We start from the raw sequence: 72,089 nt of genomic DNA, 5'->3' as shown, positions 1-72,089 counted from the left end.
CATAGAGACACTCATGTTGATTTTGTAGAACTTGATATGTTAGATTTAGATGTTAATACTTGTATAGATTAACTCCATTCTTTTTATGTTTCTATTAATTGTAGAACTCGAGTTGTCAAGCTTCAATTTCTAATGAGCCCATCTTAGATCAGAAAAGCGAAAATTATATGCTTAAGGGTTAGTTTATTTCTTGTCTTAAAGCTATAAAGATGATTTCTAAGGGATGCGTATGCCATCTTGTTCGGGTTGAGGATATGAATTTTGGAACCCCTATATATCAGTCAGTGTCCATTGTAATCGAGCTTTTGGAAGTATTTTCCATAATTTATTTGGTGTTCCTCCCAAAAAGGAAATAAACTTCACTATTGACATTCTCTTTGATATGCAACTTATCTCTATTCCTCCTTATCGTGTGGCTCCCTCACAACATAAGGAATTGAAAGAGATGTTAAAGGATTTTTGGAATAGGTTATTATTAAGAATAAGCATCATCTTTCAAGCATAGACGATTCATTTGAACAACTCCAAGGTGTGTGTTACTTGTCTAAGATCAATATTTGGTCTGGTTATCACCAATTGAGGGTGAAGGAAGATGACATTCTAAAGATGACTTTTCAAACTCGGTATGCTCATTATGAGTTTTTGGTAATGAAATTTTGTTTGACTAATGCCCTCACCTCATTTATGGATTTGATGTATATGGTGTTTAGACAATACCATGACATACTTGTTGTAACGACCCACAAGTAAACCCTAAAAGTTAGAGAATTCTTGTGTCTTCACATGCCAAATGAGACTTCAAAGAAGTCTCATCAAATCCACTCGTATAATTCATTGCATAAAAAACATGCTAAAATGAGTAAGAATTTAAAACTTTCTTCACACATGAAGAACTCTTTCCATAGTCAATATGCAAATGAAGACTTTCATTTAAAACATTAAGCCTTTACCACATCTCATTCAACCATCTAAACTTTGGAGTATACAACACTTAGGACTAAGCCCATACAAGACATAAGATAAAGATTAAGATAAAAAGGAACATGTACATATTATCTTGAATCGATGAGGACTTGCCAATACTTCATCTTCAACCCTTAGAAACCTATCCATCCTCCATGGAATATTTAGAATTCCAATTCTCTGCACTTGAGTCAAAAAGGAAAAAAAAGGGTTAGCACATTAGATGCACTAAGTATGGAAGCCATGCCAAAACCATGAAAAGGGGACATTTAGTAAATAATGTGCTTCTCATGAAATTTGATTAAAACATCATACTATACACATAAGAACAACTTTAAATATCTTAGGAACACATAAGAAAACATTTTAGCAATTAATTACATTTTTAGAGTAACTTCACACTAAGTATGTTAACTGTTACAAGTTCCTTCACTGTATAGTAAAGTCCATTCACTTCATATAGAGTACTTCCTAGCATCCAATCCTCTCACTAAAATCTATCCTAAGACTCAGTTAAGTAAGACAAAGAGATACCATACATATACCCTCTCTAGGCACACCTAAATGATCCTTAAGACCACCCATAATGAGATATACACCAAGCACATAAACATGTGATCCTCCTACGAAAGGTGAGGAGTGAATTGTGAAGTGACCGCCCATACAATCCCTCTCACACACACTTAAGAGATCATATATACTACCTAAGAGAGAATCATTCTCACTTAATATATCAACACATAGATAATACGACATTCTCCTTCCAAAGGATATAAAAACACTTACTTAAATAAATCAAGAAGATAACATCCATGGTTGACCTCTTCAATTTACCTAAATAATCCTTAATACTACTTAAGGCTTAGATCATGTTTACATAGTCAACCAACTTTCCTAACTAGAGTCATTCTTAAGAGTTATCTAGATAAGATACGAAGTGAGCTATGCCCCCTTCACACCTTAACTAGACAGACCTTAAATACTCTAGATAAATACATATTCATTTAACATGGTTTCTTAACTTAAGTTCCTTAGTCCATTTAAGACTCATTCATCACATAAGGACACTCAAGTAATGGTTTGGAGAAGACCTAGAGACTTTCACTAACATCTTCAAAGCCTATTGTGCAATGTCTAGATAGCGTCTTATACCACCAACTAAACTTCATAAAAATTCTCTAATGCTAGTAGGTATCCCATATGATGAGAATTGGAAATAACCGACATAGACTATGATAGTTATACATGGAATCCGGAGTTCTAACCTATTCTGATTAGGGTAATCTACTTTCCAAGGAAAGAACTAGGACACGTCCCATGTCGGCACATGGTTAATAAATATGAAGGGATTTTATGCACTAGTATCATTCTTAAGTAGAGCTACATTGTACTCTAGTATCCTTTTCAAGTAGAGATACTTCCCATAACACACTCACTCGGTGCTAGCCTTTTTTCTCATAGAGAAATTGACATTAAAGGATCACATGAAGAGGTTCCATATCTAGTTCATAATCCAATCACATTAACCCTACCAAGAGGTCCACTAGGGCTACCATTTAATGGCTACTAATATAGCTCATCATGACTTTCCTAAGGATGATATGATGTCGTTCCAGACAATCAACCCAAAGTATATCATCCTTTACATGAAGTATACCTTTACGACTGTCGACTTCAACATTTAAAACCTTACCACTAAGTCTAAGGTTCCACGTACATGATATCATTACTTAATGTCTCAAATATCACTCATTTTGACATGATAAGGGTGAACTTAGCCTACATAATCAAGACATCTCATATTCACATATCATTCATACATGTATCAAGTAAGGGACACAAGTCTACCAAAACAAGACACGACATTCTTTACTTTCTTTCATATAGCATATCATTATTTGAATCACTTAGGAATGAAACTTATAATCTTTATGTCATCCTATACATAACTATAACATCATCAATGTAACCATCATAGACTCATATAGTCATTGAGGAGCAATCATGATTCAACCCTTAGACTACAGACATGATCACAAAGTCATAGTCTAACATGATTTCCTAATATACACAGAAGGAACACATACATTCACTTAGTCACATGTAGATAGATATGCTCATACTTCACAGAACTCAACTACACAAATCATCAGAATACTTCAAATAGTGCCGACAAGGCCATGATCATCATATTACATAAAGCAACACCGAAAAGGCCACATCAATTAACATAGTACCACCACCATAAGTGGATCATACCAATCATCATTGTAATACAAAATCTATGCATAATATTAAGAGAGTTGGGGAATCATACCACCCATTCAATCTCACCACTTTAATCCAAAGCTAAATCATCCAATTCAATACCAATAGGCCCTTTCCCATGGCCATGAACATCAATTCGATACATAAACTATAATATCCATTGAATATAGGTCAATTTAATATTTTAACAATCTAAGACTAATTAGACATTAATTAAATACAATTCTTACATCATTCAATAGCCCACAGAAAATAACACCGGAAATTATATGCATTAAGTCACTATCAAGTATATAAGATTAATATTTAATGGATCTAAGAATATACAATACTCAATTGATCAAATTGAAACAGCCTATAAACTATACAATCATAATTTACACATAAATCAAAAGCTCATAACAATCTACACATTAATTCATTCATATCAAAGCATGATCACATAACCCATATTTTAGTCAAATTGAGAGATTTGAGAAGGTCAAGGGTTCATGGAGAAGAACTTCATACAAAAACATCAATTATACATCAATAATATCATATATTAATGTTTGAAATGTTTCATGCAAGAACCCAAGACTTAGAGTAGAAATTGGACTTATTCATCTTTTTGAAATCTTTGAAAATCATCTTTGAAATTGAATCTAACGTGATTGTAAGACTTAGATGAAGATATATCATACAATATTAGAAGAATTCAATAATAATTGATGAATAAACTCTATTGAAGATCCATCTTCAAGCTCTATCTTCACCTTTAGCTCTCATGGAAGGTTTTGAAGAAACATTGGGAGGGAATGGGTTTTGATTTAGGTGCTAGGGTTTAAATGAGAGTTTTATGACTTATATACTCATAAAATACCCATAAAAACCGAAAATAACCATCTACCTATTTTATAAGACTTGGGTGAATTTTCCACAAAAACCCCCAAGTCTTAACAGAAAGCTGGCAGAAAATAACAGCACCATAAACGCCCAGCATCGACGGTTCGTGGACGATACCACGCCCCGTCGATGGGGTCCGTTTGTTGATTCTTTAAATTATAAACCTGAAGACTACATGGATACATCGACACCACCCATCGGATGGTCGTCGTCTGGTCGACTGGCCATCGTTTGGGGCAGTCGATCGCCACTGCCTGGCATTGTTAAGCTCCATGATGGCCTCCTCTTTCTAGGGCCCCTTGTGGGTCGTACGTGGAGTCGTAACTGGATGTTAAACCTCTAAACACGTACTTATAGGTATGAGAAACATCTCCAAACAAGATCAACATCAAACAAGCCACGCAACATGTGAAAACATATCTAAACTCACAAGGGTGTCTAAAAGTTATCTATCGAATGTCATCGGACGTTCTTGGACGTTTGAACTCCAAACCTTACCAAACTCAATGTTCTTATTGTAAACACTATTATCAACCATATAAGGACTTCATAAACTCATTACACACACATAAGCACATGAAAACACATAAGGCACATAGGTGACTAGTCGTCGAACGTCTTGGTTGTCCCTTAATGTTTGACTTCAAACTTAACACAAATCTTGAGACACTGTATGAAACATCTTTTTAAAACATATAAGGAATTCAAGAGTTCATGTCATGAACATTATGCCCTAGTTCCACCTAAGTCATTTTTGGAGGTGTTATACTCTCCCCTACTTGGACAACATTTGTCCTCGAATGGCAGTTGACACTCTCCGAACACTTCCAAGAGTAGGGACTCAACTTAAAAGCTCATGAAAATACCATACAACACATTATACATCACACAATCAAGGAGAAACATCGATTTCACATAATGAAGAGAATCACAACACAACAAGAAACTAGAATAAATTCTACAACTCATTATGCCATAACACTCACATCCTTCATTTCAATTAGCAAAAAATCATTTAATATTCATTATTATTCTCATATACATAATTTATAACCACACTTTCAAAAAAAATCATGAAAGAATAAATTAGTCAATTTTTGTAAACCTTACAGTGAACAGAAATCCCTCGCAATTTTACAATGAACATGCTTTACAATCTAACAATGCAAAACTTAAGAAATTACTTATAATTGCTCAACAAACCAATCTCATATAACAATTTAGACATTCTCACTATTTATCTTCATGAAACAATGAGCAACCTACACTAGATGCACATGAACCATGAGGAAGTTACCATGCATGAAAACTCATTTTCTCATTCAACAAAACTTCAATCAAAACATGTATATCATAAGGAGAATGTTTGGAATTCATTTTTCACAAAAGACTCATATTCCAATCAATTTACTAAGAAATCTTTGTTTTAGGCTTGAATAAACACATAAATAAAGGTTAAGGGTACCTCACACCCAACAACCATTCTCTTCACCATACTCTCCCACTTAGGAGATTCGCATTTTAAGGTCAACATAACATCTACTACAAGGAACTCCCTTCAGGCACCTTAAACATTACTAATACTTTTGCACCTAATTCTACCTCATGAAAACTAAAGATTCTCAAAGGTCTAACCATCTAACCACTACATCCCCCTTACTAGGAGAAACTCACCTTTACTCATTCAAATCTCATTACCTTTCTTTCTATGGTTGGGTCCTAAACAACTTCAAACCATCTCAACAACCACTCCTTCACATTTCTAACAATATACCTTACCAAGTTTTTTCAAACTATACTACCCTTCAAAATGTAACTTAAACCAACATAAGGTCATCAAAACCATTTTTCATATCCACATCTCATATTTTCTCTCCCTTAACTCAATCTTAATAAATTCACCCTCAAGGGACCAACACATAAAGGAAACAAGGGAAAGACACCACGTACAAAGCTCTTAAGCATGATTAGATGAATGAAGAAGTAAAACTTTTTCCTAGCACCCAATAGCCTCTTATTCATAATGTGGAGTGCTTCACACTATGAACAAGACTCTACTAGATGTGGTTCATGAGACAACTAAGATACTCTGAAACCTTATGCTCTGATACCAGCTTTATAATGACGAGCAAGTACACTCTAGAAGTTAGAACATTCTTGTGTCGTCACAAGGCAAATAAGACTTCAAGAAGTGTCATCAAATCCACTCGTCTCATTCATTGCATCATAAACATTCTAAAATGAGTAAGAATTTTAAAAAATTTCTTCACACACGAAGAACTCTTTCCATAATCTATAAGCAAACTGAAGACTTTCATTTAAAAAATTAAGCCTTTACAACATCTCATTGAACCATCTAAACTATGGAGTATACAACACTTGGGACTAAGCCCATGCAAGACATTAAATAAAGACTTAGACAAAATGGAACATGTGCATATTATCCTCGAATCGATGAGGACTCACCAATACTTTATCTTCAACACTTAGAAACCATCCATCTTCCATGGAATATGAAGACTTCCAATTCCCTACACCTATATCAAAAAGGGAAAATAAGGGGTTAGCAAATTAGATGCACTATGTATGGAAGCCACGAAAAAGGAACATTAGTAAATAACATGTTTTTCATGAATTTTGATTAAAATATCATATTATAAGAATAAAACAACCTTAAACATCTTAGAAACACTTAAGAAATCATTTAAGCAATAAATCACATTTTTAGAACAACTTCACACTAAGTAAGTTCACTATTACAGTTTCTTCACTGTACAGTGAAGTCCATTAACTTCACATAGAGCACCTCCTAGCATGCAATCCTCTCACTAAAAGCTATCCTAAGTAAGACAAATAGAAACCGCACATACACCCTCTCTAAGCATTTCTAAATTATCCTTAAAACCACCTAAATGACATACACACCAAGCATATAAACATGAGATCCTCTTAACAAAGGTGATTCTATGTCTCAATTGAGTGAGTTATGAAGCGATCGCCCATACAATCCCTTACACGCACAATTAAGAGATTCTATAGACAACCTAAGATAAATCATTCACACTTAATACATCAACACATAGATAATATTACATTGTCATTTCAAAGGCTATCAAAAGATTTACTTAATTAAATCAAGAAGTTAACTTCCATGTTTGACCTCTTCAGGATTACCTAAATAATTCTTAAGACAGCATAAGGCTTATATCATGTCTACATAGTCAACCAACTTCCCTAACTAGAGTCATTCTTAAAACTTATCTAGGTAAGATACAAAGTGACTATTTTTATGCCCCCTTCACACCTTAACTAGACAACCCTTAACTACTCTAGATAAATACATATTCATTTAACATGCTTTCGTAACTTAAGTTGTTACATTCCTTATTTAATTTAAGACTCTTTCATCACATAAGGACATTCAATTTATGGTCTTGGGGAACACCTAAGGACTCCCACAAAAATCTTCAATGCCTATTCTGAAATGTCGAGATAGTGTTCCATACCACCACCAAAACTTCATAAAGCTTCTGTAATGCTAGTAGGTTTCCCATATGATGAGAATAGGAAATAACCAATATAAACCATGATAGCTAGACATGGAATCCATAATTCTAACCTACTCCGATGAGGTTGTTCTACTTTCCAAGGGTAGAAATAGGACACATCCCATATAGGTACATGGTTAAGCAATATGAAGGGCTTTTATGCACTCTTGTCTAATTCTCAAGTAGAGATACATTGTAATCTAGTCTCCTTCTCAAGTAGAGATACTTCCCATAACACACTCACTCAGTGCTAGTCTTTGTTCTCATAGTGTAATTGACATTAAAGGATCATATGAAGATGTTCCATATCAAGTTCATAACCCAATCACATTTACCCTACCAAAGAGGTCCACTAGGGCTACCTTTCAATGGAGACTAAGATAGATCATCATGACTTTCCTAAGGATAATATAATGTTATTATACCCAATCAACCCCTAGTCCATCCTCATTTACATGAAGGATACCATTACGGCTCTCGACTTCAACATTCATAACCTTACCACTAGGTCTAAGGTTTCACATATATGAGCTTGGTATCATTATTTAAGGTCTCATACATCATTCATTCATACATGAGAGGGTGTACTAAGCCTACCTAATCAAGACATCTGATATTCACATATTATTCATACATGTATCATGTAAGGGACACAAGTCTACCAAAACAAGACACGACATTCTTTCCTTTTTTTCATATAAAATATCATTCTTTGAATCACTTAGGAATGAACCTGATCATCTTTATGTCATCCTATACATTACTATAACATCAACAATATAACCATCATAGACTCATATAGTCAATTAGGAACAATCATGCGTCAACCCTAAGAGTACAGATATGAACATATAGTCATAGTCTAACATGATCACCTAATATACGTAGAAGGAACACATACTTTGACTTAGTCACATGTAGATAGATATTCTCATACTTCATAGAATTCAACTACACAAATCATCATAACACTTCAAGTAGTGCCGACAAGGTCATGATCATCATATTACATATAATAGCACCGACAAGGCCACATCAATTCACATAGCACCGTCACAATAAGTGGACCATACCAATCATCATTATAATACAAAATATATACATAATATTAAGAGAGTTAGGGCATCATACCACCCATTCAATCTCACCACTTCAATCCAAAGCTAAATCATCCAATTCAATACCAATAGGCCCTTACCCATGGCCATGAACTTCAATTCAATACATAAACTATAATACTCAATTTATCTAGGTCAATTCAATATAGATTTATCAATCTAATACCAATTAAACATCAATTGAATACAACGCTTGCATCATTTAATAGCCCATAGAAAACTACACCAGAATTCATAAGCATTAAGTCAATATCAATACAATAATTTTATTATTCAATGGATCTAAAAATATACAATAATCAATTGATAAAATTGAAACATCCTATAAACCATACAATAATAATTTATAAATAAATCAAAAACCCATAACAATTACACATGAATTCATTAATATTAAAGCATGATCACATAACCCATATATTAGTCAAATTGAGAGATTTTAGAAGGTCAGGGGTTATTGGATAATTTCATAGGAAAACATCAATTATCCATCAATAATATCATATCTTAATGTTTGAAAAAGTTTCATTCAAAAACCCAAGACTTAGAGTAGAAATTTTACTTTTTCATCTTTTTGAAATCTTTGAAAATCATCTTTGAAATTGACTCTAAGGTGATAGCTAGCCTTAGATGAAGATTCACATACCTTATTAGAATAATCCAATGATAATTGAATAAGAAACTCAATTTAAGATCCATCTTCAAGCTCTATCATCACCTTGAGCTCTCATGGGGGTTCTTGAAGAAACTTTTGGAGGGAATGAATTTTGATTTAGGTGCTAAGGTTTAAATGAGATCTTTATGAATTATATATTCTTAAATACCCATAAACACTCAAAATAACTATCCTCCTATTTTATAATACTTGGGGTGAATTTCTCAAAACCCTAAGTCTTAATAGAAAGTTGGCAGAAAAAAACAACACCATCGACGCCCAGCATCGACGGTGCGTGGGTGAGACCACGCCACGTCGATGGGGTCCGTTGATTGATTCTGCATATTCTCAACCTGCAGAATACATGGCTCCATCGACACCCTTCGTTTGATCGGCTGGCCATCGTTTGGGGAGTAGATTGCCACCTTCTAGCAGTGTTGAGCTCCAAGCTGGAGTCCTCTGTCTAGGGCCCCTTGGGAATCCTACGTGGAGTCTTACCCAGATGTTAAACCTCTAAACATGTACATATAGGTATTAGGAACATATCCAAACATTTTCAACATCAAACAAGCCACGCAACATGCTAAAGCACATCCAAAATCACAAGGACGTCTAAAGGCTATCTTTCGAACATCACCAGACGTTCTTGGACGTTTGACCTCCAAACCTTACTAAACTCACATGCTTAATCTAAATACTATTATCAACTATATAAGGACTTCTTAAACTCATTACACACACATAAGAACATGAAAACACATAAGGCACATAGGTGACTATTCGTCAAACATCTTGGTCGTACCATGACGTTTGACTTCAAACTTAACCCAAATCTTGAGAAACTACCTCAAACATCATTTTAAACTATCTTAAGACTTTAATAATTCATGTCACACACATTTGTCCCTAGTTCCACCTAAGTCATTTTTTGAAGTGTTATACTTGTGATTGTATTCGTCAATGAAATTTTGATTTACTCAAGGAGTGAGGATGAGAACACCTATCAATCGAGGATTCTGTTGCAAGTCGTCAAGTAACAAAAAATCTTTGCAATTTTATAAAATGTGAGTTTAGGTTGATATGTATGGATTTTCTTGGCCCTATCGATTTTGGTAAAGGTATTGAGGTATATCCTAAGAAGATGGATTTAGTTATGAGTTGGCCTAGATCTTTATACCCTTCAGATATTCGATGTTTCTGGGGTTTGGTTGGTTGTTATAAAAGGTTTGTGGAAGAATTTTCTTCAATTGCCTGTCCAGTAACGGCATTGACCAAATAGAAAGTTAAGTTGTTATAGCTAGAAGCGTATGAGTAGATTTTGTAAAAATTTAAAGCTACAGTTACCTCCACTCCAATGTTAACTTTACTGGAAGGATCTGATGGGTTTTTTAATTATCTTGAAGTCTCATGGATTGGACTTGGTTTTGTCCTTACAAAAAATGGAAAGGTTATTTCTCATGTTGCAAGTCAACTTAAAATTCAAGAAAAGAGATATCCTACCCATGATTTGGAACAAGTAGTGGTTTTGTTTGCCATAAAGATATGGAAGCATTACTTATATGGTGACCATGTTGATTTTTTCACTGACAAGAAGAGTTCGTAATATGTGTTCAAATAAAATGATATAAATCTTTACCAAAGGAGGTGACTTGAGTTACTAAAGGATTATGACATGAGTATCCTCTATCACCCCACCACACATAATATGATGGTGGATGTTCTTAGTCGGATATGAATGGATAGTATTTCTCATATGAAGATGATAAAAAAGAGTTGGTTCAAGATGTAAATAAATTGGTCCGATTGGGTGTTAGGCTGGTTGACTCCATCAAAGGCGGCTTTATGGTTCGTAATAGTTCAAATCATCTTTTTTGATGGATGTTAATGAAAATAAAGGTCTTGATCCAATCATTATTAATTTAGAGAAGCAGTGCTTAAGAAATATGTAGAGGCTTTCTCCCAAGGATGAGATGGTGTGCTTCGATATCAAGGTCGCTTTTGTGTTCCTAATGTAGATCACTTGAAAGTGTAACTATTATCAAAAGCTTATAATTCTCGATGTTCCATTCACTCGAGATTCACCAAGATGTATTGCGACTTTCGGGAGGTCAATTGATGGAATGGGATAAAAAAGGACATACGGAATTTGTGGCTAAGTGTCCAAATTGTCAAAAAGTGAAAGTTCATCATCAAAGATCAGAGGTTTTTCCTAATATAATAGTATTACTACTTGGAAGTGAAAAGAATTAATATGGACTTTATTGTTCATTTACCCCCATCCGGCATCAACATGACTCGATTTAGGTTATTGTGTATCGTATGAAAAATTTGCTCATTTTTCCCCATCAAGGTTTCTTATTTGGTGGTATACTATGGTAAGTTGTACTTGAGAGAAATGGTTGTGTTGCATGGAGTGTCCCTATCTATTATATCCAATTGTGGTACCCAATTCACTTATTTATTTCTGGGTTTTGTACTCGTGTTAAGCTTTGTGCAGCCTTTCATCCTCAAATCAATGGGCAAGCGTGGCATATTATCCAAACTTTGGAAGATATGTTGAGATCTTTTGTGTTTGACTTCAAGGGTAATTGGGATGAACATTTGCTTTCGATTCAGTTTGCTTATAATAATAGCTATCATGCAAGTATCGGTATATCTCCATGTGAATCTCTTTATGGTTAGACATATATATCTCCTCTATATAGGTTTCAAGTTTGTGAGATTGGTTTGACAGGTCTCAAGTTGGTGCATGAGGCTATGGAAAAGTTTGTATCATTAGAGAAAAGTTGAAAACTTCTCAAAGTCAACAAAAATCTTATGTTGGTGTTACAAGGAAAGATCTAGAATTCAATGTTGATGATTGAGTCTACTTAAAGATTTAACCCATGATAGGTGTGATGCGGTTTGGTAAGAAAGAGAAGCTTAGTCCCCATTATGTGGAACCATATAATATTTTAAGGTGTATTGGTAAAAATGCTTATGATCTTGATTTGCGTAATGACTTAGCATCGCGGCATCTGGTTTCTCGTGTTTCTTTGTGGAAGAAAAAAATGTGTTGGTGATTTGACATCTACAGTACCATTAGAGAGTCTTGGTATAAAAGAGAGCCTTTCTTACAAAGAAGTTCTGGTCGAGATTTTGGACTTGAAAGTTAAGAAGTAGAGAAATCAAACAGTTGCATCCATGAATGTTTTATAGAATAATAATGTTCCATTACCCCGATATGATGTCCCATTACCCCTATCTCTTTTCCACGATCCTACTGTAGCTTGAGTTATTTAGAACTGCATGGTCCATCATCATGCCTTAGTACTTCTCATGTTCCTCATGTGTTTTTTGGGACATTTATGTAGCTTTGATTGATTTCTTCATGATTTTGTGTGTTTTAGTATGATTTGCACAATACCTTATGAAATGATTTTTTGAGTATGTTTGAGCTTGGAGTTGATGTTCCTCCTTGATATTGTGTTTGAGTTGGTTGCATTCATGTTGGGCTATTAAATCTTTTTCCCTACCCTACTTATGATGTCTTGCATTCCATTTGAGGATGAATGTTCCCAAGAAGGATATATTACAATACCTCTGATATGGAAAATAAGGAAAATAAAATATTTAGCATGCGGGTGTGTCTACGGTTCCCATCTACGAATAGTAAAAGCTTCTACATGATATAGATGGCAACAATAGGAAGTGGGAAAATATTTTTTTCTAACATAATGTCTAGTACCATTTTTACAATTGACTAGTACGATGTGTCATCCTATGTATGAGTCGTAGATAGATCTCCTCGGTGAGTCCTAAACTAAGTGAAATTTAACGAGTAATAATTGGTTTCTATGGCTGACATATATGGACCAGAGGAATACCTACAAACCGTACATGGGATCCGCCAAAGATGGAAGAATTTTAAGGTCTCGCTACTTGGTCTGTGGTTGACTAGTACGGACCACAGAAACTTCTACGATTCGTATGTCTGAACAATAGGTCAAGTCATCAATAATTTTTAAGGGGATTTTGGGTATTTTTCTTAATAATTTTTTCTTAATACTATGTTGTTTTGCCTTCTACCCTAATCCTTATATAAACATATATGTCCCCAAATTACCCACTCAAACTTATTCTCCTATATTCCCAAAACTTGACCACATTCATTCCTCCTAATTCTCTCAAGTATAAGGAAGAATAAGAAGAACTAGAGTTCCATTCAAGTCTCAAAATTATCCATTTTCTTGGGATTAAAGGATCAAGGTATGTATATATTCACCATGGAGTCAAAATTTTAAGTCCCCAATAAAAATTTTAATTAATCAATAAGGGTTTCAATTCAATGAATGTGGATTTCTTCCAATTATAATGGATTATACGTAAATAAGTCTTATAATACATTATTTGATGTTATTATATGAAATTTAGTTGAAACTCCACTTGTCCATGCCTAAATTATGCTTTTCAATCATGATCATATGATAAGCCCATGAACTATGAAATACGAATTTACAAAGATATGCATGTTTTCATAAAGTTATTGTAAATTAATTGATGTTGCTTTTAAATGAAACTATTGATGCTATTGTGAAAGGATTTCTCACTTACTATAATAATCATCATTGTGAAAGGTATTTCTCACAAATAAATTTATATTGGTGAAAGATTTCTAATCTATGTTGAACTTTGATTAAGGAGTTGTTCTATGTTTAGATATTGAATTTGTGGATTTGTATTGATTATTATCTATCCTTATGTTAAATTGATAATTGAATTGTATCTATTCCATTAGGATTTTGACTTATCACCACGTGAGCTTTGAGGTGGAGCTTAAATAGGATAGTCTCTAGTAGCAATCTCTAGTTCTAAACTATGTGCCTCGTAGGATATGTCTTAAATGACCTAGCTAGTGGATCCATTTCAGCAAATGATAATATGTACAAATTCTGCATTAGCAAGTACTTTCCCCTTATTTAGGTAAGAGGGATATATTTATAACATCTTGTAACTCGTAATATCCAAGGAATTATCTAAGAAACTAAATTTGATCATTTTATGAAAGAATAGGAAAAATTAAGAAAATTGCGTAAGTGTAAGAAGTGAGTTTTGATCATTTTCAAACGGCCAAAAATTCTAGCTCGCGATGAGTTAGAGTAAGTTCTTATTATGGATGGAAAGCCCTTGGGAACAAATTTCCATAGCCGAAAAGTTTGTATGATTTTGTTATCGTATGAGTGAGATATAGGAAGTTGGGTTGTTGAAGTGAGGGAAGTCAATTTCGGATTTTAGTAAGGGCAAACTTGTCTTTTCACCCATCTAATTCCTAATTCATTTTAAGGGCTTAATTGGGGTTTAAATAAGTTGGAATTCAGAATCAGGAAGGTTATTTACACTTAGGGCTTGGAGAAGAGAAAGGAAAAGAAGGAAAAAGAGAGAAAAGATCAAAAATTCATCAACAAACGCCAAAATCTTCTAGTGGAATTCATCAGGAGTAATCCCTATTAAGGTATGTGATATATTTTTGTGTTGGGTTAATTCACCCACACACCAATTTGTTTAAATTGGTGAATTTTAAGTAGATTGAATTATGAAAAGTGAAGTTCTTGAAGATCATGTTGAAATCTTTTTGGTTGAGTTGTTACATGCCTTTAGTTGATTTGCTTCGTGTTTCTGGGTTATTTCTCGAGTCTAACATATTGGGTATTGAAATTATTAGTGATCCTAAGTGTTTAGGGAAAGATCCATGGAAGTTTAGAAGGTTTAGAGATGAAAAACAGAGAACAGAAGTCGAAACTCTCGTCTGATAGACCTTGAGATGTCGCGCCTGCCAAAGTCCCTCAGGGAAGCCTGTGTCTGACAAGATTGGCATGCCATGTCAGACAGAGCCTCTCAGTATAGACTCTATCCATCAGGTTGTGGCGCTCTATGCCTCTCAGAGCGCCAAGGACGCCTGAAGACCCCATTCTTTCCCCATAATTTTGTACTAGTTCCTAAGTGATGTACCCACATTTCTTAGTTGATTCTAATACTCTAAGGTACATCTAAGAATCATTAAATCATTCATAACCATGATATCATAAACCTTGAATCCATAATCCAATTCAAGGAAAGTTAAGATCAAAGTCAAAGAAGTTAAGAGTCAAGTCCAAAAGTTAAGAAGTAAGTCAAAATAGGTTCTTAAAAGTTTTTAAGAGTCTTAAACAAACATTTTAATGTTGTTTTAAGTCTCAAGCTACAATTTGAACAAAGAGTAATGAGTTGAGTAAAATTCTCAAAAGTTGTAAGGGAACTAAGTATTCCCTAAGAGTTAAGTTACAAGTTGAGGAAAGAGTAAAGAGTTCAGTTCATTTGTCAAAAGTTATAAGAAAACTAAGTATTCCCTAAGAGTTACGAATGTTTTCACATTTTTTAGAAATAAAGGAAGCTAGACTTCCAACAGATCCTTTGGCTAGTTTTTAGAAACGGTAAACTATGATTTCCAAGAGAGCTTTTCAAAAGCCAAGTTTGAGCAAATTATCTCAAAATAGGGAAGAAGTTGTTTTTAAAACATATGAGATAAATATTTTGGGAGTAGTATTGAGCACCGATATGGGGACGTGAGTTCATATTAAATCAATCCCCCATAAACCATGTAGCCAACATGGAAATATGAAGGGTCATACTTTTTAAATGATTCCTTAATGCTTTCTAGTAAGACTAGTGGGTCCACTTAGTAGTTCAGGTACTATACTGACGGCAAGGTGTATGAAGGTCCTCTTGCAACGTGAGGTAATACGTTGTACCATCACTTAGTCTCATAGTGATGGTTGTCGGTAAGACATTCTCCCACAGAATTATATTACTTTCATATTTAAGTAAAGTTGAGTTTGTTATTGCATTTTCTTTAATGGACTAAGTTGTTTTACTGTTTACAAAGCTTTATATATACTGTATGTGTTTTCATTGACATATATATATATATATTGAGATGAGTATTCAAGAGTTGAGCAGAGTCAAGGTAAGTTTAATATCAGTCCTCTATATCAACATATTCGACATATTTTATGTGGGGCGCACTCCACTACGAAATGGATTCGGCATGGGCACTGTGGTTATCACCAACCATATCCTTATGCTCACTGTGAATCAGGGAGCCCGAGTGTGGTTAAAAGTTGTCTTGAACTATTTGATTTAAGGTTGAATTTTACTGTGGTGAAGAGAGATCGAGTTTTCTTGGTATATGTGCTAATAAAGAACCTACCTATCAATGTAAGAGCGGTGCTAAAATTAGTCATGTGCAAGGCTAGAGTACATCGAGATAGAAGGAATATTTTTGGGGATTAATCACCACATTGTGCAGGCAAGATGGAGTTCTAAAGGAGAGCGTGGAATACATGGCACCCTTGTTCACCACACCCTAAGAAGTTAGAAAGAAAAGGGGGCCGGAGAACATACATTGACCCATCCTTACTACAGCAGAGCACAATATGAGAGATGAAATAATCGCAGTGTGCATATTTGTCTTGGAAATGTTGTGTCATAGAAATAGATGTTGAGCTTTGACTCATGAGTAGTTGGACGAAATTGCAATGAAGTACCCCCTAAATGAACATGTTGAGGCATGGTATGGGATGATGTTCTAACTGATGAGGACAAGAGGTGGACCATGTCAGATAGTGAATCTGATTCTGAAGTAGAGAAAGGTGACCTTTTGTCCCTGAGGTGGTGACGCCGACATGGATAATTGATCAGGGAAGTCTACCCGCCTACTTTTATTTCATTTTGAATTATGTCATACTGTAAATAGTGTTGCGTATTAAGTGGGGGTGGGAGGCTATATTTGTGTAAATAGTTTTTGTGTTGTTTTTGTTATTTTATTTTGGGTTCTTTGGTAGTTTTTTTTTGGGTTCTTTAACCAAGGACAATCTTGTTGAACCCTATAAAAAAGATTTTATTCCTTAGGATTGATTCAGTGTCATAGTTCAGTCAGGATTCCCAATAATAGATGGATGACGACCGTCTTAAGGGCAGGTTTCGTCATTTGGGTCGGAAGGGTTGGCTTTTAACTAAGGTGAACAATTGCTTTGAGTTAGACTGAAAGTTGAACCCATTAAATGACTTTGTGTTGAGGCATCTAGTCTCTTTTATGTGACTCTTAATGATGTGTGCTTAAAATGAATATGTGCCAGTGATTGAGAAGCAGTATATAGTGATCAGTGCTGAGCTGAATGTGTGTGAGGTGAGTAAGGATTGTATATTCCTTGATACTAATTGAGGTGAAGAAATCGCCTGGCGTATCTACATAGCGAAAAAAGGAAGAGTCCAAGAAGTTATTTAGGAATTTATTTGATAGCCCTGATTGTGCTTTCTTGTACCCACCTTGATGTATATCCTTAGTGAACCCTTCAAGCCTTGAACTTGTTCTTTAGTAGCCTAATTTGAATCTAATATCCATTCTTTCTCTGGCCTATAAATTTGATCCAAAAGATCCTTAGCGCTTTGTGTGAACAATAATGAAGGAAAAGGAAGTTTAATCGCAAGCCCCAACATAAGTTTGGCTTGTATATATGTATATAAAAAAATCAAGAAAAAAATAAAAATAAATATTTTTTTATGAATGAATTTAGAATAAAAATGGTGGGAAAGAGTAAATGTAAATGCCTTATAACAAAGGTCCAAATAGTTCTAAGACAAGGGACAAAAGAAGAAGGTTATTAAGAGAATGTCTAAAAATAAAGATTGTTTTGTACTAAAGTGATTGGGAATGCAGTCACAATTTATATCCATAAAATAGTTCCTAACCGTCCCCTAGCCTACCTTACACCCTTAAAAGACCTAATTGATATTGATCTCCCGTATTTTCAAAAGTAGTGATGTAGTACACTAAGGGCAAGCATATGGTTTGTTGGTTGTGACATGTGAATTGATTATGTGTGAGAAAATGGGGGAGTTCAGTTGTGCTAACGGCATATGTTTAATGAAGTCTGATTACTAATATATCTGTGGATCCAAAAGTTGTGCATAAGTTTATTGCTCTATAAGAGTATTCTTAAGGTTGAGTTGTCCTAACAAATGTAGAATAATTGTCATGTTATTGTATTGTATTTGTTGTGGCCAAAACTAAAGTGCCTTTAGAGGCAAGTGTAGTAGAGCTGTCGGTTGTTTGAAAGTGTGGAAGGGTTTGAGGATGAACAAATCTTTAAGTGTGGGGTGGTGATCTTAGACATACTTATGCTCCTAATACCAATTTATCCCATATAAATGGCTAAGTTTGAGAGCACTTTCTTAGTCGAAAGTGAGATTTTAGAGTCTTTTGATGTTGTCTCCATTAACCAAGATGATTAGTGGTTTTAGGGTGAAAAGCAAACAAGAATAAGCCAAAATAGGGCACCTGGACAGAGGTCGGAAAAAAGAAGACGATGTTATAGAGGAAAATGGCCAACAAGATGGACAATACAGTACAAGGGAGAAGTTTCACATCGTGGAGCTGGAACTTGCATGAACAAAACGAAGTCCACTTAACAGTGGACTGCACATCATGAACGCATCGCAGAGTAGATCCTCTTGTGCACAAATTAAGGCGAAGGAACAAGTCGAGACGCGGACGTGGACGCCAAAAATTGGTAACATGTTTCATTTTAAACTATGACTAGTCTAAGTGTGTCATGTTATCTTCAACATGTTTTATTTGTGACTATGAATAGTCTAAGTGTGTTATATTATCTTCATTCAGTCTTTTGAAAAATTAGAGCACTTCGAGTGGGCAATTTTGCTACACTTTCAGGGCTTTTTTCTACTCTTTCATTTTGGTAATACTGCGTATGATCCTTAAACATTATTTGATGATAATTTGTTCTATGAGTAGAAAAAGTCCATTCTTATATGGTTGTAGCTACGGTTAATGGCTTAATAGTATTTATTCCTATCATAAATGGGTTGTCTTATGATTTGTGCTTGCATTCTTTCTTAACTATTTTAATGAATGATCAAATTAAAATAAACTCATTGTCCACTCTTGAACTTGTAAGATGAAAAGAAAGATAGACCAAATAACGTGAAAATCGTGTTCATCCTAGGATAGAGTCTAGAATATTTTGTATATAGAATAGGCTTATACTTGTATACCGCGCTTGGTTAATATTCAAGATGAATGCTTAATGCCCGGCTATTTGTTCATGTCTAACCCCATTCAATGATGTAGTTAGATTGTCGATGGTGGTATTCAATTAGAGGTTGGAAGATCATGATTGTAAAATGAACCTTGCAAATCCATAGCGAGGTTAACCTATCGAATGCTAGGATATATTAATACAATGCCAAAAATCGATCTATGCTACAACCCTAGAATCCTTTCCCAAAATTTTGAAGTTCTCTTGTTTAAAATGGGTTGAGTATAGAATTGTTTTTTGAGATTGTATATTTAGTAGTTATAAAAAATTTCTAAAATGGTTTTTCGCAAGATTAAATTTAGTTTAGACACAAAGCAAATTGCTATTTGTTAATTTCAAGTCATTTAGGATCGATAATCTAGCTGGAAAGAGTCGATATACTACTTAAGTGACCTTATGCACTTGCATGTGACCCTACACATTTTAACTTTGAAGATTACGCCAAGGTATGACTTCGGTCAAAATTCATGGTAAAAATGCCCCTATGAGAATTCCGTCAATGTAGTTAGTTTCAAAATGTCAATTTGTGTAAGAACGACCTTCCATATGGTTCTCGATGCTTCCAATTTTATTTTGATTTTTCTTGTAGATTTTACCTTAAAGAGAAACTTGGGTGTGGGAACTTTTGACCAAGATTACCTCGGATGGAAGTTTCAAAAGTTTTGTTGAGTTTAAAATGCAGAATTCGATGGTTGGCATATTGGTTGGATGGATGGGGTTCTGAATAAATCGTGGACACCCCGCTGAAGTCTGAAACTTGAAAAAAATCTGTTAAAGTGCATAGCTAGTGCAGGCCTATTCTTGTCTTAAGAATTACAAGACACCTTCATCGCATTCGTGGAGAAAAGAAAAGTTGTCCCTCATATTCGCATGGTTGGTCTGCATTTTAGTTGGTATGGCTGGCCAAGCTCCACATTTGCAAGCCATAGATCGCATTCATGGTGCCCAAGTTTGTTGTCCTTCATGTTCATAATCCACTACACGTGTTGACGAATGGAATCTTTCTTGTGCTTTGTGTTTGTGGACCCTTTGAGCCACATTCACAAACAAAACTTTTGTCCAGCCTTATAAATAAGGACAAAAGAGACTCAACTTGGTACCATATTTTGCAAAGGCAATTTCTCTCTCAATTTCACTCCGTTTCCAATTATTGAAAGTGTTTTACATCCAAAATTATAGAGGATACATTTGAGACTGGTCAGAAACTATTGAAGGGTCTCCATATAAGGTGAAATCGTGTTTGTATGGGTTTTTAAGGTTCTTCTTGGCTCTTTAAATTATTACAAGTTGCATACTAGTTATTATAGTTGTTCTAATCCTAAATTGTGCTCCATTTTGGAACACAAATTGGGGCACTGTATTACACCTCTTGATAGAGCCAATTTCATGATTCTTGACATTGGATCCCATATTTATATTTGGACTCAATGTTGGGTCTATTTCACATGATTGTGATTTCAATATCTAAACGTCTGTATTGATTTAGAAATGCCTAACATAGATTTCATGTGATTGCGGATTATATTTAGCTTTCCTATTGTTTTTCTTGATTTTGTAAAAGCCTTGGGCTTACCGTGGGTGTTTTAATCCTTATTTTAGGCATGTATCTTTACATGTGGTGTAGATGATTGTTTTTATCCTTGTTAAGATTGATACAGTGTGGTCTTAGACTAGTGGGACCTCATATGCCTTAGGTCGCGTTTTTCCACCCTTGTAATGTTGATTTAGCTCAGTAGGGCTTGTATTGGATCATCCACCTTGTTTTGGTGCTTGTGACCATGGTGGATCATCGTAGTCATTAGTTGGTCCTAACCTTGCTCAGCCATTGGCTGGAGATATATGGTTGGGGTGGGGTGTAATTTCTTGAGTGCTCTTTATTTAGTGATTTTAGAGCTTTTTTTGATCTCTTTGCTTGTTATTTAGTGTATACCTATTGTACCGTTATTTAGATTTGGATTATATTTTTGGGCCCTAGACTATAGCGAGGACAAGTTGTATTCTAGGTTTGTCCTCTTCTCTTTATTAGTGTGATTTGGTTTATTGTATGGTTATTTTGTGTGAGTGCCTTGCTTAAATGTTGGTGATGGCATGCATTGCATTATTTGTTCATTGTCACAAACTTTTGTGATATGATCCTAGATTATATATTAGCATAGTTACCGTTCATGATGAGATATTATTTTATACTAAACTTGCTTTCATAGGAGTTTACCACCTAGACCACTTGATTTGTTGGCTTTTTATATAACGAGGCATTAGGGATGTGCTCCTTTTCACTAGAAATATTATAGGCATATGGTATATTCTCAACTTTTCTACTTGAAGCTGACTTGTCAATGTATTTTCTTGCAACTTATGATACTCTACATAGTTGACTTGCTATAAGAGTTGGATTCAATTTCCATGCAGTGTAAAGAACAACCCTTGTCCCCTATGGGCCCCTTTGTCCATGAGTAACATAGACCACATGAGGGAGATGCATGGTCCTACCTCAATGATGTAGGCCTTTACACTTGGTTATAAATATTTATTGATGGTCCTATTGCATCCTCAACATTCATATGCGTTGTTTATCACCAATATACTTGTTTGTGAATTGTATCGTTTGATTTAGGGGGCGATTAGGTTATATTTGTTGTTTATACCTTCTGGGCTTATGGGATCTGGTTAGTTTATTGTTTCATCGTGTCCAGTTCTCAGTTATTGTTTTCTCATTAGCTGATTGGTTTTGACTTTATTTTGTGTTTGTATGTCTTTCTGACCGTGGGTGGTTGGCTCAGTATCTTAATTGCTTGCGAATATGTTGTTTTCTTGTGTTCCAGGTATATTCTTTACTCAGCTTCTTACACTTTTGTTGTCATGCCTTGAAAGAATCCCCTAGATGTGACACGCCATACTCGACTCCGAAGGGGTCTAATACAAGCCCTTAGTATATCATCTTTTGCATAAGACATTGAATAATGCAGAATTTAAAAACTTTTCAAAAATAAATGTCAAACTCTTTCATAAAAGGAAAGTAGAGTGTTTAGACGACGTCTCATCAACAATATCAATTATACATAGAAGTCTCAAATAGGGACCATATCTCTTTACAATAGAATGTATCATAATAGGAAGTACATAAGAATTCAATACTTGAGGACATACCAAAGTTTCGGAACTTGAGGACATACCTAAAGTCTTGGAGAATGCAATCCAAGTATTTCTTCCTCACAATAAGAACCTACTAGCCCGAACCTACACTTAGTAGAAAAAATAAGAGAAATATGGGTTAGTACATTCAACTTGTACTAAGTATGGAAACCATGCAATTAAAACCACTTAAAATATGCAAAAAGGGACTTTTAGTTAAAAACATGTTATTTCAAGTTAAAAGTCATAACGCACATTCAAGAATGCATAATCAATCCATACCGTAAAATAAGAGACATTCATGATCATAAGTAACAGTGTACATAGAAAAAATCCAGATCTTACATAATTGAGTTCAATTAAAATCATAGCATGAAGACACCACCCATGACCCCTTTTCAAATTCACTCGTGCAATGTACATATAAAATCTCATAACCCCATATATACTAAGTGAATCCATCAAGAAGACATAAGTATAGTCACACATATAATCAACATCATAATAGGTGAACCCATATTAACATCATACATAAAATACTCACACAACAACCCCTCAAAGATCTCATTTGTGCAATGCATAGGTAAAGTCTCAAGTTCTTACCTACACTAAGTAGTATCCCTCAAGAAAGCCCTAGTTAGAGTTAATATTCATATTCATAAGTCATATTCGTATCTTAGTTCATATTTTTAAGATATTGGGAGATTAGAAATAACCGACATAGACCGTGTGAGCTACTGGAATCTGGTGTTCTACCCTCACACAGAAAAATGAAAGAGAAGAGAGAAGAATTTAATCTCTGTTACATTCTCAATTGTTGGTTGTAGAAGGTGAACATACCTATCTATAATGTGGATCCACTAGCTAATACCTATGTGAATAATAGTTAAGGGATATGGAGATTGCTTCTAAAAACCTTACACTTCTATTATGCGGACCTTAGTGTGAACCCAACTACTAATGTGACGGAACCCTTATCATAATCATATCCACTCGGTGCTAAGCACAATTCCCTTTAACATATCATTAAGCCATTAGTTATGCAAAAGTTCATAAATAATGCCTTAAAGACTCAACTATCATATAGTGTATATCTCAAAGGTTCAAAGATGAGGATAACCTCTCAATCAAAGAACCAAGAACATATGAGGATGTTCTTTCATATCATATTCATATAGTGTTTAGGAGAATAGCCTTTTTTCAACATACCAACACTACCATAATCATATCTTAACATTCATATTCATATTATAACATAACATTCATACTCATATCGCAGCATATCATACATGTTCATGTCATCGCATAACATACATGTTCATATCATAGCATACTTGACCATAGTTAGCGTTGTAGGAAAGAGGAACAAGACTCAACACCACAATTCATAAATCAAGTAAGCAACTCCACCATGAGTGGGTCAAAGATTCAATATAAGACTATAGATCAAGTAAACACCTCCACCATAAGTGGATCAACAATTAAACATAATACTATAATCAAATTGAAAACCTTCATTCATAGCATTCAAGGCTTTTGTTAAAGGTTCAAATCCATTTTCATTATATTCATACATAGTATGTTATCCTAAGTGAATTACATAGAAACATACTAGATTCCAAGTGATCATTCATCAATCAAAGTATACTAAGCTTTATATTTGAGAAAAAAGGGAGATTCATGAGTCTTTGGGGATTTTTTCAAAAACCATAAATATTATTTGAATTAATCCATATAACTTCAAATATTAATCATAAATAATCAATTTATATCAATGAAAATAAGTTTAGAAAGAGACCCACAAAATTGAGTGAACCTAGAATTTGGGAAATTTTGAAATCCAATTTTGAGAGCGCGTTTTTGGGAAAAGATCCCAAGAGTGAAGAGCTTCCATAACTTTATAATTGATGTATAAATTTGAGTGAGGGAAGTTGAGTTTTTTACTTTGAGTTGTGAGTTTAGTTGAATGACTTAAGGTCTTAGGGTTAGGGTCTTATAGTTAGTTTTACAAAGATAATTAGTTAACTAACCGACTCTCTTATACCCTAATTAAATAACTAACTAAAACTAATACTCCTAAACTAAAAACTAAAACTGAAAACTGGACAGCATCTACGCCCCTCTACCTACGGACCGTAAGTGGAGTTACTAGTCGTACTGCATGGACATTGTTTTGGAAGAGGCTCCATTTTGGGGATCCAAGCTTTCCCAAGATAATTATACACCTATGGACAAGACTTACAGTCTCTAGACCAGTCTACTGGTCGTAGATTGGACTCGTAGATAAAGCTGGGTTTTTTTTATAGCTTTTGGGTCCTCCTCAAGGACCCCTAGGGTTGTCCTTTGGGGGTCGTACCCGTATGTTTGGACCCTAATCATGTATTTATACATATATAATCCCTTTTTACAAGATTTATCCCTCATACGACGCTTCAAGACCTCACTACAGGCCTAAGACCACACTAGTCCAATTCACTAGTTTTCGGACGTCATAGTCGTTTCTTGACCTTTATGCACTAAAACTTTCTTACTAAGTTAGTTACATTATATTAGTTATAAAACATCATTTTCATCCTTTTTAATTTAATAGACATTATATGAGGTTCTACCTTCGCTCATTAGATTTCCATGGTGTTACATTTGTATCTGATTTGTATTTTTTATTGCTTGTCTACTTTAGTTTCTCTAGTTTGGTCACATGTGCTATGCTCTCCTTATTACTTGTTTCTTATGCTTGTGTTATATTTTGACATTATATGGTTGATTTCCTATTAAGTACCGTCTTTGATATTCATACTACATTATGTCCCTACATATCACATTTAAGTTATCATCGTTGATTTGGAGTCATGCGGAGCATCTCAGAGTTTGGAGACTTGGATGAGCTCCTGGAATTTGGATTGGCCAGTTTCCATCTAATTATGGCAAAGCTTAGTCATTATGTTGTATTCAAATACATGTTGTACTTATTTTGTACATGTAAAGGTCTTGTACCCTTGTTTTCTATTAGATTCTTAAATTACTAACTAATGTCAGTTCTTGGAATGGTTTCTTAAATTGTAATTCAGTTAACTCCCCCATTTTTGTTTTTTTATGCTTTTTTAATTTTGTTTTTTACTCTAATTTGTATCTCATTTTTGTGGCTCTAGGATAGGGGTTAGGCTTACCTACTAGTAGATAGTGGTGTCATCATGACATGAGAAATCGGGTCATGATTGTGTGGTATTAGATCTAGGTTGATCGACATCAGTTGTATGAGGGAAATTGTCTAGTAGAGTCATGTAGAATGGTCTAGATACTTCTTTATCCAATCGTTTGGAGGCTATAGGGAATTTTAAGAAAATTATTGTTGACTCTTGTCCTGTGTTTCCTTTTTGATAAACCTCTAAAACTGCTTCTTTGAAATCACAACTTCCTAGATGTATATCATAAAGAATTTGATGGACGTGGGTAGAGCATCCGCACATTCTGCAAGACTTTCAACATGTAATCAAGCAAGAGATTTTCAATCGAGCTTGGACCTTATGTTTGGAGTCATTGTTCATCATTTTGGGTGTTCAATAGTAGCCTAACTTTGTTGGTTTTTCCACATAAGTTCTTTGGTATTTTAGTGTTAAAAGTTATGAGATCCTCTAAGGACACACCTCAGGTAGGTGTGGTTCCTGGTGAAGTGGGTGATCCTAAAAATAGAGTTGGATTGATTGGTCTCAATAGTGTTCGTCATTTGTTTCGCGATATTTGTTGGGATTTCTAGAGTGGGCTAGGCATAGCCCCACATTATTCCCTACAGACCAGGAGTTAAGTTAGGGGTTTATCAGAGATCTAGCTTTGCCACCACGATTAGCGTTCGAGCATTTGATATAAGAGCAGGTATACCTCTCCTAACTTGTAAGTCATCTAGAGGTTGTGAAATAGGTATGCCTTAATACTTTCAAAGATAATGGTAAGATATCTCACCATTAGTACAATGATGATAGTGTTTCACTTTGAGGTGAGTATTTATTCATTAAGGAACATCTTTCTTCTAGACTACTATGCATATGGAGGTAGCATCTCAGGTCCGAATAGATTCTAAGGTAGGTCGTGATGCCTACTGCAGATAGAGTTTAGGTCAGACATGTTACGATAGCCATTTTAGACCTTCAAGTATTTAGCCTCGCGTTACTCCAATTGGGTCTTTGTAGCCAATCGCTCGTAGTGATGATGGCTATTGGCGTGGCGATATAGGACATTATGTTAGAGATTACTACTTTGCGAGGGTTAGTTTTGAGTTAGGAAGGGGTAGACAAGGAAGATCACCACATTCTGCATACTGAGATTCATTCTATAATTTTTGCAATGATTCTAGAGGACGCGAACATCGGTCTACGGAGTGCCCTAGGCTAGAGTTACCTTTCATGCATTACAGACATTTGATGCTTTCTAGGCTAAGGTGGTAGCACTTTGTTGTACTTGTAGGGATCTTGAACATTAGCATAGGAATTTTCCTTTGTATAAGACCATGACAAGAGGTATTTATTTACATCACTCTCATGGGTTGCGGCACCTTGGATCAGAAGTGGTATCTTTAGTGTTGTGGGTGTTATATTTTGTGTTTAGGTTGGGGTCTGGCATGATCTTTTCAATGTTCCAGCCCCTTCTATGTTTCTGTAGACCAACCAAAGGTTAATGCTCCCTTCTTTATTTGAGATGTTGTAGTTTTATCCCTTTAGTTCTTATTTGTATAATTTGGGATTTTATCTCCATTCATGTTTATTTGGCTTATTACCAATCGCATGCTTGTTATGACAACTTAATTTGAAGTTTGTGTTTTACCCCTTGTGATTAATTTCTTTTGGTAGTACATCGTCTAGGTTGTGTTGCTACATTTTATGCAATGGTTGAGTAACTCATTGTGCCTTTGTCTTAAGATTCTTGTTTTGGTTATGGCCTTGAGATTGTTAGTTTCATTTTTTGCCACCCGTGTTAGGTGTTTTTGTTATGATGTCCATCTTTGTTTGGTTGGTGGACAGACCAGTTTTTCATGGTGTGAGATTTATGTGTTGTTGAGACTAGTTGTCTTAGGAGGTTAGCTTGGTTGTGTGTCGTCCTTTTAGAGAAGTAGTTGGGAGATTGTTAGTTTTTATAGTTGTGTTGTGTAGTTTCCCTAGTAATCCTTTTTGGATATTTTCTTCATTTTCCTTAGTCTTTTTTTGAATGTAGAGTTGTTTTCTTGCTCATTCAGCCTTTTGAATTCTGCATGTTTTCGTGGTCTTAGAGTTTGGTTTTGGCTAGCTAAAAATTTGGAGTTGTGACTCCTTGGGATTCGTTATTGTGCCTTGTTGTTGTTGGAGGTGTGACTCCTTGGGATTCTATGTTGTGTCTTATTTATGTATTGATTACATTAATTGGCCCGAGGCCATGTGAGAGGACCAATTAGATTCCAGGTTAGTACTTTCCCCTATAGTAGTGTGCTTTGGTTTGTTAAATGGTTATTTCACTTGGATGTCTTGTTTAAATGTTGGTGATGGCATCATTGCATTATTTGTTCATTCTCACAAATTTTTACTGTATGATCCTAGCTCATGCATTGGCATAAGTATCGTTCATGATGAGATACTATTTTACTTAACATTTATTCTAAATTGGATTTAACAAGAGTCATATTACTTAGACCACTTGATTTACTGGATTTTGATATTACAAGGCATGAGGTAGGGGTGTACATAGGTCTGTTCGGTTTGATTATTAAAAAAATCTAAACAAATTATATCGGTTTATCAAATCTAAAATCCAAATCAAACCATATAAAATCAGTTTTTTCGATTTCGATTTTAGTCGGTTCTTTCGTTGTTTTTTTTTTGGTTTTTTGATTATTTGTTTTTTTACAACTATACTGCATTTGAAAAAGTAATAAACATTTTTCACTTATGTGTGTGATGAACTAAACTTATGTTAAATGAATAGAAATTTTCGGAAAGACTGTCAAATTCACATGAGTACAAAATATATTTTTTTGAAATATCAACATTCATTATGCTAAACTAATAAGATTAAAGGTTAGATGCAAACTGAATACAAAAAATATTTACAAAGTAAATTGTTAACTTCGAATTTGAATAACTATAACAAATAATTATAACTTCGGATCTTAACACAAAATAAAATATTTAAAATTTTTACAAGTCCAAATTTCAAATCAAATAGATAAACATTGAAAACTATAAATTAACATAAAATATGCTAACAAAATAGATAATACACACACACACACACACACACACACACACATATATAACAAATAATTATAACTTCGGATCTTAACACAAAATAAAATATTTAAAATTTTTACAAGTCCAAATTTCAAATAAAATAGATAAACATTGAAAACTATAAATTAACTTAAAATATACTAACAAAATAGATTTTTTTTTTATATATATATATATATATATATATATATATATATATATATATATAATATTTACAAAATTTTACAAGCCCAAATTTGAAATAAGATATATAAAATTGAAAACTATAAACTAACTAAAATATATCAATAAAGTGGATTATATATATTTTATTTATAGATAAATTTATTTACAGTGAAATCTTTATAAATTAATATAGGTGGGAATCATAAAATTTTATTATTTTATAGAGATATTATTTAATTGATAAATTAATATTCGTTAATTTAAAGAATGATTTGAGATTTAATGAAGGTTAATTTTGATTATATCAAAATCATTATATCTTCCTAATTTATGTATCATATTTATTGATTTCACATAAAAAAAATATTATACATAAAGTACAATGAATACTTCAAATTTTTTGTATGTTACTAATTAGTGTATCATACTCATTGATTTCAGATAAATATTAAACTTATTATACATAAAGTACAATGTATATATATATGATTCAATGAAATATATTTTTTGTCAAATGATTCATTGTAAAAAAAAATCAAGAATGCATTCATTGTAAAATTATACATAATGTTTATTATTTCTTAATAATCAATTATTATTCATTGTATTTTATTTAAAAAATTCAACGTATGATGGTGAGAAAATTTTTTTATATAAAAAGCATAGGAAACTTCTTTAAACCGCATCCAGGAATAACTTCTCATTTAAAAGGTGTTACAAAATTAACAATGACATATCAAATACGTAAATTATTATGTGTGTACAAAATATATCATTCCACATGCACTCAAAAAGGTTTACAATCATAACTTAATGAAAAATTTAATTCAAAATTTAGTCAAGGTACAATTCACACACTCAATCGATCAACTAAATATCTTTCGACTGACTTAGAAAAAGAAAAGGATGTAAGAGACACAAGCCAACAAAATATCCATACATGGAGAAAGATATTTATCAATGATTTCTCCAATATAAAGACTATATGAATATAACAGGAGAGTTAATTTTGGAGAAGGAAATAGATGCAAAGAAACTTTTATATTCTCAACAAGTTTTGTAGCATAAATTATCTCTAGGTTGGCTTGAAAAACTCAATCTAAGATATGATATCAAGTCATTTCGTCTTTATGGAGAGAACGGTTCACTTGATATACAAAACATGAAAATGAAAGTGAAATCCATAAGAACAAAAATAGATCAATTTTTTATGAAAAATATTTTTACTACGGATGAAACTGGTTTATTTTACAGGTTACAAGCTAATCATTTTCTTGCTACGAAATAACTTGAAGGAAGAAAGTAGGACAAAGAAAGACTCACAATTGTCATATGTTGCAATGAAGATGGATATGAAAAAATTTCTTTATGGATTATTGGAAAATATTCAAAGCCACATTGCTTCAAAAATGTCAACATGAACAACTTGAATTGTCACTATCGTGTCAAACAAAGAGCATCGATGACAAGTGTGCTTTTTGATGAATATGTTCGTTGGTTTGATCACAAACTGTATGGTGGACGAGTTTTGCTTATAGTAAATAATCGTCTAACCGATAACACAAACATTGAAAGACTACAAAATGTTGAATTGTTTTTCTTGCCACCCAACATGACATTCAAAATTCAACCATATGATGTTGAGATAATAAGAGCTTTCAAGATGTATTATCAACATATTTTTATGATATTAGAAGGCTATGAAGTAGACAAAGTGATCCAACAAAAATTAATATTTTCAATGCTATCAATTTTTCAATTCCTGCTTGGACAGCAAATGTTTGGCAAGAGACAATAGCAAATTATTTTCGACACTGCAAAATTCGTTCGGAAAATACAATCTTAGAGAATTTGAATGAACTCGCTTGTGAAAACATCATTCATGATTATGAACTAAAGATCATGATTAATGATCTTGATTACCACAATAAAATGGATGCAATAACCTGTTGGATTATCCGAGTGAAAGTTTTACATGTACAGAGGTCCATAACTTAGAAGAAATTATGGATACGACAAGAAAAAACAATGTTAATGATGAAGTTGAAGATGATACTATACTAACCTTTGGAACCAGTTACACGTAAGGAAACACTTATCTCATCTAGAACTCTTCACAATTTTCCGGTGCAATTCGAAAAGACTACACCAAAGCTCTTGAATGCAATAAGAATAGTTAGAGATGAGCTTTAAGTAGATTTAAATTTTAAGGAAAAAAAGAAAATAGTATAATAATATTTCACAAAATTATTTTAGATATATTTGTACTTTTAAAGAATTACTAATTTATGATATTAACAGGACCATATATTTATATAGGGTCTTGTGAAAATATATTATCTAATTATCTTATAGAAATTTGTGATTTTTTCCATTGGCCAAGTCGAACCCGAAAAAATATTATTTTAGAGAGATTATTACTTTACCGAGTATTAATTTATAGAGATTTTACGATAATACAAAAAATTTATTTTATATGGAACAAACTAAATGAATCATTAACTATAAATGAAGTACCAAAAATACTGCTAATAACTATTTTGGATCGTCAATTATTTCTTTATGGTAAAAAATTGATATTTGAAGCTTTTAAGTATGCTTTAGTGACGAGAGGATTAATGTTAAATACTAATACCATATCTTAATATTTTCTGATAACTAAAGGTAATAATTTGTAAGTAATACTTTAGTACCATTTAAAATGAAGAAAAAGACCCAAAAAAAGTCATTAAAAAATATGATCCCGACCTCAGAGGCATGGCATATCAGTAGCAAATCTGACATATCTATATATTATTGTAAATGTTTTTAAAATGTAATTGTGATGTGAACATATAATATCATTTTGTTAGATGAGACTCGAAAACAAATAAAATATCACAATATTTTTTTTGTATCTTTTTTCTATTAAATAAGAAAATCATTAGATAATTATTAAAAAAGAAGAAGAAGAAGAAGAGGAATCAGGTCTATGAGGATCGAGTTCGGAATTTTGTAAGTAGCACTAATTAGGACTCTAAAGGTATATGATGAAAATATTTTACAGTTTTTAATTATAGGTATGAAAAAAGTTTGATGAATGGGAAGAAAATCAATACTCTTAGATTTTATAGCATTCTCATTTTTTGCCCGAAAGAATGAAGAAAGACTATAAAGTGTTCTTTTAGTTGATCTTAGCTATATTTATATTCTTTTAATTTCGAATAAGTAAAAGTAGATATCTACGTTTTATAAATACAAATTATTCTAGTATATCTCACTTGAATTGTCATATAAAATATATATATCTATTTTTTCAACTTTATATAAATTTAAATGTCTACTTGTATACACCTAAACTTGAAGTTCAGTTTACTTAACATTTATTTTGTAAAATAAAATTCAAATTAAAAACCAATAATAAACTCATTTAAAAAAAAAGACAACTCCTCAAATTAGACGAGACATTAAGATTAGAGAGGATAAATCTCTCTCTTATTTTAAATGCAAAATTGGCATGATATAGAACATTAATATTACTTCCTCTGTCCTAATTTATGTTACATTTTTTTGTTATTTGAGAGTCAAATAATTTAATGCCAAATTGGCATGATATAGAACATTAATTTTATAAAATTTATATATTTGTAAATTACATAAAAAATATTATAAAACACAATAATTGACAATCCAAAAATAACTCGAAGATATAAAAAAATTACTATAAAAAATATAACATAGCTTAAAACTAAAGAAATAATTAATAACAAAGTTAAAATAAAAAACATGTGTTATCTATATTTTTCGTACATATATGTATGGGGTAAAATAGAAAGGCAAAAAGGTGCTCATGGTATGATGGCATGGGGATGCAATTTACAGCAGAAAACCTCTTAGATATTTATTTGGTGACTAGGACATATCCAATTGAAAACAAAGACAAAACAGTAATTTCGGACAAGCGAAACTGTAGGGTCCAGCAGCTCATTGACAACGACTTTATCGGCATCTACCAAATAATAATTGATTAGTTAATACATATTATATATATATATTTAGCCAAATATAAAGCTAATCAGAGAGGGTGCCACGTGTATCTTTATATCGGATCCGAGAAATCAAATAGATCCGCCCTAAACAATGCAGCGCCCGTATTTAGATTCACCTCCACGTCATCAGATCTTGTCCTACGTGTCATCTACGTGGCACCTCGCCTGGCCTCTTGCACCGTCACGTCACCCACGAAAAAACGTCAGTCAGTATTCTTAAAATTTCTTCTTCCTTTCTATCGCCGTTTCTCAACCAGTAAAAAACATACAAAACTCCAAAAATCCCACCCCTTTCATACCCATAAACACCAAACCCTAACCTTATAAGAATGGGATAAAATACCTGTACTAAATTTCCAATTTGTTCACGATTTCAAATTTTTGTTTTCAAATCATACTAGTCTGTTCTCTTTAAGGTAAGTAAAGGTTTTGTGATATGATTCATAATTCGGGAGGATTTCCCGAACTTATTTTCTGAAATATTGTGGATTTTTATTTGTTTTCTTTTTGTGTTTGGTGGGCTGAAGGCTTCGTTTCTGTCATCTTTTGCATGTAAGGATAGGTTTTTATATTTTTGTTTAAAAAAATAACAATGGAAAATTAATTGAAGTTTGGATTTGTATGTTGAGGTTTAGTGGATTTGTATGTTGAGGATTAGTGGATTTCTAAGATGATGAGATGTAGTATTTTACATGTAGTCGTGAAAAGTTCTTTTTGTTTTTAAGATCTTGATTGTTTGACTTGAATATAGTTGAGCTTTATGTTGCTTTCATTTCAGGTTGCCTAAAGCAGTTCAAATGTAATTCATTTCTTTCAAAATTTAATGAGATCTTAGTTACTTATTTTTTAAAATTGAAGTTTACAAAAATCGAAGCTTTTTGATCCTCGATTAGGCTCAAGTTCAAGCTGAAAGTTCTCTAAATCCATTAAATCTGCTCTTATTCTGATGGTGGGGTTTACAGTGGGGGTGTGGGTAAATGACAGAGCATAGGCGGATCTAGGATTTGCGTTTTATTGTGTTCAACATTAAGGTTCTTAGCAATGAACCTATTATATCTTCAAAATTATGGGTTTATAACTACTATTTGTTTCAATTTTATGGATTCTTACATATAAATCTGTGTGGAAATACTAGGTTTGAGGTAAACCCTGTGTAGGTATGACACAGCTGCCCCCGGATGAGAGGAGGTTGTTATTGAGTGCATACTGCATAAGGTCGAGCACTCTCGATCTAGGTTTTTGTTGGGGTTCCATTTTGTTGAAAGAGGGTGCTTTTTCATAGTTTAAGATGCGTGCAAATTTTTGTGTAAGAAAAGCACTTCGGTAGGATATTTGAGTACATAGCTTCCATGTATGTTTCATTATCACTTGCTTATAACTAATATGTTGACGTGCATGGATTTTGGTTTAGGCCTCGTTGAACAGCCGTTTCATTGAAAGGTTGGTACTTGAAGACAACGGTATGTGCAATTTTTCTTCTAAATTAGAGGTTTGTGCGCCAACTCAATCCGCTGCCTTATTCATTATTGGACTTTTTGAATCTGGTTGATGAGGAGCGTTCGGATGGACTCAATTGGTCCCCCAACTAAAAGGTTGGTGGAACTCAACCGTCATAGCATACAGGATGGTCAGAATGGTGTAAGGGATGGGATTACTGGTGATGGACAGGGGCTTTCAGAAGAAGATGAGTCAAGGATTAATGAGGATGTCGAAGGTGGGAATGAAACACAGAGGGATTTGTTACAAGTGCAGGCTGTTTTACAGACACAGCAGCAACAGCCCCCAGGGCCTTTGGTTAGGTGGGAGCGTTTTCTTCCTCTTAGATCCCTCAAGGTTCTGCTGGTAGAAAATGATGATTCAACTCGTCATGTTGTCAGTGCATTGCTGCGAAACTGCAGTTATGAAGGTTTGTTGTTATTTATTTGTTTCATCAATAATTTTGTGAGTAACTCAACACTGTGAGTTTTTCTTCCATCCAAGCGTTTGGTGTGTGTTCCATATACATGTCATTTATACACTTAAATATGCATATACAATTTCATATTAGCTTTCTACCTGAATTTAGGCAGTTTATTTTTTTCCTGTTAATGATTTTACATATTTTAGGCCATTCTCACGCTGAACTATGATGTTACAGCTGTTAATTTTGAGTTCAATGTTTTATTAAGTTGTTGGCTTTAAAGACATGTGAAGGTGTATATTTCTAAAAGATATACATTTACCAGTTTCAGGAAAAAGAAGAAAATATACATTAACTTTTTTGTCAAACATACAGTGAAACTAAAAATCATACTTCGTTTTCCTTGCCTGGTGCTTCTAGCTGGAGTATTTCCTGAATGGAGTTACTGGAAAATTTTACTACTTGCTCTAAAATTTACTTGACCTTACTATGAGGGCAAAAAGAATTCTGATATATCTAGTATTAAAATAAGAAACACAGCCAGATTGGATCCCAAATAATTTGATTCGTACTATAAGTAATCGACCAACAGGAAAAGTTTACTGTTTGTGCAACTTATCCCAGTCTGTATCCAGTCCCAGTCCTTATCCAGTTGTCTGCTCAATTTTAGAGAGGGTATTTTGACCGTATTCCCATAGAGAAATATGAAACAATCCAACTAATTAATCTTCATGCATTTAATTGTTCTAAAAAATTTGGATTCTTGTCTTATTAGACTTCCATATTGCCTTGTCAATCCAGCCAAAAATTTATCTCATGGATGCAGTAGGCATAACCTTGGTTTAACAAACAGTGTGGTGTTTAGGGGATCCTATTGTTATGATTGCAGACGAAACAGTACAAAGATCTTTTCTGTTCTTCCATTTCTCAACTCTCTCTTTGGTCCAACTCCATGCATCACATGGTATCTTAGCCTTTTGGATTTTTATGATCAAGTGGCAAGGTGATGTGAAATGTATTTTGAACTTTTGGGGATCTTGGGAAAGACGACCTAGAAGACCTTTCGTAATTTACAATACCTTTGTAACTTTATTTTATAATTTTTGATTTTTAGCCGAACCCCAACATCTGTATCCATACCGTGATCCGTACCTCCTAATCTCAAAATTTAGATTTGCTGAATCTGATCGTTGGATTGGCATCTGCATTGGATATCTGCACCCGAGTCCAAGCAACTTAAACAAGAAATATGTTAGCTCCAACAACAATAAGCCTTTAAGCATAGGTAGCTAATCAAAAAGCAAAGGAGGGCTATTGAGCCAGGCTTAGAAAGCCTATGAAATCTACAAAAGAACCTACATGGAGCATAATTAGTCCAACTAAAGAGCAGTAACAATCATGTACCCTTGAGAATGAGATGGGAGCTGGAATTCCATCAAAATATCTTCTATTCCTTTCTATCCAAACACCCCAAAAAAATCCGACTAGGGATCATTTTCTAGATGTTCTTGACGGCTTTGCTGATTCTGCAAGAATTCGAGCTTTCAATTGCTTCCTTTATAGTCAAAGGTAATGCCTAAGAGAGGTAATAATATGAAGTTCCCTGGAAGTATATCATAGAAAACAAGTTCCAAATCGCAGTACATGTGAATGAATAAATTAAAGGAGATGTAACGAATACAAGGTCAAGCCTAACACATCAGATCGGAGCAAGGCCATATACGTAAATTTGGCATAGTGAGGGAGCTTATAGTAGCCCTTAGCCCTTAAACTTAATCAATTTCATTGATAGTATTGGTGCTTGTCTAATCATGAGTCACTTCACATTTACCTATTCGTATGAATTAAAGAATACTTTTTAAGTTTTTTTTTTGTTTGAGCTATATCTTATTATTAATCTTTTAATCGATTGCATCCCTTGAGGATATGAGGAGACGAAAAATAAAAAAGATATAGAAATACAATGTTGTCAGGCTTATTCGAGTTGATTATATGTATATCTAGATTTTTCTTCTGGATGAAGAGAAGACTGAAAAGATTCTTTTTATAAAGTTAATGTTAGAAGATTTATTATATGTTTCCTACGTTTCTTAGTTCTAGACCAATTTCTTGTAGATAAATGAGGTTGCAAGGACAAAAGATTATGTACTATTGCACTTGATATCTGAGGTGATGAAACTCATAACATAAAAAAGAATGATTTTTTTAATGATAAGTGTAACCCACAGCCGCTACCCTTTTGGGTGCACACAAGGTAAAACCCCCGCTCTTATGCAATAACTCGCAAACTACATAGGTGAGGTAACCTACACTAGGCAAGCCCGATGCAACGAGCTTGACTCAAAAGACGAACCTCTTGCTTTCACTAGCAAGGGGTTTTGAACTTGAGAACTCCAACATGGAAGTCCAAAACTCAAACCACTTGGCCACCCCGAAGGTTAAAAAAGACAAAAATTTTAAGAGAGGAAAAGAGTGTAAATAGTATAAACACGAAGAACTCTGGGGGTCGTTCGGTAGAGTGTAGTAGGAAAAATAATGCATGCATATTAGCCTTATGTATAATTAGTACCTTGTCATTAGTTATACATTCGATTGTGTATTAATGTGTGCCTTGCTAATACTATGGATTTATAGGTATCAACAATGCGATGGTTTTAATGCATGCATTAGAATGATAAGACCCATTACCCCTCAAGACCTATTTCTTTTACATCTATTCAACCATAATAATTAAATCTCTAGAAATAATTTTTTTTATGCAATGCATGCTACTTTTAGTGCATCAAACCAACAATGCATAAAAATACTCTTATGTATAATTAATGCAAGCATCACTAATACATGGCTAATGCAAGCATTACAAATGCACTCTATTTAACATTATTTTTATGCACTCTACCAAATAACCCCTTAGTGCTAAACATGAAAGAACAAAGATGGCTTTGAGTTTAAACCCAACATTATAGGACTATTTAAGCCTTTTGTCTCAAAAAGTAGAAAACCTACAAAATATATAATTTTGTACAAACGATACTCAATCTGCTATATACACAAATGAACCTCATGAGTGCTTCAAGCATAAATAAGTAAAGCTATTCCTCAATTATAGAAAGTTCATCTCTATGCTTTTAAAGTACTTCTATTTCTATATCTCCATACGATCCACGTAAATGCTAGTGGAGCAACATTTCATTGTCTTCCTTTCAACGTTTCATAGTTTTAATTGAACATTAACTCTTCCATGAATATTGGCATCACTGTATACATTACAAACAACTCATATTTCCCACATAACCTTGAGACCCCTAACAATGAAAAGGGAGATTGTCCACAGGAAGCACCAACTAATGTGCTAAGTTGCTCACACTCTTCAAAAAATGTTGTGACACCTGCGTTAGATCCTTTAAAAATGAACTACTTAAGAAGAACCCGACATATATCCAATTACATTTTTGAGCAGTCCGAGCAACATAGACAGTGTATATAATTTTCATCCTTACTAAATTTTGGTTGTCAATATCTCCCTCTTGTTGCAACCTCCTCTCTTACTAGGAGTTTTTCATGATATGACTTGACAAAAAACACTCCATTGTACCCCACTTCCACTTCCATATGTTGCAATTATCCTATGGTGTTCCTTGTTCATAAAGAAATTCAGTCAGCTTTTAGAATTTTACGTTTTTATAATCTTGAAAGTTCCTCCAATTCTTCAAATCTGCCAAAACCTCTTCATTTTGTGCCCTTTGGCCCTGATGGACTATAATTTCATTTTGTCTCGAAATTTTGATAATGTTTGAAATTGTGAGTCTCAAAGTATTCCTTTCACAATCGCGCCCCAAAAACTAACTTTTCCCCATCCTGACCTTGAATGAGACATAGCCGCCTCACCCCTGCTTTGTGAATATTTATTCCCTTGAAAGTAATATCAACGTAATTATTTTGAAAGTTAGCAAGACAGTACCAATCTTCTTTAAGGGAATAACAAAGTCTATCGTGTTATTAGCATTGCCGCATTTCTTTTCAAATTACACGGTAATTGTTAAGGTTTTTATGTAAGTTAAGAATTTTTCGTTAAAAGAAAGAAGCCTAGTCTACCCTTCGAGGTGGCCTAATGGTCAGGCTTGGAACTTCCATGTTGAAAGTCTCATGTTTGGGCCCCTTTGCTAATAAAAGCAAGGGGTATTGCCTTTAGGGTCGAGCTAGTAGCATCGAGTTTGCCCAGTACGGATTACCTCTCCTTGTAGTTTACAAGTTATTGCATAGGAGTGAGGCTTCTATTTTTGTGCTATCTCAAAAGGGTAGCGGATGCAAGTTTTTGTTGTTATAAAAAAAGAAGTCTAGTGTTTGAGTATGGTTCTTTATTTTAAACTAATGTGAGCTAGATTAGTAAGTAGTGTACCACATGGGAAGAATCTAGTATAAGCATATGATGTAAAAAAGAATATAAACAATCGAAATAGTTTATTTTCACCACATGGGAACAATCTAGTATAAGCATATGATGTGAAAAAGAATATAAACAATCGAAATAGTCTATTTTCAATGCCTATGGGTGTGGTTAGTGGTCAATGAAATGGTTGAGAATCTTCAGGTCTCAAGTTCAAAACTTAGCAGAGACAAAAAAACACTAGGTGATTATTTCTATGTCCTAGCCTTGGTGGATAGAGTTAATGGGTATTGGTTGTTGGTGGAGGTGACATGTATTACATGGAATTAGTCAAGGTGCGTGAAAGTAGATGTGAACACCACAGTCATCCAAAAAGAAAGAAACACACTAGTTTTGAATATTTTAGCTCAGTGCACATATACTTGTTTTTCTTTCGTCACTAGAGCTACCATTTTAACAAAACTAACTTGGACTTACAGTTTTGTTTCCCTCGTCCATCGGAACTTTTTTAGCTGCTTGTTCTAGAATAGACATATGTAACAAAGCTAGCAATACCTTTTTTTTTTTTGTATAAATTGCATCTTCTTGATGTATGAAACCTAAGTTGCTTGGACTCATCACTTTTGGTGTCGTACCCATGTCGACACAACATGGGCGCGTGTGTGGGATTAGTGCCCAATTTGGTTATCCAATTTTGGTTACTTTGACCAAAGTCAATGGTGAAGTCTGGCCAGTTTTAATTTTTTGTAATCAATACAAAAGCTAGCATGAAATGTAAGAAAATAAAATACCTATTATATAGAAATTCCTATTTCACTCTTCCTTTAATCTCCTTCAAGAGTTCTCCTCATGTTCTCCATATAATATCTCATAATTTACGTTTTATAACTCCAGTTTTAGACTTTTTGATTATTATATGGTCAATCCCCGCACCGGTTTACATACATGGATCCATATACCCAAATTTTAAAATTAGATCACGAAGGATTTGACCTCTAGATCCGCACTTGTATTCGACACCCGCACCCAAGTCCGAGCAACTGAGCATGACACTTCATTAAAATAATAGAACAATTGAAATACAACTTGGAACGCAATTAAAAATAAGAATAGATTGGTGTTTCGTTGATTCCTAAAGTGAGAAGCTCCTCCTCTAGGCATCATTGCTTACAAAATGCTAACTATTGTCATATCCTGTCACCTACTAAAGAACCTCCACTCATCAGTTATGATGGTTGACACCAAAAATTTGACGCTAGAAGAATTAATTGGCTGTTGCAATGATGAATCTCCACAAATCCAAAGATCACAAGATGTAGCAACACCAATTTGAGAGCGATAGGCTCAGAAGGTATTGAATCTCGCAAACAATGCTTAGCATATGGACAAGAGAAACTAGACCAATAACAACAACAATAATCATTTCCTTCAAAATTCTAAGTAACTTTAATAAACCTGAATTAAGCAAAATCCAAGTTTAGCGCTTATTTGGATGTGCTTATAGCTTTTGGCTTTTAAGTGATAGCTAGAAGTTAGGAATTCTAACTTAAGCACTTCTGGCTTAGTTTTGTCTCTTTGACATAAAACAAGTGCTTGAAATCACCTTTTTGTTTTATCCGAACATTACAAAAGTGCTTAAAAGCTATTTTCGCTTTAAATCACTTAAGTAAGTCAATCTAAATAGGTTCTTAGTTGGGTGCTAACAAATCAATAACCTAGAAACAACAATTGCAAGCACCAGGTCAAAAGCAATCACCGCACACCAGTCTTATAGTGGTCTCGAAGGAATTAACAAAACCTCTTCCTCGAGAGTTTCAAACTTTCTTTGTTGTGGCGATCAACATCATTCTTAATTGTGTAGAGTTATGGACTTAAAGCCTAACTTAACCCCAAAAGTTAACTCATGAGTGGAGGATTGTTTAAGATCATATAAGGAGTTTATGTTCCCATTCCATAAACATGTCGGGCTCGAACAATTCCCCCCGACACACAAACTATGAGGGACTCCAACATTCCCCCTCCCCTCGACACACTCGAGACTTGAAATCTAGAGTGTGGAAAATATAAGACGGGGGGGCCAACATCAGAATCGATGAATTGGGATGGGTTCAATTACCCTTATCTCAAAAAAACAATGAATTTGGATGGTCTAACACTCTCTGGCTATGATACCATGTTAAAGAAATAGACATTGAGTTTTACTCAATCCCAAAAGCTAGCTCAAGAAGTGACGACTACTCAAGATCATTCAAGGGGTCTATATTTCTTTTCCACAAATGATGTTGACTGCAACACGCCCAAGATTGAACATTTGAAGTGTGGATTATATAAGACGGGGGCCCAACATAAAGAATAATGAGATGAACTTGACTCTCATACCATATGAAGATGTAAAATCTAGCTCATGAAGAAAGGATAGACCAGGACCATATAAGGAGTATATGTTCCAGCCCTCAAACAATGTGGGGCTCCAACATAAATGAAGTGGCTATAGTCTATCCAACTTGTGAAAATCACTTATGGGACACACCCTGGTGACTAGTAATCCAACAGTTTACTTTAAGCTGAACACTATTTTGTTAATCTGGCCAAGGATTGCAGATTAACTATAGTAAGAAAGCTCATCAAGGGTCAATCAAGCACGGAGGTTATAAGGAAAATATTTGTTGCTTAATTTCAATTGAAAGAACTTCAATCATAGAAATGTCCATTTAGACTTCAATAATGTTTTGGACTACAAATATACAATTACATTATATCAAAAAATTTATCCATGTTGGTGATGCTCCTATGAACTTTCTAAAGTGGTCCCCTAATTCAAACATGAGATTAAAACATCAATAGCCATTGTTTGGATTTTGGTAAGTCAATTACCTTAGCATTTTTTTAGATGGGATATAATCTCTAGACTGGTGGAACCAATTGGAAATGCAGTAGCATCGGACCATACTACCTACTCAAACTTTAGAGGAAATGTGGTCAAAATCAAGATTGAAATTGATCTCCTAAAAGCTAGGCTCAATTAGATTTGCTTAACTGAATTGTTTTTCTAGTTTTTTTTTGTTTAACCAGTATACTCAAAATGACACTATCTCTTTTATTAATGTCCTAGACTCAATCTAGTCCTATAGAATTGAAATTGTGAGTACATTTGTATATAAGGTGTCAATACAACCTATGTATTGTTTTGGGATATAATATAAAGTTACCAAATTCAAAAAAAGGTGGGAAGGAACTCAAGATGGGAAGTGACTAAATGTGGAATATGAAGCTGCTCGTGATGACTGCAGTCATCACACATTGCAAATTGCAAGAACAGTGTCACTGTAGAATAAAGAATGTAATAATCAGGGATGATAATAAAAAACAAGAGGCTGATAAAGGGAAACATCACTTATTCACAGATGATGGTTTCACTATAGTCAGAACAGTGGTGCCCAGAAGCTGGATAATATGAGGGGTCCCTAAGCAAGCAAATTTAGAGAAAAATAAGGAAAACAAAGGTAAAGAAGAACACGCGAAAGGAGCCAGGGGCAGAAAATAAGCAAGGGAGTGATATCGATGTTAGTCGTTAGGTAGTGAGCAACATCCAGTCCAACATACAAAAACAGTGTCAAACTAGCAATTATATAGGGAGAAGAAAATTGTGCTTCACTTTCCTCCACCAATTCACTAGAATTTTCGAGGCTTTGACCGCAAATATCAGTGTGTTCTAATTCTACTACACAAAAAATTATACTTGAACTTGTTTAAATATCTGAATTGGAAGGGGGTATTTCAAAATTTTTGTATTCACTCCTTTGAAGTTGCTTGTTCTCTTAAACAATTGCTTCTTGGTAAGGGACTATAAACACCACTGCCTTTATTGCTTTTCAACTTATTGAAAAACGTAATTCATGGTCTTCTTGATCTAAATTTCTTGTTGGAATATTCTACATGCATGTTCAATTTCTTTTGATGACAAAGGAAACCTGCAGTCGCTACCCTTGAAGTGTTCACGAGGTAAAACCCCCGCTCCTATGCAGTAGCTTGCAAACCGAGCTTGGTGCGATGAGCTCGATCCAAAAGGCAAACCCCTTGCTTACGCTTGCAAGGGGTTTTGAACTTGAGACCTCCAATATGATATTTCCAAGCTCAAATTACTGGGCCACCCTGAACGTTCATGCATGTTCAATTTTTGAAACCTTGATTTATCATTTTCTTCATATGCTAGTATTTTCTTTACTCCTACTGAACCCCCTTTTTAATATATCTCTTGGAGACACTTCATTATAAGTATTGCAAAGTTAAATGCCTGAATGACTCCTAGTTATTCTTTCCTCTATTTATGTGACTCTTTCCTTAATTAGTCTCAAAAAGAATAACACCTTATATGTTTTGAAATAAATTAACTTTAAGCTTCTCATTTACCTTTAAATAGATTATTTATAATCATAAAAAATTATATGACTCCTCATAGACCACAGGTTTCAAAAGTGAGTCTTTCTTAAATTTTGTATAGTCAAATGAACAATCTAAAATGGGAAGAGGGGTAGTTAAAAAAAGGAGAAAGATGAGTACTTTTTATTGGTAATTATATGATTTCCACCTCTTTTATATGAACTTGCTATGCTTCCTCTATCAAAATAATTGGGTTATATGAACTTGCTATGTTTCCTCGATTAAAATAATTGGGTTATATGAACTTGCTATGTTTCCTCGATTAAAATAATTGGGTTTCCCCTTTGTCTATTGTCTAACTTGAAATGTCAAGATTAATAGTTGACAATCATTTCCGTCATACCAACTTTACCGAGCACATAAACAAGAACAATTTAATTTGCGATTGGTCCTAAATATTGGCCTAGACAAGTATCGTCCTCATCAAGGATAGATTGCATGAAACACATGTAGCATTTTCGGTCATCAGAAGTCCCTTATCTTGAATGTTTTCTCGTCCTTGAGCAGAGAACTACACCATCTCAATGGAACACCTCTAGTAGACCATTTAATTTTGGGAAAAAGGATAAATATGCTCTCGAACTATCGTAAATGGTATGCGTATACCCTCCTTCATATTTTTGGGACATGGGTGCCCCTGCTATCCAAAAATTAGAGCACATATGCCCTCTACTCTAACAAAAGACTAAGTAGGGACACGTAGCACAATCTTATTTGTTGATAAATGTCGGATCGGTGGATAAGATTATGACACGTGTATGTCTGTTAGTATAAAGAGTATATTTGTTCTAGTTTTTGGATGGCAGGGACATCAATGTCCCAAAAGTATGACGAAGGGTATTTACATACTATTTACGGTAGTTCGGGGGTCTACTTGTCCTTTTTCCCTTTAATTTTTTTGATTGTTAAGCATACCTTACAAAATATCATTTTGCCTAAAATTTATACACTAATTTCACCCCTGTGATCTTTGACTCATTGTACACCAATATAAAACACGTTCATAAATAAGCATGATTGCGAAATGCCAACCACTTTAATATCCTCACGAGTATTTGTGTTCTCGTACCGTAAAGTAAACTACAAGTTGCTAAGACTTGGACCTAGATCAAGATTAGCCTTTTCACTCGAGTGTTGATATTAAATCCAACTCTATTTTCTCTTCTTTTGCTATACCGAACTCAACCTCATTGCATGTATTCTTCAAACAACATAAAAACCCATTTGAGAATGAATCCCTAACCTACCGGTAAAGGAATAAAACAAAAACAAAGGAAACATATAGGGGAGGCGGTGAAAAGATAAAAAGATTGAAGACAACTTCTACTCCTATGTGTTTTTAACCTTTAGTGACTAAATCTTGTCTTTCTCTATTTTGCTTGTGTGATATGTATACTTGGTCACAAAGAAGTATTATGATTGATCGAGCATATGAGAATCACCTAAAACCACATTTAAGCTTTTATACTCTTGTAATTTATTCTCGTATGCCTTATTTTATCGACTTTACCCTACTTCAATTCAGTAAAGCCACTAGACGGTCACAACATTTCATAAATTTACCATTTCAACTTCGGCACACTCATGTCTCACTAAGCTTTCATGTGCTAAATAAAATGAGAAGGGTAGAGACAAGTACTATGCACACTAGCTTTAGTTTAAAATACCATGCAAAGTTAGAATTGCCTCAATAAATACTGCAATTCATATCTTGTACCATAAGGTTATTAACAGGTTTGATTCACTAGATTAAATCAACTCAAAATACCACCTAATAAAGCCCCATTCAAAATTTATAATCTTGGCGAATGATCAAAGCTAAGAAGACATTCAAGGAAGTTATGACAAAGCTAATCTACCCAAAATAGAAACATATACACATATAGACAAACACAAAACATATTTCAAATATATTTTCACTTACCTTTGTGATAGGCTTAACTTGTAAAAACGTTATAAATGAATAGAGATCTTCAAAAAAGACCGTTAATTTCACATGTGTATAAAATGCTTTCATTGAAATATATTTTCATTATATCAAATTATTAAGATCAAAGGCTATAGTCAAACGATATAAAACAAAATATTTACAAGCTAAATTGTTAAATTCGTAACTTTCAATCTGAATACGAAATAAAATATTTACAAATGTTTATAAGCCCAAATTTGAAATAATATATCTAAACATTGAAAACTATAAACTAATTAAAAATATATTAACAAAGTAGATCATAATTAATATTTTTTATCTATGAAATAAAATAAAATCACACACACACACACACACACACACACATATATATATATGTATGTATGTATGTCGTTGTGGTTTGGGTTTGGCTTAACTTTTTTTCTTTCTATATATATATATATATATATATATGTATGTATGTATGTCGTTGTGGTTTGGGTTTGGCTTAACTTTTTTTCTTTTAATACCAAACCAAATGATGAGTGGTACGCAGCACTGGACTATATTTCTGTCATTTCCGGAAAGTGCACGGACAGCCTCCATTTCCCCCTTTCACAATGTTCTCGTGAAGTTGCTCACGAATCAAAGTGTGAATGTCCCTTCGAAGTCTTGCACGCTCTTTTTGATCAGGAGCGGGGTGGGCAATTTATGTCGGTGCTGGCGCCTGCGGCTAACTCCCCCTTCTCAACTTGTATCCTGTTCGTTCTGGATACACGTCTTCCTATTCCATTTTTTCTCGAATCTCCTTTAACGGAAGAAATAAAAGCTCGAGAAAGAATACCAAAACCTATTTCACTCGCTTCGCATCCATGGCTGAATGGTTAAAACGCCCAACTCATAGTTTTTTCTAAACACCAAACCAAACCAAATCACAAATAAGATTTTTTTTGTTTAACTTCGTTCGTTCGTTTGATTTGACTTTACGATTTGTCTTGTACACTCTTATATGGGAAGGTAGAGTGTATCTCCACGAGGTCTTACCAATACCTCTTGGAGGTAGAGAGACTGTTTTCAAAAGATCCTCGGCTCAACTGTAGCAAACCCAAGTACAAAGAGTAAGAAAACACTGAGGAAAGTCATAGCAACTAACAAAGGAAACCATGAATCTGAACAGGAAGGAACAAAACATCAAATAGTGAGACAATCAAAATACAATACACAATAGACTCTGATAGATTTTGAAAGCAGGAACTACAATATTACAACTACTACAATACACCTAAACAACAAGACAAACCCACTCGTTACAAACCTTCAACGTCAATTTGCGTCCTCTACACCCTCCTATCTACAATCATATCCTCAGTAACCTTAAGTTGAGACATGTCCTGTTTAATCACCCCCTCCCCAATACTTCTAAGGTCTACCTCTTCCTCATGTACCTACAATAACCAACCTATCACACCTCCTTCCTAATACTTCTTTCACTCTACTTCTACCTCTTCTTGCACCCTCTATAACCAACCTCTTACACCTCCTTATTAGGGCATCTACACATCCCTTCACATGTTCAAACCAATTGTAATCTTGCTTTCCTCATCTTGTTCGCGGCAGAGGTCGCTCCTACTTTATATTTAAATACCCTCATTCCTAATCTTATTGCTCCTTGTATCCCCACAGATCAACCTCAACATCCTCATTTTCACAACATGCATTTTTTGAACATGGGAGTTTTTGGCCGGCCAACAGTCTACCCCATACAACGAAGTCGGTCTAACCACCACTTTATACAACTTACCTTGTAGTTTTGTGGTATCTTTTTATCACATAGGAGACTCTGGATGAAAACCTCCACTTCATCTATGCTGCACCAATATGATGTGTGAAGTGTACTTGAAATTAACTTTCTTGGGATAGCATGAGTGTCTTTCAATCCAATTCATTTCAAAAAAAATTCAAATAAAGTATATTTTTTTTATTATAATATCCAATTGCCCACTTAGTATTAGTAATAATTGTCTTTAGACTAGAAGGCGACTTTGTTGAGCTTCTTGCATCCTCCACAATTGGTTAAACATTATTCATATGCTTGATGAGATGAATAGAATTGATGATACTTCTCTGGAATTACCTTGTTCTTAATAAGTAGTGTTTTGGACGCAAAAGGCTATAAAAGGCATCAAGGGTCTACCTCGCCACATGGCTAGGCGAGCTGTGAGGTGCTTGCCTTTTTGAGGTGCAACCCAATTAGTACCAAAAAATTAAAATATTTAATTGCATATATAAATAATAAAAATCTCAAGCAATAACATATTAGCAAATATTTTCAATTCAAAAATTGAAATACATGAGAAAAAAACAGAACAAAAGTCAAAATAGTGCGAAAAAATTGAGTTAGAAGTGACATAAAAAAAGAAGGAAAAAGAAATAGTAGAAGAAAAAAAAGAAGAAATACGTATTGGTTGGACTTTGCAGTGGCCAAAAAAGTTTGGTTGTTCCCAAGGAGTCTAGTCGAAAATCCTAAAATTACCTTCTAAATTTTAAAACCCTAAATTGGTCATTTTTTTTTAAAAAAAATACAGAAGGCCATGCCTTTCTCGCCTCTCGCATTTACCTTCTAACTTTTAAAACCCTAAATTGGTCGCTTTTTTAAAAAAAGAAAATACAGAAGGCGATGGCTTTCTAGCCTCTTGCCTTTGTTGCCAAGATGTCACCTTTTGAAGATTGTCTTGCACAAAGCTAAAAGGCGATGAAGGGCTGCCTTGCCTCTCGCCATTGATGACGAGGTGATCACCTTTATCAACATTGTTTGAAAGTTCATCATTCATCAAGCAATTGTCTTAAGACGTACATAAGCAAAAATGTATTGTGATATTGGCACTTCTATTGCAATACAATGCATTTAGCCATAGCAATGCTAGAGTCTTCAAGGGTTTCATCTCCTTGTATAGAATGTTTTTGTTTGAGTCAAAAATAATTCAATGGTTACTTTGTACCTAATGTTCTCCTTGAAAAAGATACTTTTGACATAATATGAAGCTTTAGGAAAGAGTGGTAACAAGCGTAGCTTTAGGGACAATACAAGAGTAACAAAAAGTTAGGTTGGATTTGTGCATGGTGGATCTACAATGGAGGTTGTATTCTTGCTAAGAAATTGATGGAGATATAGCGCTAAAGGAATAATATGTACATATAGTGTTTATTGACTTAGATATAACATATAGAGTACCAATGGAAGTCATTTGGTCGGTGTTGTGAAAGAACAAAATTCATATTAAATATATATATGGAGCCGCTGTTTGTTCAAGAGATACAAATGTGTGATTACACCTTGGATTAACATTAGGATCAATGAGGAGCTGAGCCTAATCAAGTTGAGCTCAACTAAGTCTTTACCGTATCGAGCCGAGCTGTCTTTTTAAGTTTTAGTTGTGTAGTGCTACTTCATTAGAAAATTAAATTTATGATGAATTCGTTTGAAAAATATAACCATTGCTAGTTTAATTGGTAATTGTATTTAACTTAATTTAATTATATAAAATGTTAGTCTAAATTAAAACTCAAATCAAATGACCTTAATTTAATACTAAACATTGAATAGAACTCTCAGGTTAAAAAAAAAAATTATGCGACAACAAATTCAAGAAAAACACAATGTTATATTTCTAAGAATTCTCATTTTAGTTCCACCACAAAAAAAAATTCTTTCAATATTTGAAGGAAAACTAAAGCAACTATCTTCCTTCAATTACTATCAATTAATAATTTGTAGAATCAACGTAAATTTGAAAGATTTAGTGTATAAAATCAACATATAATAGTCCTCCTATCTTTCCTTCACAAAACAAAGAAGCTGAAATAGATAGTTAAAACGGATTACTTTTAAGTGAAATCACATTACAAAAAATAAAATTTGACGAAGAGAATGACGAATAGAAGTTAAGAGTTGCAGAAAAATAATAGAATCACATGCTTAAGATAGAAAACTAACAAAAAGAAAAGAAAATACAAAAATGGAAGAGGCCAGTCATTGAAAGTAAAAGAAAGGACAAAAATTTGTGTAAAACATGATTTGATCATTTAATTTTTGTTTGGTCATTTATGCCATGTAAGTACTTAAGGGTGTCTTAATTCTACTTAAAAAATATTAGGGGATCATAGGATCCTGCAACGTAAGTGTGTTATAGCAAATTTGGATATAGTTCAAGTGTTTTAAGACATTTTTCCTAACAATATAAAAAAAATAATTGCATCAAATTAATTAAAGAAGTAATTATAAATTATGATAATAATTATTAAATAGACATTTTACTAACTTAATTAAGACTAGTGGATAACTTTTAGTTTTAAAGTAATCATTAACTGCATGACCAGAGCGAGTCAACCGAGGCCTGACCTTTGATTGAACTTTAACCGAGCCGAGCCCTGAGTCGACTCAGCTCTATGCCTATGCCTACTTAAATGGCACTATGAGATCCCATAGTGCATGCTATTTGTTGATGCAGGCAAGGTATCAATCAAAAGCTTGAACTGTGGAGAAACTCTAGAGAATAAGCAAAAATAAAACTGAATACAAATATAGTTGCATAAAGCAATTTTAAATGATTAAGGCAATGTAAGAAAAGTGAAGTAGGGGTGATATAGATAGGAATGCAGTACGTAATGCAAATAATTCAGATATCTTATACACGATTAAAATAGTGCGACCTCTTCATTAATGAATATTAGTTGCCAACAAGTACCCTCATCGTTGTAATTTGTATTCGTTTGTTAAGCCTTGTTGAATGACTAACATTTCAATCACCCGTTCTATTGCATGTTTCTTTCGTGTGCTAATAGGTAAGCACTGGCTTCTTAGATCTTCTTCACTCGCCTTTATATTCCTGTAGGTTCTAGGAGTTAGATGCTAACACAAAGTTTATTTGTAATGTAGAAGCAGTTTTTCCCTGTCTATATTTTTTGATGAAGAGCAGTTTTTTCCTTATCTAATATATACCCTTCAAAAGATGAATGACCAAATATTAAACATAGTTGTCATACAAGAACAAAATCCTAAATAATGTGAAAAAGCGTGTGCTTCAGTCCCAGAAACGACAAGCGTGCTTTTTATTAAAGCGAGAAATAAGCTCGCTTTTAAGAGATAAGCGCTAACTAGGTTTTCTTTAAGCGTCCCTCCTTTATCGACTGCTGCTGGATTCTCTGTAAATTTACATAGTTCTTTTTCTCTTTCCGTTCTTTGCTCCACAAGGTAAGTAGGTTTATTTTTCTTTTCAATTTTCTGTTTACTCTTCTTTTTATATCTTCTGATTTAAATTCCTCTGTTTGTAATGTTACTGTGTATGTTTTGTTTTTCTCTTTTTTTCTGTTCTGCTCTATATTTTTTTTCGTTTGTGTTTTTGCTGTTCTGTGACTGAGTCAGTGTTCTGGTTTTGCTTCTAGTAAGTTGTATTTTCTTATTCAATATCTATTTCTAGTATCTATTATTTACTTTTTAATCTAAGAATTGAAAGATTTTCTTAATATGTTACCTGTATTGAGTTCTTGATTATTTATCTATGCATATTTAGTACATTTTATTTTTTATACTACATACCACTTTATTTAAAAAAGTGTGTGCTTTGGTGAAGCGAGCTCTTGTTGCTTTTTATCACTTCTCGCTTCCCAGAACACTAAACTTCATTTTCAATGTTCTACCTGAGAAAACTTGGTAGCTAAATTGACACATAATGATCATGATAAAGAGTAGAAAACAAAAGTAACTACAATTACAGTGATATACATACTGGGCAACAGTGTATTTGAGACAGAGAGAAGACTAATAGGACAACCCGATTTCGTCATCGTATTGTGGACATTTATATAGAGCAGGAAGAATGTGAAAACTTTGTGGGGAAAAGTTAATACATGGGAAGATGGAAAGTAGAAATAATCAGTAAAACTAAGGTTATTCACATTGCTGTTAGTAAGGAATTTAAAATGCAGGTATTTAATTTACAATAGTGAAAATAAACTGCACATGTTTAGGGAGGAGTAAAATTTGGAGCCTTGGGGTCGTTTGGTACAAAATTAATAACACAGGATTAGTAATCTAGAGATTAGTAATGCAGGGTTTATTTTTATCAAGTGTTTGGTTCATTATTTTCCACCTCATCTTGTGTTTGGATTAAAACTCTATAAAAAGCTTCTTTCGAATTATACCCTTGAATTATTAGGAAACTGGGTCAAGGTAGATAAGTACCGGACAAAATTATTTCTTTATGGCTTTCTAACTAGCTATAAGAGGAACAATTTTGTTATCATGTTTGCTATTTTTTCACTTGAATTATTTGATGATAAATAATTGTCATCTTAATAAATTAATCACTTACAAAATGTCATTTTTCAATTCTAAAAAGATAAACAGTCTCTTTTGAAAATTGAAAAGACGGTCGAAATGGTAAAATAAAACGAACCATCTACATTTTCACATAAAAATTGCAAGTTGTAGATTTAACATGTATGTATGTTTTAAATTCTTCAAAATACAAATAATTTTTTTCCGAAGAAATAGAAATAATTAGAAAACATATATATATATAGCGTAATATACTCACATTTCAAATTTGTGTTGGATTTATTTAGTGACAAACAACTCTCTAAATAATTTGTAAGCTTATTTATTTAAATAAATTTACTAGTACAAATATAAATCATAAAATCAAGAAAAAGAAACAAAATAATTAAAATGATTTGAGGGATATTTTTGTCTTCACATAGACTTATCCCATGGTATTATATCCTATGCATTACTAATACCTCCAAATGGAAGGTATTAGTAATACATCCTATAATACCATGTAGGAGTATAACTAATCCATGTTGATTAGTTATACATAGGCCCAAATTCCTACCAAACATAGTACTAAATAATACCTTGCCTAATACATGGATTATTTTTTCTAATGCGGCCTACCAAACGACCCCTTAAAGTATTGATGTAGGCAATTAATTTATAATGATAAAAATAGACTGCACACTATTTAGGAAAAAAGTGAGTGTGGAGCATTAAATAAGGCTGCTGAACTTTTTATCTACTCACCCTTTATGTAATTTAAAAATACTATTATTAAATTAGATATATTATCAGAATTTGATTCAATGCAGTCCAAAATGCATTACTGCTTCTGAACGTGTAATTCTATGTTCGGGTAATTAAAATATTACCATCTAATATTCAATTAATTAGATGTCTGATGACATTTGATTACAACAACGGAAAAATCGTGATCCCACTTTGAAGGTAGTAACTATCGGGTCTGTATAAATGATTATGTGCCAATGAAAAATATAGTGAACTTCTAATATTTCTATTGTAAATAATATTACTATGAGATTAGCTTAAATGGAACAACATAATGTATGAGACGAGCAGCGCTTAAACAAAAAGGCCCTAAAAGGGTTCTTCTTTATATTTTACATAAGCCCTAAAGTAGGTAACAACGAAAGCCGAACTCAGCTGAGTGGGTTTTGGATTGCCCCTTTCTATCTTATTAGTCAAACCTAAACATCCTTATTTAAAAGAACAGAGCTAACACCCTATCTATAGTAAGAGCCTTTTTCAATTGAATCTCCCACTTGATTCTGGACAGTCAAATAGAAAGACTCTTTGATAGCTCTTCGTGCCTCCTTGACTTCTTAAACTGAACTAAGACTGTCCAACTAGAGTATAGCCGGAAGTAGCTCTTTTTGGAAAAAACCGTTTTGTTATTTAATAGACTAGGAAGGGGGAAAAAATAACTGAAAGAAAGGCAATCAATTAGTTATTCGTCAAAGTTTCATTTGTTCAATGACCAGAATTAAACGAGGATATATAGCTCACAGACTTATAACAAAAATTCGTTTATTTGCATCAAGCTTTTGAGGGGCTAATTCAAGGCTTACTAGAACTATTATTCAACAGAAAATAAGAGCTTTAGTTTCGGCTCATCGGGATAGGGATAGGAAAAAGAAAGACTTTCGTCGTTTGTGGATCACTAGGATAAACGCAGTTATTCACATTCATATATCCAAACCCAACTTGTTTCAGATTAAGACATAGTAGTAATTGTAGTATGCATCATAATGTGAAGGTTTTCTTTCCTCAGTGGAAGCTAATTTCTATCGTGGTAATTACAGTACTTGTCCTCCAACTCCCGCTAGTCAAAGGATCTGGATGGAGTAATTTCATACTACAACCTACAACTAATTTATATATACTTGCAGCTCTTTACTTCATTACAAATATTTGCTGCTCTACTGTTAAGAAGCCTAAGAAAACATTATGCTTCTTTAGTGCATGTTATTACTTATTCTGTAAAAGGGTGCCCCAAATCATTTGCTTCCATTACTAGCTTTTTTCTTTACTTGCTGGGTAAGTTGGGGCTTGCTTATGAACTGAAGCAGGTAAATATGCATAAGAGGATATGTACTAATAACAGGGAAAAAATCTTGTTCTGAGACGGTATTTCTTTTCGAGGGAACGTGGATATCTCTTGAGGTTTTTTGAAACTCAATTGTTTGAGACTAACCAAAACTTGCAGATTTTTGAATCTTTTGATCCATCCTGTCTTTTTTATTTTCTTATCGAATGTATTACTTTGGAATATTGGCAGTTATAGCTGTGGGATATGCCCTTGAAGCATGGAGGATTTTAGAAGATCTAACTAACCATGTTGATCTTGTTCTGACGGAGGTGGCCATGCCATTTTTGTCTGGTGTTGGTCTTTTGTCAAAGATTATGAACCACAAAACTCTCAAGAATGTCCCAGTGATTAGTAAGCATCTTTCCTACGTAATTTTTTTGCTTATTCATATTTGGAGTTTTGCTTAAAATCTTGAAGATATGATACTTTTAACTGCTCCACCTGATGAGTTTTGTGTGCAGTGATGTCTGCTAATGACTCTATGGGTATAGTCTTTAAGTGTTTGTCAAAGGGCGCAGTTGACTTTTTAGTGAAGCCTATTCGAAAGAATGAGCTTAAAAATCTGTGGCAGCATGTTTGGAGGAAATGCCATAGTGTAAGTTTATGCAGTCATCTTTATTTGTAACTGGAAGTTTTGGGAATGCCCTCTTAAACCTCGGACAGTATAATTTTTGGTCTGGAAGCACCATATTTGATAGAATTTTAATGTGTCATTCTTTTATAGCTCTGTTCTCTATGTTGTCTTAGAAAGACATTAGAACGAATCGCATATTAAGTGAGACCCATTTTGCTTTGATTTCTCATCCTTTCCTCAGTCAAGCGGAAGTGGAAGTGAAAGTGGTATACAAACTCAAAAGTCGACGAAATCTAAAAGTGTTGAAATGTCGGGAAACAACACTGATAGCAATGATGAAGCTGAGAATGGAAGCTTTGATCTGGACGACAGGGACGGAAGTGACAATGGAAGTGGCACTCAGGTATTCTGTCTTCATGGCTATAGTTTGGCATGGCTTTTCTATTAGTGGTCTCTTATGTTGTAGCAACTTTCCAGAATGTGCCTGTACATTCCCTCTTTATTCACATGGAGGGGATACCACAGTTTCTTCTTCTTTCTAGTTAGTATCTGAAGTTGATGGACTTGAATAATCCAAGTAAACGCAAGATAATATTTTTAGGTGTCAGAATGTTTGTTGAAGTTTGGTAGTTTTCACAAATTTCTGGTTATTATGAAGGCATGATCAATACATATATCTATTGTATTAGACAAGTAGTGGCTCCAACTATCCAGCTCCTTGGTAGTTATTGCTTCTGCACAATCCTGCCCACCATGTTTTTTGCAGTAATTTGTTCCTCTTATTGCCACACTACTTCACCCCTTCTCCATTCAGAGCTTTCCAAAATTGAATTTTCTCTTGTACCCACAAACATCCATATGTTGAAGTTCTTTTAATCTATCAGTTAACGACTGTGACAGATTACTAACCCTTTTAATTCTCTATCCATTTGATAAATTATTAGGTAAAAGTTGTCATTTTGTTCTGAAGTACAAAAGATGGAGAAGAGAACAAGTTGTAATCCAACTCTCCTGTTATTATCCAGCAGGTCACTTTCCGACTTTATCTAGAAGCCCTGAAACTTCTTTCTCTCCCATCATGACTCATGAGCAACTTAGCCAGACAACAATCAAGATTAGATAGTTTTAGGTCAACAATCTCAGGTTACTTAGACTTATTTACCCAGGTTAGCAATAAACGGACACTAGTTGGAATAACCCAGTCAATTTTAGGTTTGGAATGAGCTTATGCCAGTCAACACTTAAAAATGCTTTCAAGTTGAGTTAATATAGGTTACTTAGAAGTTACTCTGTGAAGGAGAGAACCTTGGCTTAATGGGTAAAGTTATTGCCATGTGACCAGGAGTTCATGGGTTCCAGCTATGGAAACAGTCTTCTGCAGAAATGCAATGGGTAAGGTTGCATACAATAAATCCTTGCTATCTGGGCCTTCCCCGGATTCCACACATCGCGGGGAGCTTTATTGCACCGGGCTGCCCTTTACTTAGAAGTTATTCTGTGTTTGGGTAATTTTAGTTTTTTAATCTCTGGAAAAGAGAAAATAAGTATGGATCTATTCTTCGTGTTGTTTTGTAATTATGTTCCTTAATCTATCTGTTAACCAGACAGAAATGGTGGGAAGTACAGAACTTAAGATTTGGAAGTGGTAGAGAACAACGGGTTAGACCAGAGAAGATGGTGGGCATCTGGGAATCATGTGGAGGGAAATTGGGGAATTTAGGTGAAAGACCAAAAAGCTCCTATTGTAATGAGATAGCATGGGTTGTGTTTAGTGGATCAAAAAGTGTATTGCCAAACCATTAGAACCATGTACTAGTTAAAAACTATATACACATATGATTCCCCTAATTCTTTTTTTCCTTGGGATATGCCCTAATACATTGTAGTTAAATAGATTTGTCGAATGATATGGTCAGCCAATTATGCTGACATAGTTACTGAAATCTCTGACATGATTGTTTTGTATTATGTTAACTGTCTCTGATTCTATACAATAGTGATCATAATTGTTCATCAAAATAATTAGTTGTATTGAGGTAATAGCTCAGACCAATAGTGATTGTGATTAATAAAATTGATTAAAGCAGAAAAAAGTTGCTAGAGTCGTACAATATAATTTAAATCAAGCCGGTTCGTGATCTCGGAGATTCCCTTTTGCTTGTGTGAACCTGTAGGATATCTGACAGTTACCTCCCATCTAGTTTGAGTAATTGCACTACCATTATTCTTGCTCTGGATTTTCTTAGACTCCCATCCCCTCTCTTCATTTAAAACTTGACCATGAAAGGCTAAAACTATCTCCAAAGTCATGCAGGTTGAATTAGGAACATATTCATGGATGGTTCAATTTGGGACAGGTAGAATTGCCTCAAAAGTTTTGATCAATTTGGGCACCTAATATAACCCAATTGATTCATAAGACAACACTCTAAAAAATAGAAATAATATCTACTTGATTAGTCAGGAATATTTTTGTCTCTCAAGTGTTCATGTGCACTCTTTATAAACAAAATAAACTTTTAATTTGGTTTTGTGGGTGTGTATCTCTCTCTCTATATATAATTATGTTGACTCGGGTGGGTTGGTTATCATGACCCATTGTTTGGACAAAAAGGACACTTATCTTGCCTCGAGTGAACTTCCAGCATGGATCCTGAACCATTCAGTCACTCAACACGTTTTAGCCCACTCGTATTTAGTTCTTTATTCATATTTACACACATACCATAAACAAACTAATACATATTGCATAGGTAGCTCATGTCTGTGGATTAGTTAGTGTCTTGATTCTTACGCTAGGTAGGCAGATAAGGGCTTGCAGTAAGATTCTTCCATTATAAATCATCTTCTTATTTCTTTTTTGGCAGAGTTCGTGGTCTAAAAGGGCCATTGAAGTCGACAGCCCCCAACCCATGTCACCATGGAATGAATTGGCAGATCCCCCTGATAGCACTTGTGCCCAGGTTATCCATTCAAGACCAGAAGCACTTAGTGCTACCTGGGTGCCTGCAAATGCCACAAGAAGATGTCTCAATGAGAAGGATGAACTGGGTAGGTGGCTCTTCCACGCCCCATGGATAACAAAACATCTTAGATCAATTTCTTTTTATTCTGTTTACTTTTGTTATTGTGTTATTATATAATCTGTTATATTTTTATGATGTGGTTTACATCTCAGGAAATGTTAGAACGGTTAAAGATTTGAACATGGGCGTTGCTAATGTTCCAGAGCTCGAAGGCCTATCAGGTAAAGTTATGGATGGTTTAGCAGCTTCTATGAAGGACAAACATTTGGAGTTAGATCCTAAAGATAATGAGAATATGGGTAGAAACCTAAAGCTGAACAAGGAAACACGGGAAGATGACCTGAAGGACAAGGATGTTGGTTATATGGGTGACATAACCAACACATGTACGCCTCAAGTAGAAAGTACTGCCAATGAAGTTCCAAATGATCCTTCCAAGATCACAAACATCAAAGAAATTGCCACCTATGACAGTAAAGACATGCCTTCACTTGAACTTAGTTTGAAGCAACTTCGAGATGTTGGAGAGAATGGGACTGGTGTGCAAGAGCGAAATATACTCAGGCATTCAGATCTGTCAGCGTTCTCTAGGCATGTGATTCATCTGTCACTAAAACTCAACAACCTGACCAAAGAAGCTTCAGTTGCTAATTGATTGTCATCACATGCAGGTATAATGCTGCTTCAACTGCTAATCAGGCTCCAACTGGAAACGTGGGCAGCTGTTCACCAGTTAATAATAGTTCAGAAGTTGCAAAAGCAGAATCAATTCACAACTTGCAATCCAAGTCGAGCAGTACCCCTAATCAGCGCTCAAATGGAAGTAGTAACAACAATGACATGGGCTCGTCGACAAATAATTTCTTCATCAAACCAGACACATTAATTGACAAACCAATAAACAAACCTGCAGTCAATGCCCATTCCTGTTCTGCATTTCAACCAGTGCAACATGGACATACTTCTTCTCTTCAAGCAATGGTTCCAGGAACACAAGATACTGCAAAGGCAGCCGTGGGCCAAGCAAGAGCAATGCACCAGAAGTTCCAAGTTCAGCACCACCATCATCACTACCATCACCATCACCACCATGTGCTTAGCTTGCAGCAGCGACAACAGCTGCTTAATGCTGATGCTTCGTCTTTGCGAAATGCTGTTGAAACTGCTCCCGATTGTGGAACATCTGACATGGTAGGTACTCCTGTTGAAGGAAATGCTGCTAATTATGGAAGTGCATCAGGAAGTAACAATGGAAGCAATGGGCAAAATGGAAGCAGTGGCCAAAATGGGAGCAGCACTGCTGTAGTTGCTGAAGGAACCAATTTGGTTGCTGAAAATGAAACTGGTGAAAAATGTGAAATTGGAAGTGGGAGTGGAAGTGCAACTAGAAGTGGTGATCACTCGGCTCAACGAGAGGCTGCTCTGATTAAATTCCGGCAAAAGAGGAAGGAGAGATGCTTTGAGAAGAAGGTAATTGTTATGGTTGCAATATTGTTGAAATTTATTTTAGTTGCTGCAGTAGATTTTACAATAATAAGTTGCTTAGGTTTAGGATGGATTTGAAATTGGACTTTTTATTAGGTTGTGTTAGTTGTTGAGTTATTTTAGCTCTTTTGAATTGCAGCTTTTCTGCATATTATTTGATCAAATTGGCTATTTAAAGCCTTCTTATGCTTAATGAAAAATTTGAGAGACATTTTTCAACTCTTTTTTGCTGCACTATCTTTTAAGAAAAAACCTACAGTGGTATTAAGAGCCTCATTGATCTTACGGGATCTGTGAGTTCTTCTAGAGAAACATTTTCAACCTGCCAAGGCTACTTTCAACCTATTTTAACCCATCACGCAAGGCTATTTTCAACCAATTTATAACTAATATCAATTTTTAAAGCAATTTTCAACTATGGTAAGTAGTCTCTCTTTCAATGCCCCCACAAACTTTCACCAATGAAAACTATCAAATTTGGTCGGTGAGAATGAAACCATATTTTGACACCTTGTTTTATGGGTTGTTGTGATGGAAGAAAGATCCTTGCAAACAACTTCTACCAAATCCTATCATTGTCCAGAACAAAAACACTTTCAAAAGAGCTTCCAAACTACAAAATTTTCGAGGGTGGTTTTTAGGCAGAAACCCAACAGAAAAAAAAGAGAGAGAGAGATGAAATTTCTTTCCAATTTCAAAAACAGTGAGCAACAATTACCAAATTAAAATTTGAGGAGAATTTTTTAAATTGTAGTAACGAAAGCAAGGGAGGAGTGTTGAAATTTACTTTAGCTACTCCAGTAATTTTAGTTTATGTTTAGGATGAATTTGAAATTTGAACTTTGAACTTTTTTAGGTTGTTTTAGTTGTTGAATTTGAAATTTGATATTTTAACTGTCTTGAACTTTCAAGTACACATTATGTGCTCACATTGACTAGTTAAATCCCTCTTATGCTTAATAACAACATAGAGACTGAGACATTTACGACGCTTTTCTGCTGCACCATAATTCTGTAGTTTGTTGAAATACCACTTGAACCTTCTTTTTAAGCCGTTCAGCATACCAATCCCTTGTCTTTTTGTTTTTCATTTTTACTATAGTATAGTTTTGCATACAATAACTTGCACATGAAGTCAATGATGCAACTTTGTCTGCTACATCTCATCAGCAAGATTTAAAGTTCTTTGCGGTTCAAATTTTAATTCACAAAATTTAGCTTTTGTTGGGTTTAAAGCTATGGAACAGTCAATTGTTGGCAGAGAAGCAAAACTTGTCTGAATTTTCTTCCCATGTATTTTAGGTCCGGTACCAGAGTAGAAAGAGACTTGCAGAACAAAGGCCACGCATGCGAGGGCAATTTGTGCGTCAAGATGCAGACAAAAGTAAAAGCAACAATACAAATTCCTGACCCCTACCGTTTGAATTGGATGGTTGATGTCAAATGAGTTCAAGAAGCTTTAACTTTGATCGCCTAGGTAGGGAGGAAGCAGTTCGGTAAAACAGCTAAATTTATTTAGTTGAAGCATTGGTGTCTAGTAATAATTACTTATTGGAGATGTTATTAATTGGGGAGTCCTATGAAGACGTCTTTGTTATATAGTCAGTTTGAAGATACTTATTTTGCACTTCTAGATGTTGGGAATACCCTAATAAAATTCTTCAGTATGTTGTGCTTTTTCTGGTGTGTGCTTAAAACTGCTTCCAAAGTCTCTCATGTAACATTTGTTGCATTTTCCTACTAATATCATCCATATCTCATTTTACACTCCAGGAAGTTTAGTTCTCTACAGTTTACGTCTGTCCTAAAATTTCTGAAGGGATACCCAGCAGAATTGTAGTATAACATAAGTTGTGCGGACTGTTTACTTCCGGTGCCACATCCATGTCAGATTCTCTAAAATACACTACTTTTGGAAAATCTGATATGCACACCGACATTTTGGAAGAGTCCCGAGTCACTTTGTATAGGGGGTGTTTGTTTTCGAATTGAACTTCCAGAGCTATTCCGTCTAGTTGGTTCGAAGAGCATGGAAAAGGCCCAGCTGACTGAAAATTTTGTTTCTTCCTCCTTCCAAGAGACTGCATCTTCTACTTCCCTTGTGCTGACAGTCCTCCATAATCTCCAACATATCAGCCACTCTATCAACCTCAGTCATTTAGTAGTCTTCTGAAGGAAAAATTCTGACTATATAAGTTTCAGACTTTTCAATGCTGGCCTCAATAGCATCTGGTAAGAGTAATAAATCCGGACCCTCTAGTGCGCGATGCGGATTTAGTCGGTGCTTCTTTTGTCAAGCCAAAAGGAAATCTTCCTTAGACTACCCCAACTGTGAAGACAATGTTTCAGACCATACTCTCCTCAACTAAATTGCGGGGACTCTTCACTTTCGTTGTTACACCCTTATCAGATTCTTCAAATATACATTGTTTTTTGAAGAGTGCAAGCAAGACTCCCATTGTGTCCTGATAGCTTTCCAAGTGCAGGTCCCGGAACATTTCTAATCAATGTGACCCTACCTCCCAAGGATAAATATTGAGCCTTCCATCTTGCATTAACCAATCACTTCTTGTTGGCCTGTCCTTCGCTCTCAAAGATACAACCTAATAGGGTGTAGGCCGAGTGCCAATGTCAACCCTGGGCATTGCTAGCACCTAGATGTTAGGAATCTCACCTCACTAACAGGGAATACCAGACTTTTATCCCAATGTAAGAAATAACTTCAAAAACTGTGAGAATGGGTCTGATAAATCCTTGCTTGCTCTCTAAGTTGATATTACAAAAATAAAAGATGGAGTACCATCTGTGTAAACAAGTTAGAAAAACTCCACCATTCTTAAAAACATCTACCATCTTTTTTACTCTCTATTTTCTTTATTTAAAGAGTAAAAATAGAGTATGGGGTCGTCAACTCCCTTCAATTTATAGAGGAGTAAATAGTAATTCTCCAAATTTTCACTTTTGTAGTAGTTCTCCAAACAGTGATTAAGTTTTTACTATTTGTAATGATTTTATAACGTAATATGACCTCTAAAATATTTTATTAATTAGGTATATTACTTCCATTCCGGATTAACATTTTTTTTCAAACTTCTTCACTTTAAATATGTAATTTAAAATATTAATTATTTTTCACTATGAATAATGCTTAAAATTTATTCTATATTACTACGAGACAACCAACTATGTACAACTCAATTTTCTATTTTGCTCTCTAAAAAAATCTCCCTCTCTTTCCTCAATATTTTATTTCTATTTTTATTTTTAGTTCATTTTAATTTCTTATTTCATAATATAAATTCTTTCTACTTCTATATTTTCAAATAATAATTGTATATAATCTTTAAAAATAATTTCTTTTCCATATTCTTTGTTTAACATCAAATTATATTCTTTTCTAAATTTCTAAATAATATAATTGTAAGCAAGTATTATGTATTACACATATTAATGGACAATTCAAATAAAAGTGAAATCATCAATGAAATACAATTACATTAATACTTGACTTTTAAGATTATTACGCTGCTTCCATTAATGTTCAATTAACGCATTATGGAGTCAAAATGATTGTTGTTGATTAATATGTCAAGTATTATATTTTTAAAGTTTAAAAATTCATTCTATCATTTAAATTTCGTGCATTCTTCATACTGAATAATAATAATTCTATTTTAAGTTATATATTTAGTGATGTTTTTTTTTTTAAAAAAAAATGAAATATTATTAATTCGGAGTGAAAGTAGATTAAATAATATATATTTTTAAATTGTTATATCACAATAAAAAAATATTTACGAATATAAAGATTTAACTAACAGCTATGCGATTTATAATATGTTAATTGCTAATGTTATATAATATAAATAATAATAAAATAATCAAAAAGTGACATAAAAATTATGAATATTAGCTTTTCTAATTTGGAGAACTACTATTTATCTATCTATAAATGGAGAATAGAGAGTAAAATCAAGAGTGGATGGTTGGAGAGTTCATACTCTATTTTACTCTTCAAATATAGAGAATATAAGGTGAAATAGAGTGGGTTGGAAAAGACCTTAAAGGGTCAACACCTGGTGTTCTTCTTTCAGGATATGACAAAAAGCAAAACTCTTTCTTTCGGGGTAGGACAAAAAGCAAACCTTCATGTCTTGATCCACAATAGATACCATCTCCGACCCTTGAAATGTAACAGGCTAGTATGGTCTTAAAATATGGGTCTCCGATCCTTATGGACAAACTGAAAAAGTACAATCTTTAAATTCAGCATGGGGCGTGGAAGGTGTTGATCCTTTTGTTCCAGGCGGAATAACCTCTCATCATATTGCAGTAGAACAGTCGGCATATTAGAAGGCCTATTGTCACGGACTTTTCGAATCGGACAATACTCCGTGCGGCACTTGACGGTCTACTCACGATTCTTCACGATCTTGTAGATTCAAGTAAGCCTTCCACTACTTGGATCGCTAAGAGAACTTAGAAAGAGAAAACAAAGACAAAATTTGAAAGAAAAGACTTGTATTGATATGTTCGTTGATAGATGTATTACAAATACAATGACTACCTATTTATACTACTCTAATGACTAAGAGTAAATAAATGCTACACTATATACAAGCCCCTAAGTCCATGCCCACAAGACATGCTTCTAAGTCTTTCAAAAAAGGACTCCTAGCCTTGACTAGTCTGCCCCCACGTTCCAAGAGGCCTTGAGCAAGCCTCATCAAGGCTTGAAACTGCTGCCCCTTCACCTTCATTGACAGCTGTAACTGCTGTAACTGCCAAAACGGTTGTAACGGCTGCCCCTCTAACTGCTGCCTGCTTGGGCGCCTGCACCTTGGTCTGCTAACCGGTGTGGGCTGCCTGCCCCCTTGCGCCTGCTGCTGGCTGCCTAGGCAGGTCGCGAACTGCCTGGGTATCTGGCGGGTCGTGGCACTATTCCATCTAATCATTCGTCTGCCACAAAGTCTATACAGTATGGGAAATATTGCAACCGTCCTTTTCAGTAGTATCGTTATTGTCGTCAGTCCGGGCTGGGGTCAACATACAATGAAGGGGATGGAGAGTAAATAGAGAATGAGTTCTCCAATTACTTTCGATTACTCTCTATTCTCCAATTATAGAGAGGTGAATAGTAGTTATTCATATTTTAAATTTCACTTTTTGATTATTATATTATTATTTTAACTATTTAATATTTCTAATTAAAATATTCTAAATAAGATCAATAATTAAATCTCTAATACTGGTAATTCTTTTTTAATGTAATATAGCATTTTTAAAAATGTAAAATTTAGTATATACTACTTCCATTAATAATATTTTATTTTTTAAAAATTTGATCACTTCAGATGATGTAAAATTATTATATTATTTTTCATTACAAAGAATAAGCATACAAAGCACGTGTTTAAGAAAAGGAAAAGACAACTCTTAAAAAGGCAACCAAAGAAATGTATACAATATCTCAAATCAAATTTATTTTGAATCTGATTGGGTTATACTTTTACAAAATCAAAAATTTAAAAATTTAAATTGAAAAATCGAATACACACCCCTAAAGTTAAGTATTTAATGTTGAAGGTAAAATATGGAAAAAAAACTATTATATTTTTTTGATATGTCAAAAGTGACAAGTAAAAATTAAAATTATTTCAGGAATAAGTGACAATTAAAAGTAAATGGAGGGAGTACATGCAAATCCACTTATATAGATATATTATATTTATTTATATTTAAAATAAATCAGTAGGTACGTACCTCCATTCAATATTGTGTTGATCAATTTCAGTAGAGCTGCGGAGAGACTGATTAATTGTTTCTTAATTCCTATGAAAACACAACGAACTCTTTATTAGTTAGGAGTAAAGTATATAATATAGTAAGAGTGAGACAATATCTTCTCTTTTGTGTATGAATTGGACTACGCCATTTCTTTTTATAACAAACAATCTGTCCATTGTGAAGGACAACATTCAAGGATTCAAAAAGATAAGAGCACATAACCCAATATATTATTGATCAAGGACAACTTTGTGAGTCAAGTAAGTAAAACTCCAAGAGTTGTAGTGAAGTGATAATTATTTTTTTTTTTAATCAGAGTGTTACAAAATATTTTATCTTTATTGTGAGATTTTCCATTGCAATTTTAAATTTAATCAAACTTCAACGTGAATATAAAACATTAGCAGAAATAAAGAAAAAAAGTAAAACCCCAAGGGAAGTTTGGAGTTATCTCCTCACTTTTATGCATTATTATCATATCATTGTAATTTTTTTTTCTTTTCTTCTTAGGAAAATGTGTAGGAGTTGTTATTGGATTAATTACTTAGTCAAGATCACAAAATGTCCAAAAGAATAGGGGACCAAAGTAGTATCACATGACCAAGCATTCAGCTAACTTTTAACGATCCTTATTCTTTGTAATGTATTATATATATTTTTTGTATTGTATTGTATTATTTTTATGAATATAATATTTATATAATGTAATGTTTTATATTGTTTTGTAATGTCATACATTATTAATTTAAAAAATAAATGTGTAACATTACAAAGAATAATGTGATATGAGGTTAAATTATTCTTAAAACAGATAGGAGAAGAAAAATTACTATACGAAGGATGATTTGAAGAAAAAAAGAAGATAAGGACACAATCACAATCACACTCAATAGATTGTTACATGAAATGAAGCTTTCTGTTATAACATAACAATTGTTATAACAACTCGTTGCAATAAATTTTAAATTAACACTTAAATCAAACATTCCATTTAAAGTAATATATATATATATATATATATATATACTTCCACTGTCCCTTTTTACTGGTTTACTTTTTTTTTATAGTTGTCCCTAATTACTTGTCCACTTTGACAAATCAAGAAATGACAATTTTTTTTACCTATTATACCCTCAATTAAATGACTAATTACTTTGAAAAATATAGAACTATTCATCCACTTCATAATTAATAGGGGTAAAATGGTAAACTCAGTACATCATTAATTATTTTCTTAATACGTGTGCCAATTCAAAAGTGGACAAGTAAAAAAGGACGGAGGGAGTATAAAAAAGAACCTAGACCCGCCTATGTGGCACCACCACAAACTAGGATTACCTTTTAATTTATTTATTTTAAAAATTAGTCTTCCCTTTCATAAATGTGACTTTTATGAAAAGTTCCGACTTTTATGAAAAGTTGCGACTCCTATGAAAAATTGTGACTTATACGAAGAGTTGCAACTTTTATGAAGAGTTATAACTGTATGAAGAGTTGCGACTTTTATGAAAGGTTGCTTTTTTGTGAAAAGTTGCTTCTTTTATAAAAAGTTGTGACTTTTATAAGAGGTGTGACTTTTCCCCAAAGAGTTATGACATTTCCAATAAGGCACAATAAATATTTATTCACACTACCCTTTGTTAATTATAAATAGAGGGATTTGCATTTTGAGCCAATGCAAATTCTAAACTTCTTATGCTTATGCACAATTAAATATTTGTGTATTTTGCTCCTGTTGAGTGGTTCACTAACATTATTGTTTTTGTATCAATACTTTAGTGAATAACATCATTTTATCCTGAGAGGATCTATTCCTTTATACCTCGGGTAATATAGAAGAATAATTTCTTTAAGGGACAATGTGCATTTAGTGAACTCGATAATTTTCTTTCTATTTCATTCTTTTGTTACAAATCCTTAAATATATATATATATATAAGTCTAATTTATGTTTGTATTATTAATTGTTGTTGTTTTTGAGTACATGTTTTAAACTTTATCATTTATGTTTATGATTATTATGTTGAAGTAGATATGTTAATCAAGAATTTGATGTAATCTTTAGACTATTGGTGTCATGTAAATTAAAATTCTTGAACTTACAAAATAAATGACTTTGATCTTTATAGAATTTTCAGTGGCTAAAAAATTCATGGAATATCCAAGAAGGGACTTTTGAGTGTTTAGAAGTTATGGTGGTTCCGCTCTACCATGGAGTTTTAGCTATTAAACTTTCTATCTTATCGAGGTATTCAATTGATTAGTGACATTTAAAAAATAAAGGAATGTAGTGTGATGGTAAGTATTTTACTCGACCTTAATTAAAAGATTGGGGTTCAAATGTTGGATTGAAATCAATGAACTACCCCTCAAAGTTGGATGAACCCATATTAATTAAAAAAAAATAAAGAAATAATTATCTCCTTATAAATATTTGATTAAAAGTTGCAAAAAAATAATGTTTTAACCATATTGATCGAAACTTAAACAACAAAATATTCCTTTTGACTATCAAAGTAGTGATATAGACTGCAAATAATTTTGAATAAGGGACTTGGCGAGACTTTATTTAGTCCAAATTATTTGAGTGACATATGTTGTTTCATTAAACTCCAAGAGTATTTTTTTAAGAAAAATTAAATTAACTAATCAAGTACACAACTAATTATAGAAGATGTATAATATTTAGATTCTTTATTTAGAGACATAGAAAAGGAGAAAACCTCGCAATTAATGAATAGAATGTTTGTACAACTTTTGAAAAATACAAGTATAAACAATGAAATAATTATATATTTTTCTAAACACTTTGGTGATAAATAACCATAATGAAATGAACAATTACTAATATGAATAAAAACTTATAATCATTTTTTTTAAGATTAAAAAAGTAATTCATTTCATCTATGGATAAAATATTTTTGAAAATTTATCTTTGGGTTGTACCCACTCGAAAATACCTATATTATCAAATGTTTAGAAGTAGATTATTGATGTATTTCACCATCGCGTGAAGCGCGAGCAATTTACCTAGTATCATAATTTCTCTGTTTCAAAAAGAATGCCTCTATTTTCTTTTTAATCTGTTTAAAAAAGAATGACCTCTTTCCTTTTTTGGCAACACTAACTTTTCACGTGACATGTTTAAGACCTCAAGATTAAAGAACATTTTGATACATTTGACATAACTTTAATTTAGAACCACAAGATCAAAAAAATTTCTTTCTTTTCTTAAACTCCGTTTTAAATCAAATTACATCATCCTTTTTGAAACGGAGGAAGTATAATATATAGGTAACAACCATCAAACGAGTGGTTAGCGAAATGTCGTTCACTCTTTCATCCTTTGTAAATAATTTTACAGTCAAAATTATTATATAATTATTTTTATAAATTCAAAACTTTTAAGTCAAATAATATTTTATTATTAGATCTTTTCTTATTTTGACTATATAGAAAATCCTAAAATTTTGGACTGCAAAATTAATTAAAAATTATATATTATATAAATCATTGTCTTATTAATTATGGAATATAACTATAATACCTTCCATATTAATCTTGTAATATTTAGCATTTTGAAATTCTCATTTTCTTTCCAATTCCTACGTTTGGCAAATCTTTCCAACTATAATTTAGTATATATCTTAAATTGTGGGTTTCTATGAATAGGTAAATAAATATACAATTCGTATGTTTATTTGGTTGGGTAAGTGTATTCTAACTTGATTGTAAGAGGTTTGCGAGAACTCTCATTTTCTTTATTATTGGCAGACGGATGCACTCCTAGGTGGGTTATCACGCAGTGAATAGTGTTAGGATTTTTAAAAAGGAGTTCAAAATTTAAAGAATTAAATAAACACACAAATTAATCGAAATGAATTTGATATTTACTATATATATAATCATATATAAATAGCAATACTTTCCGTCAAAGAAGATGCGAATGATCCCCTAACAATATCTTGACTTTGCCCTTGACTGCACAGTTGTGCCATTGTGCAACATCCTTGTCCATTTGTTGACATTAGATGCCTCCTTTACTCATATAATTAGTTGGTGCGTATATTTCCTCATAACTCTAGTAACCTCTTATTCTTTATTCACTCGTTATTTTACCTCATTATAACTTGTAACTCATATTGTAACTTATAGATCATTCACTTACCCTAGTAACTACTTCATTATCTTCCTATTCTTTACAAGGAATATTTTCTCCCCTTAAATAGTGATGATCTTCCTTTCGGTTGAGAACAAGAAGAGATATATAAGAAAATATAGAGTAAAAAAATGAGTACTATATATGTTGTGTTTATATACTGAGATTAGTGTAGTGAAAGAGAGAGTTGAGACGAAAAAATATTTTTAAGTCTTCAACTACATTCACTATATGAAAGAGAATGTTTACATGTTGAAGGAAAGCGTGCCTTATGTGGAGCTTTGGACTCTTCAACTAATCCAGAGTTGTTTGAATCGTATGAGGTTATTGGATTGTTATATCCTGTATGGGACAAGCCAAGAGTATTACTGTTGAATCGGTTTAAATTATGCCGCAGTGGACTCGAATCTCCTTAAGAGAGTGAAATATTTACGCCTCAACCTAAATGATTATTTATTTCATTTTTTGTCATTTTATTTCAATTGTAATTTTGTACACTTATGGTATGTTACAACAACAATTTTAAGAAGATTCATGTTATTGTTACAGTTTAAAAAGGTGTGGATATCAAGATAGAAGATCTCAAGATCAATTTTCTCAAATGTCTCTGTAGACAATAGAATTTATGTCGAGAAAACAATAATCAAGAACGGAAAATTATGCAATAATCGTTTTATTATTTCAAGTGTCAGTGTTACAATCTCTATGATTCCTTTGAATTTGCCTTTTTCAAATATAATTCAAGGGCTCTTGACTCTTAATTTTGAACTTGGGATTTATCTCTATCTTGATCTCTATCTTGATCTTGGTATTTATGTTAAACTTGGACTTGGACTTGATCTTGAAATTCATCTTTGATCAAGGGCTTCGAGCTTGATCTTGAATTTGTAGGTCTTGATCTTGATCGTTCTTGAAACTTGGATGCTTGAATTCTTGCTCTTGAACTTGTAGAGAAATCTGTGGCTTTTGATCCACGAGTTTACTCTAGCTTCTTGTTAAAATTCTTGGTTATCTATTTTTAAATTATGTTGTAACATATCACAATTTGAAATAGCTAGGAATAAGCTAAGAAACTTACAATATTCATTTTTGGAAAGAAAAGGAAAAATCTGGAAAATAGACTAAGTTAAGAAAGTGAGTTTTGGTCATTTTCAAACAGCCATAACTTCTAGCTCAGGGTGAGTTAGAGGAAGTTTTTAATATGGTTGGAAAGCCCTTAAAGATATTTTCCAACGCCTTTAAGTTTGTGCATTTTCGATATCATATGAGGGAGATATGCCAATCGAAGTTGAAGTAAGGAAAGTCCCAATCCAGATTTAAGGCACCAATTAATTTTCAATTTCATTTTAGGGGTTTATTGGGATAAAAACTAAGTTTGGTTCAATCTTAGAAAATCAAAGTCACGCTTAAGGCTTGGAGAAGAGAGAAAAATGAAAGGGAGAAAAGTCAAGAATTCGCCAAAAACGCCAAGGTTTGCGAGTGGAATTCGTTGGGGTTGATCGCTATCAAGGTAAGTGTGATCTTTTCGTGTTGAATTAGTTCACACACACGAACTTATTTAAATTCAGCAATTTTGAGTTGGTTACATGTTAAAAAGTGAAGTTCTTGAAGAACATTATTGAATTCTTGTTGGTTAAGTTGTTGGATGCTTAGTGTTGATTTGAATTCGGATTTTTGGGTAGTTTTTGAGTAAAACTCTGTTGGGTATTGAGGGTATTAATGTCACGACCCAAATCGGGTCGCGACTAGCACCCACACTTACCCTCCTATGTGAGCGAACCAACCAATATAAACCTTAATTTCAATGTAATATCAACATAAAGTAATGCGGAAGACTTAAACTCATTAATAAAAACCAATTCAATAACTATTATTTCCCAAAATCTGGAAGTCATCAAGAACATCTACTTCAAGTTACTAAATCTAAGAGTTTCTAAGAAGCTAAAAATACATAAAAGCTAGTCCATGCCGGAACTTCAAGGCATCAAGACATGAAGAGAAAGATCCAGTCCAAGCTAGAAGCATTAGCTCACCCTGATATCCGGAGTAATGAGACTGGCTAGAGTTACTGTTGAGTCGAAGATGACGGCACGTTTGCTGCACTCCACAAATAACAAGAAGAAACATAAAAGTAGGGGTCAGTACAAAACACGGGTACTGAGTAGATATCATTGGCCAACTCAAAATAAAAATCAATATATACCAAGTAATATCATAAAATCAACTATGATACTCAACATGTAGCAACAACAAGTACTATATCATTAACAATTACCGTCAAGTTCACACAGGAGGACTCAAGCCTCAATACCATACTCATTTGGGAATTATGTTCATTAGATTGAGTATATTAACATCTTTCAAGATTCATTATCTTTATTTCTCTTGTGTCGGTACGTGACACTCCGCTCCCTCATATTCATTAATCCTCTTGTGTCGGTACGTGACACTCCGATCCCCTACTACTATGTGTCGGAACGTGACACTCCGATCCCCTAAATCTACGTGTCGGTTCATGACACCCGATCCCCTAAATCTACGTATCGGTTCGTGACACCCAATCTCCTAAATCTACGTGTCGGTTCGTGACACCCGATCCCCTAAATCTACATGTCGGTTCGTGACACCCGATCCCCTAAATCTACGTGTCGATTCGTGACACCCGATCCCCTAAATCTACGTGTCGATTCGTGACACCCGATCCCCTAGATCTCCTTCTATCGATTCATCAAGCCTTCTTTCTTACCAAGGTATCATCATTCTCATTATTTAGTTCATCATGCCTTCTTTTATACCAAGGCCTCATCATTAACAAAAAGATTAGGGTTTTGC

At 33.7% G+C, this 72,089-nt stretch overlaps 1 protein-coding gene across 2 annotated transcripts; it reads left to right on the top strand.

Annotated features, from left to right (window-relative positions):
* The first annotated feature begins 33,170 nt into the window (after positions 1-33,170).
* LOC101254785 (two-component response regulator-like PRR37) lies at positions 33,171-60,988 on the top strand. 2 transcript variants are annotated; one of them, XM_069297134.1, is made up of 9 exons: positions 33,171-33,562; positions 34,558-35,052; positions 54,416-54,577; positions 54,688-54,821; positions 55,042-55,203; positions 57,668-57,851; positions 57,979-58,411; positions 58,492-59,296; positions 60,614-60,988. In XM_069297134.1, the coding sequence occupies exons 2-9, from the start codon at positions 34,695-34,697 to the stop codon at positions 60,719-60,721; spliced, it is 2,346 nt and encodes a 781-aa protein (XP_069153235.1). In that variant the 5' UTR covers positions 33,171-33,562; positions 34,558-34,694; the 3' UTR covers positions 60,722-60,988. The 2 variants fall into 2 exon arrangements, with proteins under 2 accessions (XP_069153235.1, XP_004237533.1); XM_004237485.5 differs by having other exon boundaries at positions 57,979-58,417; positions 58,498-59,296.
* The last annotated feature ends 11,101 nt before the right edge of the window (positions 60,989-72,089 follow it).

The sequence above is a fragment of the Solanum lycopersicum genome, chromosome 4 (assembly GCF_036512215.1).
Source record: "Solanum lycopersicum chromosome 4, SLM_r2.1".
NCBI classification, from domain to species: domain Eukaryota; kingdom Viridiplantae; phylum Streptophyta; class Magnoliopsida; order Solanales; family Solanaceae; genus Solanum; species Solanum lycopersicum.
The sequence above is the reverse complement of the archived record's forward strand: the minus strand, read 5'-3'. Positions and strand labels throughout refer to the sequence as shown.

Coding starts and splice junctions, on each gene's coding strand:
- LOC101254785 (XM_069297134.1), top strand. CDS start 34,695: ATGAGGAGCGTTCGGATGGACTCAATTGGTCCCCCAACTAAAAGGTTG. Junction 35,053..54,415: donor GCGAAACTGCAGTTATGAAG/GTTTGTTGTTAT, acceptor GAATATTGGCAG/TTATAGCTGTGGGATATGCC. Junction 54,578..54,687: donor CAAGAATGTCCCAGTGATTA/GTAAGCATCTTT, acceptor TTTTGTGTGCAG/TGATGTCTGCTAATGACTCT.